The sequence below is a fragment of the Medicago sativa genome, chromosome 4 (assembly GCF_051527215.1).
Source record: "Medicago sativa cultivar Bolivia chromosome 4, Bolivia_mono, whole genome shotgun sequence".
In the NCBI taxonomy this organism is placed as follows: Eukaryota; Viridiplantae; Streptophyta; class Magnoliopsida; order Fabales; family Fabaceae; genus Medicago; species Medicago sativa.
In genome coordinates, this window is record NC_140752.1 from 16,955,283 (window position 1) to 17,027,371 (window position 72,089).

Genomic DNA, 72,089 nt, shown 5'->3' on the forward strand with positions numbered 1-72,089 from the left:
GTTCAAGGGAGTTTGGAAGCACTATGACTCTAGACACTTTATTAGGCTCCCCCCACATTTAGGAGAAGCATTGTCCTCAATGATTCAAAATAAAAATAAAAGAAGAAAAATAGAGGAAGAAGAAGAAGAAGGAGGAGTAAAAGGGGTGCGGAAAGCTCACAATTTGCCAAAGAAAACCAAAAATTGAACTCTGCAGGACTGTCAGGCTGGCACGGCCGTGCCAACCTTAGCACGGGCCGTGCCATCTTTCTGCCATTTGGTGGGAATTTGAAGTTTTCATGCTGGCACGGCCGTGCCAACATTAGCACGGGCCGTGCCAACCTTCTGGCTTCCAATCTTCAATTCTGCTTGCTTTTTTTCGAATCATAGTTGGACAATTACCTACAAAACAAAGGGAAATAACAGGAAAAGCAATTAAATGCGTGGGTTTCCTCCCACGAAGCGCTCTTTTACCGTCACTAGCTTGACGAAAGTGGAGGCATATTTTCTTAAGGAGGATCATTAAGAGCCTAAGTAGTTTCCACTTCGACGGTTTCTCCTGCATTACAAATTTTTAACCTCTGGCCATTAACTTGGAATTATTCGGTCTCTTCAGAAAATATTTCAACTGTACCGTAAGGGTAAACCTTGCGGACTTGGAAAGGTCCAGACCATTTTGACCTTAACTTACCCTGAAAAAGCTTCTTCCTAGAGTTAAAAAGCAGCACAAGATCATCGCTCTTGAAATCCTTCCTGAGGATATGTTTGTCATGCCATTTTTTTTCTTCTTTCTTTGTAAATACGAGCATTCTCATATGCATCTATCCTAAGTTCTTCTAACTCACTTAATTGATTTTTTTTTTTGTCCAGCTAAGTTTGGGTCCAGGTTGAGATTCCTTATTGCCCAATAAGCTTTGTGCTCGAGTTCAACCGAAAGGTGACAAGATTTTCCATAAATTAGTTTAAAAGGAGTCATACCAATGGGAGTCTTGTAGGCCGTCTGATAGGCCCAAAGACCATCGTCAAGCTTACTTGACCAATCCTTCCTAGAGTTAGAAACTGTTTTTTCAAGAATGGCTTTTATTTATCTATTTGAGACCTCAACTTGTCCATTAGTTTGTGGGTGATAGGGTGTTGCGATTTTGTGTCTCACTCCATACTTTTGTAAAAGTTTTTCAAAATGTTTAGATATGAAGTGAGACCCTCCATCGCTTATTACAACCCTTGGAACTCCAACCTTGGAAACATAATTTTCTTGAAAAATTTCATGACTACATGTGCATCATTAGTGGGGGAGGCAATGGCCTCAACCCATTTGGACATATAGTCAACTACCACCAATATGTATTGATTTCCAAAAGAAGAGGGGGAAGGTGCCATGAAGTCAACACCCCATACATCAAAAATTTCAACTTCAAGAATGTTGTTTAAAGGCATTTCATTTCTTTTAGTAATGTTACCGGTGTGTTGACATTTGTCACATTTAGAAACGAAGCGATGCACATCTTTGAAAAGTGATGGCCACCAGAAACCAGATTGAAGAATTTTGAAATAAATCTTTTGAGTACCGGCGTGGCCACCATAAGAAGAGGAGTGGCAATGGTTTAGAATACTACTTACCTCGTTTTCAGGAATGCATCTTCTGAAGATTCCATCCGAGCCTCTTTTGTAGAGGTAAGGTTCATCCCAATAGTAGTGTTTGAGATCATGGAAAAACTTCTTCTTTTGTTGGTAGTTCAACCCAGGTGGTAGTACTCCTGCTGCAAGAAAATTAACAAAATCTGCATACCAAGGTGCGTTAGTTTGTGCCAATAAGAAGAGTTGGTCATCCGGAAAGGAATCATTCAAAGGCAACTCATCCTCATTGGTTTCCCTAAGGCGGGATAAGTGATCAGCTACACCATTTTCAGTACCCTTTTTGTCTTTTATTTCAAGTTCAAATTCTTGGAGGAGCAAAATCCATCGGATCAACCTCGGCTTGGCATCTTTCTTGTTTAACAAATATTTTATTGCCGAGTGATCTGTAGATAATGATTTTTGATCCTACCAAGTATGGCCGAAATTTGTCAATGGCATAGACTACTGCTAGCAGTTCTTTTTCTGTTGTAGCATAATTTACTTCTGCCCCATCAAGGGTCTTACTTGCATAGTATATAGCATGCATCTTTTTGTCCTTCCTTTGACCCAACACCGCCCCTACTGCATAGTCACTTGCATCACACATTATCTCAAAAGGTAAGTTCCAATCCGGTGGTTGTATGATTGGGGCAGTGACCAAAGCTTCTTTTAACCTGCAAAATGCTTTTAGGCATTCATCATTAAAGACAAAATCTGCATCCTTAAGGAGCAGGCTTGCTAGTGGCTTAGTGATTGAAGAAAAATCTTTAATGAAACGGCGGTAGAACCCCGCATGTCCTAGGAAACTTCTTACTTCCTTGACCGAGGTAGGAGGTGACATTTTTTCAATAATTTCAATTTTTGCTTTATCTACCTCTATACCCCATTCAGAGACTAAGTGTCCTAGGACAATTCCTTCTCTTACCATGAAGTGACACTTTTCCCAATTCAACACTAAGTTTACCTGTTCACATCTTTCCAAAACTTTAGGAGTATTGGGCAAGCTCGTCACAAAATCCATGGATATACTATCCCATTTCCACTCTGGCACATCTAAAGGTGTCATCAATCCAGCAGGTTTCTGATGCTCGACCTTTGACTTCTGACAAATCAAACAAGAACACACAAACTGTGCCACGTCACGTTTCAATCCAGACCACCAAAACAACTTCTTCAAATCATGATACATCTTCGTAGCTCCCGGATGAATACTCAAGCTACTTCTGTGACTCTCTTCAAGAATCATCTTTTTCATCTCATCATTGTCTGGAATACAAATTCTACCTCGAAACCTCAACACGCCCTGATCATCGACCTTAAAGTCACTATTTTCATTCTGATTATCAACAACCAACAAGTCCACAAATTTAACATCAACTTTCTGCGCCTCTTTAATACTTTTCAAGAATTCACTATCAATCTTCAGCATTCCTAGTTTAACACTCTGAGATGACATTTCACAAACTAAGCTCAAATCTCTAAACTGTTCAAGCAATTCGAACTCTTTAACCATCATAGAAGACATATGTAAAGTCTTCCTACTTAAGGCATCTGCAACAACATTAGCTTTACCCGGATGATAATTCAAACCAAAGTCATAATCTTTCAACAATTCGAGTCACCTTCGCTGTCTCATCTTCAATTCCTTCTGATCAAACAAATACTTCAAGCTCTTGTGATCACTAAACACCTCAAATCTCGAACCATACAAGTAATGTCTCCAAATCTTAAGCACAAATACAACTGCAGCTAATTCAAGATCATGAGTAGGATAATTTCGTTCATGAATTCTCAGCTGTCTTGATGCATAAGTAACCACTTTACCATCTTGCATAAGCACACCGCCTAAGCCCAACTTGGACGCATCACAACACACTACAAAAGGTTCATCCGACCTTGGTAAAATCAAAACTGGAGCCGTCGTCAAACGCCTCTTCAATTCATTGAAACTGTTCTCACACTAAACATCCCACACAAAGGCTTTTCCTTTACAAGTCAACTACGTTAACGGAAGTGCCAACTTAGAAAATCCTTCTATAAACCTCCTGTAACAACCAGCTAATCCCAAAAACTTCTAATCTCAGTAACCGACTTAGGAGTCTCCCATTGTGATACTGCATCAACTTTAGACGGATCAACTGCAATACCACTACCAGAAATAACATGGCCAAGAAAACTTACCTCTTTCAACCAGAATTCACACTTAGACAACTTAGCATAAAGCTTCTTCTTTTTCAGCACTTGCAAAACAATCTTCAAATGCTCAGCATGTTTTTCCTCTTACTTGGAGTATATCAAAATATCGTCGATGAACACAACCACGAAGCGATCCAAAAATGCATGAAAGATGCGATTCATATACTCCATAAACACTCCAGGTGCATTACTAACACCGAAAGGCATCACTTTATATTCATAATGTCCATAACTCGTTCTAAAAGCCGTCTTCTGCATATCTTCATCTTTTACTTTAATCTGGTGATAACCCGATCTCAAGTCAATCTTGCTAAACACACGTGCACCCACTAACTGATCCATCAAATTGTCAATTCTTGGAAGTGGATACCTATTCTTTATTGTCACTTTATTCAACTGTCGATAATCGATGCACAACCTCATACTTCCATCCTTCTTCTTTACTAGCAACGCTGGCGCTCCCCAAGGTGAAACATTCGGTCTTATAAACTTCTTATCAAGCAAATCCTCCAACTGTTTCTTCAACTCAGCTAACTCAGATGCCGACATACGGTAATGTGTCATAGACACAGGCTTCGTTCCCGGAACAAGGTCAATTGAAAATTCAACTTCCCTCTCTGGCGGCACATCAGGGATTTCATCAGGAAAGACTTCTGGAAAATTGCATACCACTTGTAATCTATCGATCACTGCTTGATTCTCAATGGACAAGGACGCCATCAAGGAAAACATCAAAATCCCATCGCGTTCTAACTGTTTCAGCTGCTTTGTAGACAAAAACTCCGCTCCACTTTCTTCTTCGGCAGAAGAAAAATACACCGACTTACTAAAACAATTAATGTGAACATGGTTGTACTCTAACCAGTTCATACCAAGAATTACATCCATTCCACTCAAAGGTAGACAAACCAAATCAATTTCAAAATCTCGACCAAACATAGACAAAGGACATCTTAAACAAACAAGAGAAGTAGTCACCGAACCCTTAGCCGGAGTTTCGACAACTATTTCTCCATTCATATCAGACATAGCAAGACCCAACTTAGAAGCACAATCAAAAGCTACAAAACAATGCGTAGCACCAGTATCAATAGTAGCAACTAAAGGAGTATTATCAATGTAACAAGTACCTCTGATCAAACGATCCTCATTCTCCGTCTGCGTACCAGTCAAAGCAAAAACTCTCCCAGTGGTCTGAGCCTTCTTCGGTTTCTTGCATTGAGACCCAATATGACCCTCTTCATTGCAGTTAAAACACACAATATCCTCATGCTTACACTCTGTAAGTGTATGTCCCTTCTTGCCACAACGAAAGCACCGTTTCACATCCTTAGTACAAGCATTACTCTTATGGCCTTTCTCACCACAAGAGAAACAAACAACCTCAGCAGTAGTATCTTTCTTATTCGGCCTCCTCTCATCATTAACTCTTTGCTTCCCTTTATCAGCAGGAGCACTGTAAGGCTTAGGACGACTCTGCTGACCTTTACCTCTCTTCTCATTCACAATCTTGTAATGAGCCTTCATATCTTCCTCATAGATCCTACAGCTGCTCACTAACTCAGAAAAATTACGAATCTTTTGGTAACCAATGGCCCGCTTAATGTCAGTACGCAGACCATTCTCAAACTTAATACACTTAGAAAACTCAGCAGTCTCAGCAGTATAATGCGGATAAAACTTAGCCAGCTCCACAAATTTTGCGGCATACTCTGTCACAGACATGTTATCTTGCTTCAGCTCTAGAAATTCAATCTCTTTCTTCCCGCGGACATCTTCCAGAAAGTATCGGTTCAGGAACTCCCTCCTAAACACCTCCCAAGTAACAACAACACCATCTTGTTCTAAAGTAGGTAGAAGACTCACCCACCAGTCATCAACTTCCTCAGCCAGCATGTGGGTACCGAAACGTATCTTCTGCTCTTTCGTACATTGCATAACACGAAAAGCTCCCTCAACCTCTTTGAGCCACGTCTGAGCTCCATCAGGGTCGTACCTTCCTTTGAAAGTAGGGGGATGATTCCACAAGAAAGTCTCTAACATCCTCACTTCAGCATTAGCACCCGCATTAGGCTGTTGCCCCACAGCTTCCAACGCATTAGCAATCACAGCATCATTTCTTCCAGCAATTCTAGTCCTTTGCATCACACACAACAATCAGAACAACATAATAATGGTATTCCAACTGCTAAATTAAACGACACGACTCGACTCAACTACTTGGCCGGACCCACCAACCTGCTCTGATACCAATTGTAACACCCTGTTTTCCAAACATACAAATTTCATAATAAAAATCAGAGTATTTAAATCATAAACGGAATGTCACACTTCTTAAAAGTCATAAAATGGATAAATAAACAATTATCCTTCAAAATCATCATCATAATATCTAAAACTTCTCAGCGGAAATTAGTTCAACATCATAAAAGTCTTTGGCACGCAGGCCTCATCATAAAAATCTTATAAGGTCTTTGTTCATCATTTATTTCATGAAAATTCAAAAGTAATACGTAAGGAACAGAAAACAGTAGCATAATTCCCATCCCGTTATGTATCAGAGCACCTAAAGACACAATAGTGAGGAGTACACTCACGACCACGCCTATTCTTGATTACCTGCAAGTTACCCATACGAAGGGCAACATTTTCAAGCAGAAGGGGTGAAATTTCACAAACAACATATTAAGCATATAATTCATCAAAACACATTTAACAACATAAAACATCATAAACATCAACAACAATAATCATTTAGCATCTTATAATCATCATAAATAGCTTCTTAATCAAACTCATAATCGACTTCATAATCAAGATCATAAACAACTACATAATCGACTCGACTCTTGACTTGACAATGCAACTCTTAACTCGACTATGCAACTCTTAACATCTCAAATCATCTTAAACATCTTGACAATGCAAATGCATGTGGTACCAATACAGGACATCAAGCCCCCAACATATATATAAGCGTAAAAAGGCTCTTCAGGGCATCAAGCCCCCAACAAAAGTGAGCAAAAGCTCCAGGGCATCAAGCCCCCAACGTAATTGAGCAAAAGCTCCAGGGCATCAAGCCCCCATCTTTAATGAGTATGCAATGGACTCAACTTCTTACAATTTAGAACCTCATGAACATCTTTAACGACTCCAAAAATATGGACAACTTCTTACATCTTTACAACTTAGACCGACATATACAACTTCATGACATTAATGGTCAACAACAGCAAACAACAACAAAGGCAGCAAATAACAGTGCTTAAATATCATATCAACATCTTAGGAATGAATCACATCAACTTATTCATCATAGTTAATCACATAATGCATATATAACAATTTTACTTCACCAATAATAATCTCAGTCATCTAAATCAAGCTTCTGGACAGCTTATATTATCCTAAACAATCTTCATTCTTACTTCTAGGATCAACTCAAGACTACATGTGCGAAAAGGATCGCAAGGCAAACAATTTTGGGCAACTACAGCTTAACTCGCGAGGCGAGTACCATTGCTCGCGAGGGCGAGCAAAACTACCTCTCTGGACCTCAAAAATTGACTTGCTCGCGAGGCAAGCTACTTTGCTCGCGGTGGCGAGTAACTGGTTTGCTCGTGAGGCGAGCGATGAACTTCATCACTCGCGAGGCGAGTGTTGTTGCTCGCGGTGGCGAGCGATGAATGTCAGCTCGGCCAGAATTCCAAGTAATTTTCTCAAATTTTCACCTAATCTCATGGTTCTAATATCAAAACAGCATCTAATTATCACCCTATGGAATATCTAAGGTCTGTACACAAGTTTTACATCAATTCAACAAGTTTTCATGGTTCAATCATCAAAATCGCTCTCAAACCCTAATTCTCAATTCTCACAAAACTCAACCTACATCATGCTAAATCTATTTTTCAGAATCATAGACTTAATAATATTGAAAGTTAGTCTCACCCTTACCTTATAACAGATGAAATCGGCACTCTCCAGGTCTTCTCCTCTTCTCTGACTTTTTCTCCCTTTTTCACAAAAAACAAACGTACTATGTCTTTCTACCTATAACTTCTCTTATTTATATATCTTCTATTCTTTTCTATTTCCTCTTAAACCACTAAACTCTCTAATTTTATAAAACAACCCACAACTCAATATTTTATTTTATTTTCAAATCTTATTTTATTAAATAATAAAATAAGTCATAACATCTCATAACATCTCTAAAAATCATATAATTCTCATAAATCTTAAAAATCACATAAATCACATATAAATCATATATCTCTCATAAATCACATAATTTATATAAATATATGCTAAAACTCATCAAAATAATTAAATAATTACGACGGGCGTTACAAATAACATCCTGAAATTGCTATGTTTTGGGAAGAATAGAATTACATACTCAAATCTAGAAAACATTCTAAGAATAACGTAAGATGACTTGTCATTACAACCCCAAACTTAAACTGTTACTTGTCCTCAAGTAACGAATGAAAGACATATCTTATTCTTTGCATTTTTTAAGGAAAAACATGAATTTTCGGAGTTGTGCTCAGATTATCATTCATTACATTCACATCATTGGCTTACTTACCTCGTTACACTCAAGCAGAACAGAATTGGATAAGATAGCTCATATACTCAACCACACTTTTTTCCATGATACACATATGTATCTCCTAAAGCTAGTAAGGCTGGTCACGGAAATGTCCCACTCCAGTGGTCACATGAATGTACCTTGCTGTAAATTCGATACAATTCTAAACAAATAGTCAAGATCAAATTATATACACACTTTGAGGTCTTTAAGGGTTATAACGTGGTGTATGTTAATGGTGTATATTTTTGGAAAAGTAAGCTAACAAAAGAACTTGGAGTTAGTTTATCAACCTAAAGATTCCTACTAAACATAGATGTACTGTCAACCTTTCTTCCTTGAATCAAACAAGATGGGTACTAAGTAGAACTATTTATCTTTTTCTTTCAACATAAATAATTTATTTTTTGAAGAGACCAAAATTTTTTATGTTTATGGCTCTTGATTTGTTTTTTTTTTTTGTGTGTAGACCATGGTAATCTACTTTTTTTTTATTTTTTTTTTGATAAATAAGTTCTACTGATACCCCACCCCAAACTTAAAATGTTGTTATTTGCAAAGACCAACCCCGAAGTTAGCTTCAAACCATACCTAGTCATAATAATAAGTTATCTAACTCGAAGAGAAATCAAACAGATTGCATTTAAAGTTCGGGACTGTGACATGATTCGTCACTTAGTAACAAAAAAAATGCATCTGGAAGCTCAAAGTGGTTTCACAAAGGATAATAAGAATATAAAAGGGTGTCTTCAAAAGCTCAAGGTACCAAAGAAAAAACTGCCTCGTGTGTAATATCACTTAACCGACCGTCCGTAAAGAACGGCCGCAAATTCAAGCAAAAGTAACATCCATATGGAACACGCATGATAGAAAGAATTATAGTAATAGAATGGATGGAAATATTTGGCTCAAAATTTCACTGGTTATGTTATTCAGAAAAGAGATGGTGATTATACGAATACCTTCAGTAGTAAATCCCAAAAGTTATCGTGCTCTTGAATGTAAAGGTAAACTAGCCTTCATTGTAAACGTTCTGAAATAACTCTCTAAGACTAAAACAAATTAAAACATAAAAGGAAAGGTTATAAATGTAAATGCAATAAAAATAAAATTTTATAAGATAATACTTGAGGATTAGTACCAAAAAAAGAAATGAAATTGATCAGGGAAGGAAATCTCAGTTTAGCTTATTGAAAAGGAAAATAAATAAGGAAAAATAAATGGATTAGTTGCCTCCCATATAGCTGTAGTTTTACGTCTTAGTCCCGACGAAATATGTAACTTCATATTCAGCGCTTCTTTTAGCTCACTAGCTTGATAAAATAGGTTGTCTCCTATTCAGCGTGTGTTTTACGTCTCGAGCCTGACGTATATGTCTAACTTGTGCACGGGTATCAGAATCTTCATTTGGTATGTACTGTCTTGCTTTTTCTTCTTCGACTCCTTTTCTGGAGTATGCATCCACAACTCCCTTGAGAAGAAGCCTTTCTGGTGTTTGACTTAAGTCGTATTCAGGATAAGTCACATCGAACACCTGGTAGTCCTCTGGGGTTGTGATTATGGTCTGCCCTTCCTCACCCTCCAAAATAAGACCAGCCTGAGCAAAGAATCCTCTCCACAGGATGAGTGGGAAATCATACTTGTGTCTAGTGTCAGCTATTACGATGTCCAAAATGAAGTCGACATGTGTTTGATTCCCGAAGTTCTAAATATTTTATCTAATCATTCACTTTTCTGAATTTCGTTGAACTAAGTGGGTTTTTTCGGTTTTATTGGAGTATCTCCAGTCTGACCAGTTTATTAGCAGATTGACTACATCGTGGTGCAACTGCACATCTAGACCGGAGAAGGGTCCTATTTTTTTTTTTTTCGATGAATGAAAGTATTATTAGTAAAACCTCCCCAAGCATCACACTACGACACTACCCCACCTTTTATGAAGGGTTGCAAAGGCCTCACACAATCATGTGCTCAAAGCAGGGAACACCAAAACATACACAATTCACACTTCAATGGCAAGGCTTACAAACGAAAACTTAAAGTGCCTGCCAAATAAAGGCTACGTAGCCTACAATTAAAGAAAACACCAGCAACATGAAACGACAAAGGAGGCACAACAAAAAGCCAAATATGCACCTAACAACACAAACAGAAAATAAACTGCACCAGCAACTACTGTCCACACAAACTACATTTAGCAGCACAAACCTAAAAAACTGGACCAGAAAAACTGCACCAACATCCAAACTGCAGCCCCCAAAATGCCCAAAACTCAAGGCCAAAGAAGCACTCCACTGAACTGCAAACACACACAAAACTGCCCTCCTAAACTTCTGAAAGAACCACATGCAAAACTGCTCACGACATAACACGCCTAGAAACACCAAAACCTGCATACCAATCAGAAATCAATTCAGGAACCATTACCACCTGTCTTCCTGACATTAAAGATCCTTCCTTTGCAAGACAATCTGCCTAATGGTAAGCTTCCCTTAGGACATGGACAAATTCGACATTTTTTATAATCAACATCATGACCTTCATTTTATTGCAGTAAAACATTAATTGCCAGGGGCTCTCCCCCAAGGTTCCTTTTCCAATACAATGCATTTATAGAGTCGGATTCTATAATTAGACAACACATTTATAGTGTCCTGTTCTTTGTAGAACCGATTGGACCGACTGCTCCAGTCTGAGTTTAACAACTATGGTCTAAATAAATCATAAAAACTAACTTAAATCTCTAAATCTAATGAAGAGTTTACTTTTTAGAGACTTTTGTTGACTCTAGAATTTGTCAAAAAGTTTTTAAAATTTTTTGCGATTATTTGATAGGTTAAGTTTCACATAGAAGTTTTGAATTAATTGTTTACAAATGTTGAAGTTTAGAAAACAAAATGTTAGTAAAGTTTGGTTACGATCAGATATTTTGCATGTGTAACGAGGTTGAATTTTGTTTACTCAGATGTCTCTAATCTCTATAACAAAGCAATTATGAGATTATTGAGCCACAAGATGTATCCATCAAGACATTTGATTGAATATGTGATTGTCACATGACGTCCTGAGTGGCGTTATCAACCAAAGGATATGCTTAAAGCTTCCATTTATTGTCCATCTCATTAGTAGATGTGTCACCATACGACCAACCATACAATGAAACCCAACAATTCCTAGCACATCCTTTTATTAGACCACATTATCGAGAGGGATTAGAACACTGAAACTGGTATGCATAGAAATAACTATATCATAAGGTTAAAATGTTCAAGTACAACTAACAGGACTTGGGGTCTATGAAGCACGGACACCTCTAGGACTAGCCCTGTCGCGGTGTCCGACAACACAATTCAAACCCCCCACCTTCAGTTGGTAAAAGATCTGCTGTGTGGACATCAGGCTCTGTAGAAATTGAAACTCTCACTGCAATCATCCTTGAGTCTACACCTGGAATTCCCAAAGCTAAACCTGCATCTGTCACCATTCATGAAGCAACTCAAGCAATACCTACAAAAAGCCTACCCTCTAACCACATGACTTAAATACTTATACTTCTATTCCCCACTTTGTCATCAACAAAAACATACTTATGCAAGCAAATATAAACAATCATTCATTCAAAAGCAGAATATTGTTTTAAACAACCATAAAATAGTTACAAAACCAAAAAATTGTCAGATGACAAGTGCAAAACAATAAAAGGGAATAAAGTCCTAAGGTTTATGAGATAGCAGTTGCAGCAAAGTCTTGATATCTCTACTCATCTCATCCTGCATGGCCTTCATCTCTACTTGTCCTTGAATCACATTGTCCAGTTGAGTCTGCATACTCCTCTGGGTGTTCTGAATCTCTTCCTGATTAGCAGCCAGACTTTCAAGCTTATCTTCTAGAGCCTCTTGCTTCAACCTCTGAGAAGCCAGTTCTTCCCTCAGTAACTTTAATGCATGAGCTTCATAGATTTCTCTTTTTACAAATAGCTCCTTTGGTTTCAGTGCAAAGAGTTCATTGTAGGAAGCCAGGCCTCTGAATTCAGGCAGGTCATCTATAAGAGGCAGACGGGGAGGTTCAATCTGCCTAAAGATATTCCTTCTTAGATCCACTCTATCCATCTCCTTTCTGACATTGTCAAGCCAGTTAGCTAGATTTTGTTCAACAACACTAGAGCTTACGGTCTTCAGCCTCTCCAAGGCTTGATTCACTGAGTCCCTTAGCCTATCCCACTCAGCAGCATAACTTTGAGGGCTAATAGATGTAAGTCTTTCAGAAAACAACTCCTTCACTCTATTATAAATAATAACACTAATTCCCTCTAGGTCAGGGTGAAGAGCAGGAGCTGTGGGGATCAAGGTAGGTTCAGAAGAGGATGGTGCTGACACAAATATCATTTCTGTATCAGAGGCAGAATCTGATTCAACATTTCTGACTATGACTTGCTTAGTGTTTTGGTCAGAGGGTAGGCTTTTTGTAGGTATGGCTTGAGTTGCTTCAATAATGGTGACAGATGCAGGTTTAGGTTGGGGAATTTCAGGTGTAGGTTCAAGGATAGTTGCAGTGAGCGTTTCAATTTCTTCAGATCTTGATTGGGTGTAACTGCCTACTAATTTGACCTCTACTGCAGTAACTGTCGGCTGTAGTCGGACAAAATCTGCCCTGAGCTCTTCCGGGGGGTCCAAAATCTGAGCTCCTAGAACCAGTCCAATGGTCTCAGGTGTTGTTGCTGCTTGCAGCTCACGCTGACCCTCAGGTAGAGGAACCTGTTGCTCCTGATCACCCTCTGCTTCACCTGCACAAATCACCTCAGCTACTTCCTCCGCAGACTGGTCAGGGTCATACGGTACTGGCTGTACCAGTTCGATGACATCAGCATAATACACATTTGTGGGTCTAGTTATCTGCGAATGGTTCACCGTTCCCTCTCCAAACACATTGATGACTTCATTATCACAACCAGAAACACAACCATTATTATCGTCATTTCCAAAAACAATAACATCCATTTCTTTGTTAACTGGTTCCTCATATAAGAGCGATACTGTAATCTTGTCAACAATGAAACCTTCCCCAAAAACAACCATAGCCTCCACTTTGTTACCAGGTTCTAGATTTGATGTTATTCTCTGCCAATCCTCATGGCCAAAAGAGGTTAGAGTATCTCTTTTATAAATCTGAATGGTTCTCTTTGTATAATTTATGATCAACACACCGTGGCAACCTTCTGATGTTATGTTTTCCGAGGAAGAGTAATAGACAGCAAACAATATCATACTCTTCAGGTTTTGCCCCTTTATTGTTGGGATATCAAATATTATGGAATTGCAACTAAAGCTTGACCATTCAGAATTATTGTCACAAGGGAGGAAAAACAAATCCCAAGTCTCATCTGCAGTCTGTAAAACAAACATATGTTTAAATGCCTCAAATTAAAAATTAAGAGGATCCAAAGAAAAAAGTATTGTCTAAAAAAGGTATTTTTTTTCCTTAAAACTGTACTTTGCTTGTAATTTAATTCTTAACGTGATATTTGTGTTGACAACTCACACCCATTTCACAAACTACTAATGTAAAATGAGTTTAAGAACTTTAAGAATCAAATTTGTGTCTAATTCAAAATATGGACAAAATAATTTGTTAGAAAAATATAATTTCATACTGCAACCGAAATTCCAGTTTGATTTTTTAAAAACTAGACAGGCAGAAGAGTTATTCAAACATGTAAAACATTGTCTACAGCAATATCAGAGACTTGGCATTTTGTTCCCATTTGAATTAAAAGAGATTTCAAGTGATTCATTGACCCTGAAGTGCGAACTTTACGAAGAAAATCATCAATTAAGGGAGAAGCATACATATCAGAGATATCTGAAGGAATTGAACTTGCACTTGCTTCCAATTTCTGATAACTTGTGGCTCTTAATACATCCAAAGATCTTGCTATTTCTTGAGTTAGTTGTAGATCCGAACCACACTCAACACAAAGAATTCGAAGTTTTTGAAGGTCATTGGAAGTACCAAGTGATGACATGGACACAGATGTTTGAACAAGGGATATCACATTATTTGATGGCGACATCCAAGACCGAATGAGAGAAGGGAATACATCACGTGAAAATCCTTCAAAGCCACTCAGAGAAATATATCCAATGCTTTTCATTCTTACTATTGAAAATGGCACTTTTGTGATGGCAGTCTTATCTGCAATCAAGTTAATCAACGATTCCATCTGTTCCACATCCTCCTCCAATTCTTCAATCATAGAATATCCTGAAAGAATCAAAGTTTCTAGCGATTTAAATTTATATATGCTTCTTGGGATTCCAAAGACCTGTGCAGTCTCTCAAATTTATCAAAAGAAGTTTATCTAGAGATCCAATGCTCTGGGAGACCGTAGACAAACTTGGACAGTTTTCGAGCACAAGCTTTTCAAGATTAGGTAAGCAGGAAAAGTTTGGGGTTTCAGTCAAATCCAGAGAATGACTAAGATTAAGAATTTTTAGATTTTCTAGCATCTGTAAGAAAATAAAGCACAAGAGAATATGAGTAAGAGAAGCTAAGAAAAAAAACATTGGAATTTTGAAGATATTTTCCACTAAACCTTGACAAATTTTGTACCTGGCTCTTGTTCCATATTTGTCTGAGCTTACTATATTTTAATTCAACGACAACTAGACCTCTTTGCTGAAATTCTGCAGGAGCGTAGGTTTCTGGAAATCCATGCCAATACAGCCACTTAAGATCTCCTGAAAGATATTTAAAATCTCCCTTCAGCTTCACCCCAGCGAGACGAAGCAGTCTGAGTTTATTCATCTTCTTAAATGCTTTGGTTTCCAAACACTCTTTTCTTGCAAACTCCAAAGCCAATCCCTTGACAGCTTCTGTTCCCTGAAATTAAGAAAACGAAACATTACAAACAGAAACAAATATATTAATTTTGGAATTTGACACTTATAAACATGAGTGCAAATAATCATTAAGTAATAAAAAAATCATTCAAAAAATTTATATTTAAAGGATAAATAAACAAATTTTATTTCAGCAGGGACTAAAACTGCAGGAGAATTTATTTTGTAGGGACTAAAAATCTATTTAAATTAAGTAAGGACTAAATTTAGAAGGGAACAATTTTATAAGAACAAAAACATATATAACCCTAAAATGAATTAAACTAATTTTCAATTCTCTTACCTTACGCTTTTCTAATATATCAAACACCTCCCCATGGCGCCATAACCTACTGCGCTTCTCAGGATCCAATGGTGATTCCTCATAAATTATTTGTCTTCCCATGTCTCTTAACAAATCATGCATTCTAAGTTTGTTCTCATTGTCAACAGTTACAAGGGCTCGTTCAAGAAGGACTTTAATTCCCATATCGGCATAAAAATCACACCCATTTAATATTTGTATTACATCATTTTTGTCCATCCCAATAAAGAAACAAGCTATATCAAGGAATATTTGTTTCTCTGTAACATCTTTTAAACCATCGAAGCTTACTCTTAGCTTCTTCTGTACTTGATCATTGGGAACACATTTGAGTTTCTCCAAAACTCTCTGCCACTCTGTTATCTCACACTTAGACAAATAGGACCCCAGGACTTCAAGGGCTAGTGGCAATCTTCCAGAATAAGCAATCACGTCTGCCGAATGTGTAGTAAAATCTTCTGTCGGACTTGGTTGCTTGAATGCATGCCAACTGAAAAGCTCAAGAGATTCACTATCCTCCATTTCTTTTGTTGAATACACTTGATCCACTTTACATGATGTAAGAATATCAATATTTCTTGTTGTAATGATTATTCTACTCCCCGGACCAAACCAATCACGGCTTCCACACAAAGACTTTAGTTGGTCCAATTCATCCACATCATCAAGCACAAAAAGCACCCTATTCTGGGAAAGTCTTTCCTTCAATATATTTTTCCCTGATTCAATGTCTCTTATCTTGAATGTTGTTGTTTTGTAAACATCACAAAGTACTTGTTGCTGTAGTGTAATGTGATTAGTACGTGTCTCCCAAAATTCCCTTATACCTAGAAGGAAGCTCCTTCCCTCAAATTTTCTTCCAATTTCATTATAAATGGCTTTGGCAATGATTGTTTTACCTGTACCCCCCATTCCCCATATCCCTAAAAGTAAAACATCTTCTGAATTTTGGATATTTAGTAGCTTAGTCACAGCTTCCACACGAGATTCTACTCCCACCGGATGTTCAGCAATGAATAACTTTGTCCTATCTAGCAAACGAGTAACACGTCCAACAATATTATTGATATCGGCACTTTCATTCCTACAATATATGAACCAACGGATGTTTTTATCAATTGAGGGAGGAGTAATATATGCAAATATATGTGCAAAATTTTAGAAGAAATAATTGCATTGCAATGTGAAATGAAAGAGAAACGCATGGATTGGTAAATATATGCAAATATATGAACCAACGGATGTTTTTATCAATTGAGGGAGGAGTAATTAAGTTTGAGCTTACTACATTTTAACAATCTCTAGTAAGTTTATAAATTCACATACATGTTCTGATACATTTAGTTGTATTATAATAGAGGATTAATATTAAGCCTCAAATCCTCTTCTGCATAATTTTGTTTTAGTACAAACCCACCATATCCTATAATCTCGTGAGATAGTGAATTTAAGATAAAGATTCCACAGATAACTCATTAACAATTCTAGAAATACTGAGATAAAGATTCCACAGATAACTCATTAACAATTCTAGAAAAATACCTAATGGAGATCAACCATATAAAAAAATAAAAAAAATTGCAAAACAAAAGTTAATTCATAGAAGACGGTAAAAAACATTCTCTTTCTAACACTCGATATGGGTCCCACAATTTGGAATTGGGTCGCACATCAGTATCATGAAATGTTTTAAACGTGATTATCTTTAAAAGAGAGTGAACTTTAAAATGCATACATATACTATTACACCACCAAAGGCTTAAGAATTTTAATGTATCACGAACAACATTCTAAAAGAAAAAAATACAAATAGATAACCTGGAATCTATGAGGACAAACCCTGCTGTGCCACCAATATCAATGAGGTCTCTTCTCCAATTACTCTTCGTGGATTCATCCACTGAGATTCTTGATATAAGATGGTCAAAACCTTTTCCAAACCGACCTTTTTGATGACGCACTTCTGATGGATCTACCTCATAGAACACTGGTACAACGACCAGACCCCTGTTTCTACAAATTTCCATAATCTTCTCCAACTCTAGCATACACCATCTTGAATTAGCATAATTTGTAGACAAAACAACAACAGAAATTTTAGACCGTCCAATTGCTCGCAACAGTGATATTGATATCTGATCCCCTCGTTCAATCTCGTCATCGTCTTTGAAAACATGAATCGCCGCATTTTGAAGAGAAGAATGCAGATGTGAAACGAATTTTGCACGACTGTCTTCCCCTCTGAAACTCAAGAACACATCGTACATCTTTGGCTGAAACATCAAAGTAAAAATGAAAATTACAGCTTACATAATGGGTAGATAAAATTCTTGATGCCACTGATACATCTTAAACTATGAGGTTACCCAAAATTTATTCTATTACTAATATTCAATTCACAATCTTACTAATAATTAACTTTTATTATTCTTGTAACAAAACCAATTGTGAGCAAATTGATATCCACACACACTACCACTCACCTGATTAGTCTTATTACTTGATTCCCGCTTAATGATCCCTCTTGCCATGGCTTGAAGCAGAATATGCATTCCAAGCTTGTTATTCTCATCAATGGTTACAAGACATTTGTCTTCAAGGAGACTTATTTGACGAGCTGTGCAATATTGTGTTGACGTATTCAATGTTTGGAGTGCATCATTTTGGCTCATTCCGATAAAGAAATATGCTATATCAAGGAACAATTCTTCAAATCATCAAAACTCATTTCTAAAGTTTTAATTACTTTTTGATCGGGAAATGAAAAGCTTTCAAGACTCCTCAATGCCCCTTTCCACACAAATGCATCCTTTCCATGCAAAAACTCCCCAAGGCCTTTAAGAGCAAGAGGAAATCCCCCACAATATGCAACTAGTTGTCTAGAAAGTTCAACAATTTCTTTTGGAGGACTTGTTGCTTGGCTGAATGCACTGCAACTCAATACCTCAAGCGATTCCCTATCGTTCAATTCTTTCACTGGATATATATTGACAACTCCATGCTTCTTGAGTAGATGCCTATCCCTGGTTGTGATGATTATTTTGCTACCTGGACCAAACCAATCTGGATTTCCACACAAAGCCTCTAGCTGCTCCAATTTATCAACATCATCAAGTATAAGAAGTACCCTTTTATGTTGAAGCCTTTCTTTTAAAATCACTTTTCCTGATTCAACTGCAGATATATCTATTTTACTTGTTTTGTCGATATCTAAATGAATATTCTCTTGTAAAGAAACTAGAGTATGAAATCCTCCCTAGACATATTCTAGGTAGCATTTGTCCTCAAAAAAGTTCCCAATCTGAGTATAAATTTCGTTGGCAATGGCTGATTTACCAATCCCTGTCATCCCCCATATCCCTACTAAAAGAGGACATTTTGATTGTTTCAATAGTTGAATCACATCTTGGGCACGAGAGTGTATGCTCTCTATATGGAACGAGGCTCTTTTCTTGCTTACAATAAGAGTAGCACATTTAACTACATGTGTTATATGTTCACCTCTATTCCTGTATAGTAGAGAAACAAGAGACAATTATATGTAGAACTGTTGTGAATTCGGACTTAAAACTCACACCAATAATACTTTGATGCGTGGAGCAAAGGAAAGTAATAACCAATATCAAAGTAATCACAAGCAACAACAATAACAGAACCTAGATCTAATCTAGGAATCAAAGTGAAAAGCACAAAATCACAAGCAAAAGATAAAGAGAGAAGAGAAATAAACACACCAAGAAATGTTTACCCAGTTCGGTCCAACTTGACCTACTTTGGGGGAGAGATTGATCTCTCAAATCCATTATCAACGAGTTCTTACAAAGATATACAAAAGGGTTACAAGAAATTAGCTTCAACAAGCTCACAAAGAACAAATCCTAATTTTTACCCTTTTTTCCCAATCTCCCCAATGAACAAGACACTCAATGATTTTCACTCACCCAAGGTGTTTACAATGTTTCCCAACCCAAGAGAACCTCACTACAAAGACACTCAACCCTAAAGTTACCTCCTTTGTATTCCTAGGTTTCTCTCTCAAAGCCACACACAAAACATGAAGAATGAAGCCTTAAATAGCGTTCAACATTTGAGAAAATCGGCCTCCGAAATCAAAAAATTGGCCCCCAATTTCACCTTAGTACACAGTACAAAACCAGCCTTATCCTCAAAACAGGCCACAAATTTATCCAAATCGGACCCCGAAAAATGTCGAAAGGAAAGGCTGGAAACACACTCAACATCGGCCACCGATTTATACAAATCGGACCCCGATTTCGCACTCCTTCAGAACTTCAATTTTAAGTCAATTTCAACCATGACAATTCTCCAACATGTACATAAGTGAAAATACTAAATTTGCTAAACTCATAATAGTCAAATGAATCAAAACATTTAGTATTAATAATGCCATAAAGATTTAGTAATCTAATTTCATTACTCATTTGGTCCATATCGTAAAAAAGCTAATGCAGCATATTTGGAAGCTTCATTGCTGATTTCTGCTACCCAACTCATGAACTTGTCTTCATCTTCGGAAGAGGTTTTTTCCTTCATTGAGATTCTATCCAGAAAATCATGAAAAGCCTCTCCATACATATCTTCCTGCAATATTCTATTCGAGAGGGTTTTGCATCATCATTTTCACTTTCAGTTGGTCATTTCTTCTTCATATTTGGAAGCTTGAATAGCAACTCCTACTTGCCTCATGTGGGGTATAAATATTACAAGTCAAAGTCGTCTCATAAATATAAATAAATATTTTCAGCCACAAAAAGTTAATATGAATTATGAGGATAAGCTTTACAACGCATAGATAGAGAGTGGATTGGAGACACTCATTATTATATTTTACTTCCACCATTCTTTTTATAAAACTACTTTACAAAAAAATTATCCTTGAATCATAAATTTTTTAATGCATTTATTACTCTTTTTCTAAATATACCCTTCATTAATATTATCAATATATAGCTTGAAATATGAAAAGTTAACATTAAATATTTCTATAAACAAAAAGTAATTTGGTAATAGTAACATGTTTATGACAAATTTATTACTTCAAATATTTTTCTTAACATCCACGATTTTTGTAAAATATTCATAAAGAAAAAGGACGGAGGTAGTATTATACATTTTTGCCCTTTTATTCATTTTTTTTGGTACACCCTTTTATTCATTATTATATCCTTATGTATGTTTTTTTTAACGGGATATTAATATGTATCACTGTAGAGATTAATTTTTGAGGGAATTATTATCTTTATAAATAGCAGAGCTCCTTTTTGAAAAAAATTAACACTACCACATTTTTTGAGTTGTATTTGAACTCAAGATTTCTCATTAAACTATAAGAGATTCCTTACCATTTTATTTAAATGCTTTTGGATATTATATCTTGATATAATAAATTTTTAAGATGTTTTAATTTTTTTCAATAAAAAATTCACTCAAAAGTTCAATCATCATCTACTATGAAGGACAAATTTTTTTATTTCAATCTTAACTTTTATCAAATTTGTTCACCTAGTGTGTGAGAGATTAAAAGTAATTAAGATTGAGATATGGAAATATAGAGTCTGTAAAATAATTGGGTGCCCGGACTGTGTGCTTAAGTTTCGACACTTTTGCGCATGGACTGAGCTTAACTTTCAACAATTTTACCTGGTTTTTCTTAAAACAAAGTGCACGGTTGCCCTGGACGCACCGTGCTCTTTTTTTAACATTTGAAAATTCTTTCTTTTCTTCATTATTTGGTCCTGAAAATGAAAACTAATGTTTTATAGTAATATAGCTCCAAAGTAAAACCAAAGTTCCACAAATATTATTGAATTGAAATGCTAAAAATACGATAAATTACAACTTATCAACTTTCCCAGCCCCATTTTATCATTATTTCCTAATTAAAACAAAACAATGACTAAATATCAAGGCATATATAGGTTACAATATCGGTAAGATGGTATAGATATCTAACAACAAATTGGTTTATCTTGTGTTATTATAGTCAACATATGTGTTGTATTATTTCTCTTCCTACGAACAATACGTTGAACAAAAACCTAACATAAAAATTTCCTTCAAAATTTTATCACGCCGTTTCACTAAATTTCTCCAGTAGAGAAGAAGAAAATTGTTGGTTGCTTAAATTAAAACTGACTCATCCAATTCGAATATCAACCTTGTGCAACATATCGATCCGTGAATAATTCATTGAGATTCCATTGTTTCTCCGCTTCATCAATTTCATTGAGCACATGATTTAAACTCGCTTATCTGAATCATAACTACATACTTATGCATTCACATTGAGCTTTAGTTAATCATCAAGAGGATGGTTTCAATTTATTAGCTACTCGTAAAAATTGTCCATGGTTCAGTTTTCTACATAAATGGAACCTAAATGTCAAAACATGTTGCTAAAACCAAATTGAACCGTTAGATATTTGTCGCGAACCGATATTATTTTTGACTTGGTGCATCGGTTCATGTATTTTCAAACCGATCCAGGTTTTTTTTTAAATATAAAAAGATTAGGGTTAAATATGTTTTTGGTCCCTATAAATATGTCAACTTTTCGTTTTAGTCCCTCTAAAATTTTCCTTCTACTTTTAGTCCCTATAAAATTTTCAATCACTACTTTTGGTCCCTATTTTTAATTTAATTTTTGTATTTTTTTAATGAAATTGTGCAGAAATGTGTAAAATATTCTAAAAAAAATTCCTAAAAAAAATTAGAATTTTTTAACAAAACACAAATTAAATATGAATTTTTAACCGTAAAAAATATAAAAATTCATATTAAATTCATGTTTCGTTAAAAAATTCTAATTTTTTTGGGAGTGATTCTTATAAAATTTTGAATTTTTCTGGAAAATTTTATTAAAAAATATGAATTCTACATATGAGTTTGCTTTAAAAGAGGGACCAAAAGTGAAGATTGAAAATTTTATAGGGACTAAAAGTTGAAAGAAAGTTTTAGGGGGACTAAAACGAAAAGTTAACATATTTATAGGGACCAAAAACATATTTAACCCAAAAGATTATTCTAGTTTCTCTTATAAGTCAAAACCAAAATAGTTAATACCTCAAATAACCCATGTCATGTGGGCGAGATATGAATATAGCCTATGTATAAAAATATACAGATTTTAGCCCTATAATTTTAAATTCTTCATATTTTGACAATTTACAAAGGCTGTTTATAAAAGAATATAAATATGTCCTCGTGAGCTTAGCTCAGTTGGTATGGAGAATGCATAATATATGCAAGGTCCGGGGTTCAAACCCCGGCCACCACAAAAAAAAATAAAAATAAAAGAATATAAATATCACATCACATGTCTATTTAAATAAAAACATATTTTACAAATATTCAATATTCAATAATTTTATTAATTTATATAAATGAGGATGATATAGTAGTTGAATAATTTTCGTAAAATCATTAATTTAAAAATATTGTAAAATAATTTTGTTTTAAAATATTTTTGATGATGTTTACAACCTAATTGAGTTGCATGCTGTAATCATACACGTTTATAGCATCTACAAAAAAAGTTTCTCAATTTGGGTGTTTAAGTGGATCCGAAATATACACGTTACTTGTTTTATATTTTTTTAAGGGAAATGTCAACGAATGTTCCCCGGGGCATTCTTTAAGCTTCTAAAATGGTAAGATTATATGAAATTTATTGCATTGAAAATTAAAGTCCTTAATTTTTTAAATAATAATTTCTTCATTAAGAATGCTTAAAAAATGTCCCGGAAACACTCGTTAACAAGACCTTTTTTTATGATATGACTAATAAACTCTCAATCTCTCAAACCTAACACCTCAAAAAATCGTTGAATAGATCCTATCAATAACCATATATCATTACCTTTTACCAATAACTTATTTTATAATATTAAAATAAAATAACAAATAAAGGGAGAATGTATTTTGATGTATTTGGAATCCAAATATAATAGCATAGAGAGAGTGCCTGTAGACGTACTCATCCCTATAAGCACAAATTTGAAACTGCGTTGGAACTCGTCTCGAAGATGGAGGCAATATTGGTCTGCAGACGACATTGACTCTGCGAAAATGAGATCGCAATTAAGAAACACCCATGATACACCTTTTAAGAAACAAATGGATCAGAATAAGTACTCCTCCAGCGAATGTTAGCTCCAAAGAATAAAAAGGGAAGAAATCTGTGAAAGGAAAATATGATTCTTCTACATTTAACATAATCCCATCACTGTTTACATGTAAATTAGTTACAAAATAGGTAACATTTTTTTAAGTGTTGCGAGTAAGACTCTCAAGTGTTACTAAAACCATTTAGTAACACAGGATTTACCTAACATTTTTCAAATGTATGTTACAAGATTTAAACAGTAACATTTGTTTTTGATTTAGTTATATTTTTCAAGTATTACTTTACTAAATCTCATATATGTAGTAATGACAACTGATTATATATTGAAAAAGTGCTATCACTTGGCTAACAGAATAACAACTTAACACTGAAGAAAATAATAGAATATTTTGTTTGAATGTATTCCTTTTGGACTTGGTTTCCTCAATTGGAACACTATACTCACTTGTTAGATCTTTCGGCTCTTGCTCCTATTAAACTCGTATCACATACTAGTGTTTATCTTTGCCGTGGTGGGATACAAGAAATGAAGCATAGTAAAGAGGGCAAAGTTGGACACCTTGCATGTACCAAACCTCTACTGCAGGGACACATGAGTACTTGGTTCAGCCACCGCAAGTTATCTGCGTGAATTCGTGAATCATTAGAGTAAACAAAGACAGTCTTTATTTTTAGTAGTTGCAACACATTGCAGGAATAAAATTTCAAAATCTTTCCTCTAAACCTAATTAAATATCTACTTTTTCCCAGAACTCCTTACCTCTCCGAATTCAGTCCTTCCATTAAAATCCCACCCTTCTGACAATGACAATGGATTCTTTACAATCAAAGCACAGGTTTTCACATAGAAAATATAAGTTCTTACCTTGTAATGAGGTTTGGGCTACTTCACTTCTTAGAACCGCTGCAAGTGATCCAAACCAAAATGGCAACCAGACCAAACCAGAAAGGGTGTGAGGAAAGAACAGCACAAAAAAGCAATGGAAGCTGGGTGAAGAGTATACGAAATATCTAATAAACAAAAACAAAGAGCAAATCAGGAAGCCAGAAAAGGGCTGGAAAAATATATATTATTATGTATATTAAATTTAAACGGGGATCGCTTATAGGAGTTGGAGCAAGTCAATTTGTCCAATAGCTTCAGTGGTTAAATCCTGCTTTCATCATAACATTAAGAAAAGATTTATATAAAGAAAACGTAAATAAATGTACTCTTTTATCACTCACATTTTGATCTCGACCACAAACGGTAACATTATCATCTTTTGTATTGAAATGTTCAATTTCTTTGTCGATTGGTTCATCATATAAGAGACATAGTGTTGTCTTCTCTACAATGAACTCCTCCCCAAAAACAGCCATAACCTCCACTTTGTTACCAGGTTCTAGATTTGATGTTAGGCTCTTCCAATCCTCATCCTCAAAGGAAGTTAGTGTATCTCTTTTATAGGCCTGAATGGTTGTCTTTGTATGATTTATGATCAACACACCTTTGCAACCTTCCGACGTTATGTTCTCCGAGGAAGAGTAATAAACAACGAACAACAACAAACTCTTAAGGTTACGCCCCTTTATTTTTGGGAGATCAAATATTATGGAACAACCTTGGCAATTAAAGGTTGACCACTCAGAATTATGGCGCAAAAATGCATCCCAAATCTCATTTGCAGTCTGTACAATGAATAAATAAAAAGTTTAGAGGATCAAAGAAAAATAAATTCATCATATTTGTGTAAGTTAATTATTTTATCATTCCTAGTTCCCACTTAAGATATATAAAATGGTACATTAATTATCTTTTAATACATATGATCATTTAATCTAATTAGAAATAAAAGCAAAATAGTATTATTTTTCTTAAAAATGTATTTTGCTTATAATTTAATTCTTGACAAAAATTATGTGTGAATTAATGCAGGAGTTGTTAAGAATTAAATAGCTCAAATTGAGGACGGCATACTTTGTTAGAAAAACATAATCAGGAACAAAATTCCAATTTACTTTTAAAAATATACGTAGAAGATAAATGCAAACCTGTAAAAGGTTGTCTTCGGCGATATTGGGGACTTGACATTTAGTTCCCATTTGAATTAAGAGAGATTTCAAGTAACTCTTTGTCCCTGAAATGCAAACTTGACCAAGGCAATCATCAATAGAAGGAGAAGCATACATATCGGAAATCTTTGATGAAGTTGCACTTGCTTCCAATTTATGACAATTTGTAGCTTTTAATACATCTAAAATTCTTGCTACATCTTTAGTTAGTTGTAGTACTGAGCCACACTCTACACAAAGACTTCGAAGCTTTATAAGCTCCTTGGAAGTACCAACAGATGACATGGGCTCAGATGTTTGAACTAAGGATATCACATTATTTGATGGTGACATCCAAGACCGAATGAGAGAAGGGAATACATCACGTGAAAATCCTTCAAAGCCCCGTAAAGAAATATATCCAATGCTTTTCAATCTAACTATTGAAAAAGGCACTTTTGTTATAGCAGTCTTGTCCGCAATCAAGGTTTTCAACGATTCCATCTGTTCCAAGTCTTCCTCCAATTTGTCAATCTTGGAACATCCAGAAAGAATCAAAGTTTCTAGAGATTTTAATTTATAGATGCTTCTCGGAAGTTTTCGAAGACCTGTGCAGTCTGTCAAATTTATTAGAAGAAGTTTATGGAGAGATCCAATGCTATGGGAGACTGTAGACAAACTTGGACAATCTTTGAGTACTAGCTTTTCAAGATTAGGCAAGTATGAAAAATCTGGGGTTTCAGTCAAATTCAAAGAATGACTGAGATTAAGAATTTTTAGATTCTCTAGCATCTGTAAGAGAATAAAACCACGAGAAAATAGTTAGAGAAGCATAGAAAAACAAATAGATTGAAATTTTACACTGCTAAGTATCATTAACTTATTTGTTTAGTGTTGGTTTTGTTATCCCTAAATGTTAGTTAATGGTTATACCAGTATTGATATCACTTTGAATATTAAGCTTAGGAGCTAATAATAATTTTTTTTGGAAGTATCTGTATATACAAATTAGCCATCTGTAAAAAATTTAACCACTGTTAGTGAGGTCGAGTAGAAATGACACATTTTACATGTAACTAACGCTATACATGATCTATAGAAATAGAGGCCAATTGACGTTGCACATGTACAGTTAACATGTCATGCTTACTATTTGTTACACCATGATATCTGCGAGACATAGTTTTACACTTTTATTGAACACATAAATCAGACATAGAGTAGCAATGACAGAGAATTTGGTGGAAGAGTTCTAATATTTCGCCATTCAAATTGTCAAATTATACTTATAACAACTTTTGGCCATCCTAAACTATGAAGCACAAAAACAGACATTGACACTGAAGCATTGATACCGAACACTGACACGTGTTGGACATCAGACACGCCTTCGATTAAAAGTGTTGGTGCTACAAGATTCTAGTTCACCAATTGGTCAAATCCTATAAGCAGTGCCTAACTTCTTCAAAAAAGCGCAAAAATTAAAGAGCTAGATCAGACGATAAATTTAAATTTACTGCTTGTTCTTCTTTTATGGCCAGATGAAAATTTATTGCTTGCGGGAAATTTGATTAGTGATTGCTATTAATAAACAGAAAAATATTAAAGAGAATCCGTACCTTGCTCTTCTTCCATATATGTTTGAGATTGCTATATTTTAATTCGATGACAACTAGACTTCCCTGTTGAAATTCTGCAGGAGTGTAAGTTGATGGAAATCTATGCCAGCAAAGCCACCTAAGTTCTGCTGAAAGATATTTAAAATCTCCATTGAGCTTCACCCCACCAAGTCGAAGCAATCTGAGTTTATTCATCTCCTTAAATGCTTTGGTATTCAGACAAACTTTATTTTTTCTTGGAAATTCCAAAACCAGTCCCTTGAGAGCTTTTGTTCCCTAAAATTATAATATCAGAGAAACGGAAAACAAATAGCTTAGATATCTGTTGGCTAATTTTTTTGTAATGCAGCCTATTATTTTGACATTTGAAACTAATTTGTAATTAATTAACAAAAACTAGCACAATCATGAATGAAACTATTTTCAAATATCATGCTCTTCAGTAACATATATAAACCATATAAGAAGTTATCAGGATAGTAATTACCTTATGCTTTGATAATATATCAAGCACTTCCTCACGGCGCCACAACCTACTGCGGTTCTCCGGATCAAATGGCGATTCCTCATAAATTATTTGTCTTCCCATGTCTCTCAACAAATCATGCATTCTAAGCCTGTTCCTATTGTCAACAGTGACAAGGCTTCGCTCTACTAGGACTTTAATTCCAATATCAGCAAAAAAATTGCACCCATTTAGTATTTGTATTACATCATTCTTGTCCATCCCAATAAAGAAACAGGCTATATCAAGGAATATTTGTTTCTCTGTAACATCTTTTAAACCATCAAAGCTTACTTTTAGCTTCTTCTGTACTTCATCATGGGGAATACATTTCAGTTTCTCCAAAACTTTCTGCCACTCTGTTATTTCACAGCCAGACAAATAGGACCCAAGAACTTCAAGTGCTAGAGGCAATCTACCAGAATAAGCAACCACATCTGTTGAATGTTTAGCATAATCTTCTATCGGAATTGGTTGCTTGAATGCATGCCAACTGAAAAGCTCAAGAGATTCGCTTTCATCCATTTCTTTTATTGCATACACTTGATCAACTCTGCACGATCTAAGAAGACACATATCTCTTGTTGTGATGATTATTCTGCTCCCGGGACCAAACCATTTGCGGCTTCCACACAATGCCTTTATTTGGTCCACTTGATTGACATCATCAAGAACTAAAAGCACTCTATTATCGGAGAGTCTTTCCTTTAATATATTTTTCCCTGATTCAATGTCACTAATCTTGAATGTTGTTGTTTTATAAACATCACAAAGTAGCTTTTGTTGTAGTGAAACAAGATCAGTATTTGTCTCCCAAAATTCCCTTATGTCTAGAAGGAAGCTCCTTCCCTCAAATTTGCTCCCAATTTCATTATAAATGGATTTGGCTATGGTTGTTTTGCCCATTCCCCCCATTCCCCATATCCCTAAAAGTAAAACATCTTCTGACTTTTGAATCTTTAATAGCTTGGTTGCAGCTTGCACGCGAGATTCTACTCCCACTGGATGTTCGGCAACAAATAACTGTGTCCTATCTAGCAAACGAGTAACATGACTAACAATACTGTTGACATCAGCACTTTCATTCCTATAAAATATGAACCAATGAAAATATTGACAAATGACAATCAATTTTATGTGTATAAGCATTCTTCAACATGCATGTTCTGATATAATCAGTTGAATGGGAAATGATCGAAACAGAAAACCAAGCATCGATAAACAAGTAATGTGTTGTTATTTATTAGTAGAGTTATTTAAGTTTAGCATGATTGAGTGTAAATCTCTATTGCTGAGTTTAAGAATATTTAGTTAGTTTATAAATTCACATGCATGTTCTGATATAATCAGTTGTGTTATAATAGTCTCAAATACTCTTCTACATAATCTTGCTGTAGTATAAGCTCACCATATCTCAATAATACCACCAACATATTTCGTCTTCAAATCTTTACAGTGAAGAAAGTGAAGAATAAAATAGTGGACAAATTTGAGATAAAGAATCATTGCTTCCACAAAAACTCATCAACAATTCTAGAAATGCCAAATGGATATAAGATAAAAATAGATCATAGAGATATTTCTAGTGATCAATCATAGAGAAAAATTAGATATAAGATAAAAGAAAGTTATATTATCTAAGTGATAATTTTGAAAAGAAAGATATTTTAAAATGGACACAGATAATATTACACTACCAAGGCCTAAGAATTTTAAAGAATCACCAACAATACTCTGAAGGAAAATAATATAAAATAAAATAAATAACCTTGAATCTATGAGGACAAACCCTGATATGCCACAAATATCAAAGAGCTCGCTTCTCCAATTACTCTTTGTTGATTCATCCACTGAGGTTTTTGATATAAGATCATCAAAACCTTTCCCAAAATGACCTTTTTGATGCCGTACTTCTGAGGGATCCACCTCATAGAACACTGGTACAACGACAAGACCCCTGTTTCTACCAATTTCCATTATCCTTTCCAACTCTAGCATACACCATCTTGAATTAGCATAATTTGTAGACAAAACAACAATAGAAATTCTAGACTGTCCAATTGCTCGCAACAGTGAGATTGATATCTGATCTCCTCGTTGAATCTTGAAATCGTCTTTGAAAACATGAATCCCTGCATTTTCAAGAGAGGAATGCAGATGTGAAATGAATTTCGCACGACTATCTTCCCCTCGGAAACTCAAGAACACGTCGTACATCTTTGGCTGAAACTTCAAAGAAAAGAAAAAAAGAATATAGCTTAGATATATGATTGCTGTAATTCTTGTAGCCACTGATACATCATAAACTTTGAGGTTACCAATTATTTATTGTTAATAATTTTCAATCCATAGTCATACTAATTGACTTCTGATGTTCTTGTGATGGTTATTAAACCAAATGATAACAAACTGATATCATTAATTTTCACTTTGATGTTATATATTTTGGATTTAAAAAACCATACATTGGTTATCACACACACACACACTACCACTCACCAGGCGATGCATTTTACTTGTTCCCCTCTTAATAATATCTTTTGCCATGGCTTGTAGCACAACATGCATTTCAAGGTTGTTTTTCTTATCAATAGTTAAAAAGCTCTTGTCTTCGAGAAGATTTATTTGAAGAGCTGCACATTGTGTTGACCTATTCAATGTTTGAAGTACATCATTCTGGTTCATCCCAATGAAGAAATATGCTATATCAAGGAATATGTGTTTCTCTTCATCACTCAAATCACTAAAACTCATTTCTAGATCTTCTAGTATTTCTGGAGATGGAAGGTAAAATGCTTGGTATCTCCTCAACACATCCTTCCACTTACGTAATTCCTTTCCACGCAAAAAATCCCCAAGTTCTTTAAGAGCAGGAGGCCACCCCCCAGAATAAGCAACTACCTGTTTGGAAAGATCAAGAAAATCTTCTTGAGGATATGTTGTTTGCCTGAAGACACCGTAATTAAAAAGCTCAAGTGATTCACTTTCATCCAGTTCTTTGACTCTATAAATATGGTCAAATCCATGCTCCTTGAGGAGATGTCTATTCCTAGATGTGATGATTATTTTGCTTCCTACACCAAACCATTCAGGATTTTCACACAAAGCATTTAGCTGCTCCAATTTATCAACATTGTCAAGAACAAGAAGTACCCTTTTGTGTCGAAATCTATATTTTAAAATTTCTTTTCCTGATTCAATTGTACGTATCTTTATTTCAGTTCCTTTGTCCATGTCAAAAATAAGTTTCTGTTGTAAAACAACTTGACCATTTTCTTGTTCCCAAGCTACCTTGACGTTTTTGAGAAAGCACTTGTCCTCAAAATAGGGACCAATTTGATGATAAATGGCTTGGGCAATTGTTGTTTTACCAATCCCTGCCATCCCCCAAATCCCTATAAGGAGAGGAGATTTTGATTGTTTCAATAGTTGAATCACATCTTGCATGCGAGAATTTATGCTCATTGTATTTAAACAATTTAACCACCTTCTCTTGTTTATCACACGAGTAACACGTTCAACCAGATTATCAATATGTTCACTTCTGTTCCTATATAGTATATGAAAAAGAGGTGATTATATGCATAACAATTCTCCAGTATGTAAATAGGTCCAAAGAAAGAAGGAATAAATAAGGTAAGGGGTGTAAATTAAGAATCTCAACTATTTGAAATAAAATTAAATTTCCTAAACTCGTAATAATCAAATGATTCAAAACATGTACTGTTAAAAAGCCACATAAAGAAGGAGTAATCTAATTTCAGTTTTAAAATTACCTGTCTGGGGGTATTTGTACAAGATCTATTGGTCCTGAAAATGTAGTAGCTTTACTGATTGTTGCAACCCAACTTAGAAATTTGTCCCCTTCATGGGAGGTTTCCTCCATCAATATTCTATCCACAAAATTTTGAAAAGCATCTCCAAACATACATGTCTTTAAAATTCCGCATGAGGGATAGACATGATCATGGAACAAAGGCAGAACAGTAAGACCAGATGTTGTTCGGCAACAATCGGTTATTTTCTTCAATTCTTGAAGACACCGTCTTGTATTAGCATAATTTCTTGAAAATATGATTACAACAATTTTGCACTTTCCTATAACATTCAGCACTGGCTCCAAGGGTGTTATTATCTGATCTCCATAATCAAGCCTCTTATCCTCCCAGAAAACAACAAATCCAGCTTTTATGCTAAGAGTCTTATAGATACTCATAGCAAAAGAACCCGCATCTTTGGCGCAGAAACTCAAGTACACATCGAACCTCTTCCTCTTTGGATTAGTAGACGAGGATTCAAATTTGTGGTCACTTTTTGAGGAGGAAGGGAAGGAAAACATGGATGGATTTTTATGAAAAATTCTTAAAAACGATCAATGAATCTGAAATTTTACAAGAAGAATTCAATTGAAGATGATGAGGCATAACTCATCTTGATTAGAAATTCCTTCTTATATCTCAGTTGTCTCATCAACTATGTTACTAGTCAACGGTCTACTTGTTATAGACTTATATTATTAATATACTAATACCATGATAATAACACATAATAATGGAACACAAATTACACAATAATAATAACATGAAAGAGTCCTGTTATTATATTAGTAACAGTAATGGGGGAATATAATACCCAATTCCATTGTGAATTGTGAATTCACAACTTGTCTCAAACATGGTGACACGCTTATATTAAAAAAGGACTCGGTTTTTGTTAAGAGTCGTACATCGGATAGAAGATGGCCTGTCAATGTGTTTATAAGTGGGGGCAACCCTCACCTCGCAAACCGGTTTTGTGTGGCTGTGTTAGGTCCAACCATGATTTTTAAGAGTTTTGAGATAGCACAAATTTCATGGTCCTCTCTCAAACTCGATTCGGCTCGATTGGTTCAGTTAAGGAAAATTGTAACGTCCGATGTGGGACATTAATTATTAGTTATTAGTAATTATATGTATATATTTGTAAACCATTTCTTGATTTGTGCATGCCATGCTAATCTTCTATGTATCGTTCTAATTTTATTTGTAAACCACAGTAGTACATAGACTACACTATCTTCTTTTCTTTTTACTTTCGGTCTATCTTTTTTTAATCATTTTGTAACTCTTAAGAGTTTTGAGATAGCACAAATTTCATGGTCCTCTCTCAAACTCGATTCGGCTCGATTGGTTCAGTTAAGGAAAATTGTAACGTCCGATGTGGGACATTAATTATTAGTTATTAGTAATTATATGTATATATTTGTAAACCATTTCTTGATTTGTGCATGCCATGCTAATCTTCTATGTATCGTTCTAATTTTATTTGTAAACCACAGTAGTACATAGACTACACTATCTTCTTTTCTTTTTACTTTCGGTCTATCTTTTTTTAATCATTTTGTAACTCTCAATTTTCTCGATCCCCTTCACCACTTATGAAATGGATTAGCTGTGATGTAACCAAAAAAAAAAAAAATGGATTAGCTGTGAAGACAAAATCAGGTGAAATGAAATGGCTCTTTGAATACCAAAAGTCATGCTTGCATTATGTGATCTTAATATAGTAAGTTTCAAGTAAAAAGTCGTCTAGATTGCATCAAAAAATAATAAACTATATTGAATTATTATCACTTACACATGGGACAACTTGCAAATAAACAATAGAATGATTACTGTTGCCTGCACCACCATTGATTGAATAAAGAATAGAAATAGAAAATTGGGGAAAGCTTGTATTCTTCCCCAATATAATATTCCACTCATCATGTTTAAAGTAATGTCTCATTGAACATTCTCAACACCAATGAAATTGGGAATGGAAGGAAGTTCATCCAGTCGAAACAGCCCCTTACCTTATTTGAGGCGCGAACGAGTCTCTATCTTCCGGTCTTTTTTGAAAAAACCAAAATACCACACTTTGAAAAAAAAATGGAATTACCCAAGATTTGGTCCTCATTTTGAACCACACCATTTCAAATGGGGAACTTGTGAAGGAAATGCCCGGGTACACGTCAAATGAAATGGTATGTTTAAGTTTAAGTGTGCTTTTTATTTGATTTTAATGTATAACTAGATCGTGCATGATTTGTCAAAAAAAAAAAAACTAGACCGTGCATAAGTAAAATCAAATGTATTGTTTTTTTTGAAAAGGGAAATCAAATGTATTGTTGTTTCTATTGATATGAATAACATTACAGTTTGGAATTAAATTTAAAAATAATGTACAATAAATTACACATAAAAACACCACTGTTATAAAATAATATAAAAGGACAAGATAAAAGATGAAGAAGGTTATAAAATAATTCCCTAAAAAAATAGTTTATAAAATAATATAAAAGGACAAATTGTGTGTTTGGCTCTGCGGTGACGAGAATTGATTTTGATAGAATTGATTTTGATAGAATTGATTTTGACTAAAAGTGAGTTGAATGTAATTGATTTATGTTTGGATATATTTACATAGAAGTGATTTTTACCAATTCAAGTTGTTTGGATAATTTGAATCAAAATAGCTTTTGAAAGTATAATTACCAAATTAGACATCATTTATATTATATATAAATAAATGTAAATTTGACAGAATTGCTTTAAAAAAAATTATAACAAAATCGAAAAGTTTTATTATAATTTTTCCGCGTGTCTTATTCTTATGAAAGCAAATTGAGATTGCAATTTTCTCGCGGATCTGCACTCCTCCCTTGGATGTCCATGAAAGATATGCGTCGGTAAAACCTTACTAAGAAAAAACACAATGGGAAAAATTTTAATGAAAAAGAGTACAATATCTAATATATTTCTCTCTTTAAAAACCTTACCAGGAAAACCAGTGGGACAAAACCACGGTGAAGGAAAAAAGAGTGCAAAATATATTTATATCTTCCCCTCAATCAAACAATCATCTCTTAGACGATGAAGATCAATATTTTATATCAGCTGTTCAAAAATTATGTTTGGGAGTGACTTTGTGAAAAGGTCTGCATGATTATTATACGAACAAACTTGTTGACTGGTTATATCATCATTCTTCTAAAGATCACAATCTTTCAACTAAGCAATGCACATGGTATCATATTCATAAATGATTGTTCCATTCACTCTTCCGGATGACAAATTGCAAGTTTCTTCTACGTGTTCAATCATAGACCTCAACCAAACATATTCTCGAACTTTCTTTATGTAGTTCTAAAATTTCATTATGAGCATCACACAAAGAACCTGCATTTCTAATATAACAAAGTAACAAATAATATATCGTAACATGAATAGTTAGCAAGGTACATTATTGTGTCTCAATTGAACTAATATATGGTACTTCAGGACCAATTAGTTCTTCATTATTTACTCAAATTCTCAAACAATTTTTTTGTCTACATCTAGTGACTGACTTTACAATCATATGAGTTCATAACAAATGTGATTTGTCCATCTATAACCATTTTAACACATTTCTATATATGTATGATGATTCACATAAGTTTATTTTTCAAATACTCAACTTGTAATCTCAAATAAATATATATCATTGCTACATATTTCATCTTAATTTCTTTTCTTTAAGAAATCAATTTTCAAAAATTCTTCAAGAGTTCTCGGGTTTATTTCAAAATGGACAAAGGATATCATTTTTATATCTCTTTCTTAGAAAAAATTCACTAAGAATATTATACAACGTGTTTATATATTTCAAGTTGATTAATCGATCTCTTCAAGAATATGAATTGTGTGCCTTGATAAAATAATTCCTTCGAGGAATTTTATATAAAAATATCAAGTGAGTCAGATAAATATATTGTATCATGTATTTCATATATAGATAGATTGTGGCATTCAAGCGGTGTTATACTTAATCAAGTATGATAATATACTTGAATTCACTTCAGGTGAATACACCTCTTCAAAATTATTGTACTTGAATATACTTAATCTTGTATCTCTACTACTATTTTAAATGAAATGCAATAAGTTTATTCTTGTGGAAAAAAACTAAAAATAGCACACATGCCTCTCCAATTATATTTCAATTGCCCCTCCCCACAACATTAAAAAAAAGGCTAAAACGCACTTTTTGCCCCCTAAGTTTGCAAAGGTTGCAATTTTGGACCCCTATTAAAAAAAATGGCAAAGTGACCCCCCATGTCTACCCCCTTTTGCAAAACGTCAATTTTGACTCAGTCAACCTTATGTGGCACGCCACCTGTGTATTTATTTTTATTTTGTATTTTTTTAATTCCACGCGTATAATTAATTAAAAAAAACCAAAAATAACAAAAAAAAAGTGAGGCACGTGCGAGCTTTTGCAACGGTAATATCACCTCCTTTTAATAACCTTCATCTTCTCTTTCCAAACAAAATCTTCATTTTCCTCTTCCAAACCTTCATTTTCGATTGCTCCTTTCATCATCCTCTCCTTTGTTTTTCCAGAAAATTGCGACCAAGAAATTCCGAACCAAACCATCATCTTCATCTTCTCTTATTTCATCCCTCCCTCCATCTCCATTAGCGGACCTTGTTTTTCCAGAAACTTCGAAAATGTCTCAATATTCATCCTCAAGCTTCAATGGGTCGACATTCAAACAGAAAACTGGGTTGGTTTGTCACTGTGTTGTGGAATCTTCACTACCTTCACCTTCAGCTATGTATTCACCATCTGAGCTAGAGTCTTCGCTACCTTTTACTTCTTCTACCACCTCAACATCATTGTCATACCTACTATCCAATCCTTCAGTTTGTGGAGTCTCAACATAAAAATCAGCAGCTACCTCATTTTGAAACTCATTAATGAACCTCACAATGTCTCTATTTGTTTTCAGCAACCTTAAACCACCATTCAAATTTCCACCAGGTATAACATACCACAACTTATAGTCACCTTCCACACCTATCTCCCTTACTAGTTTGTCCAGATCTTTGAGATTCACCACATCTGTGTTCCACTCACCCCCAAACTCGTGAACCTTACCACACTTATATGCAAAATCAGGGTCACAAATAAAGTAGCCTTTGTAATGAAACCTTATCTTCAAGTAGTTGCCAGCAGCAAACCTAGCAATAAATAAACCAATATGCGTATAAGGGAGTATTCAAATACATACGAAATTTACAATAAGTTACACTAAAGTTTTAATACTGTATTTCTACCGTATAATATACTATTCTCGTACAAAATACATCCCACCAACCATTTTTTAACTCATAACTATGTTGACTTCAATAAAGGAGTAGTACAAACAAAGCAAAACAAAAGATAACTTACTTTGAGACATCTTTGTCAGGAATCTTCTCTAGGACCACATTTTTGTTGCTGTTCGAAGTTTCACCAAACTTCACCGTCGAAGAATCGGTTGCCCACTTCATCTTCAACCTTCACTTCACACCAGTTGCTATTTTCGGAGATATGATATTTTGAGTATGAAAATGGTGATGGATGATCCAGACGGAGCTTTTGAAATGTGTTTTAGGGTTATGATGAGATGAAATGAGTTATGGAAAGATAAGGGTAGATGAAAAGAATTAGGGGAAAATGGGGGAAAAAACCCTAGAACTCTTTGCTTACTTGCACGTGCCAGACTTTGTTCTTTCCATTTTCTATTTTTTTTTATTTTGCTAATTATACGCGTGGAAATAACTTATTAAAAAATAATTTTAAAAATAAATAAATGCCAGGTGGCGTGCCACATAAGGTTGACTGAGTCAAAATTGACGTTTTGCAAAAGGGGGTAGACATAGGGGGTCACTTTTGCCATTTTTTTTTATTAGGGGGCCAAAATTGCAACCTTTGCAAACTTTTTTTTTTGAACAAGCAAAAATGGAATATATATTAACCACAAGATGTGCCAAAAGAATTACTGAAGGAACAAAGTTTCAATTAACCACCAAACAAACCATTATGTGATGCCCAAGCATTGAAACGGGATCGAACACCACCTATCTGTTCCAAACCTAAAGGCAACTTTCTTGGCTTTCATCCAGGCTAAAGACATATATTTCACTTTATCTAACTACCTGGAAATAGGGGTTACAACATTATTGAAAAACCTATTATTGCGCTCATTCCATAAGACCCAAACGCACAATAGCCAAATAAGCTGAAGGAATGACCGTTTTGCTCTGCCACCACCTGTTAAATGCACGAATTGAAGAAAGTGATCGGCTATAACATTAGTGTCGACACCTGTAATGCCCAACCAATGACGCACTAGGGGCCATAACGATGAATATATATTACAAGATAAAAACAAATGTTGCGATGTCTCCACTAAGACACACTCTGAAACACACAAAGAAGCCTCTGAAGAAATTACCCGTCTATGAACCAGGATGGACTTAGTTGGCAATCTGTCATGAAGCAACCTCCAGGCAAAGATAGAGACCTTCAATAGCACCTGATTATGCCAAATCAACGATGCTGCAGGATCCGCAAGAGGAGTATCCTTTGTAGTCAGTAAATGATAGGAATCACGAACTGAGTACCCTTCAGAAGGCTCCGGCAACCAAACCCACCTGTCTGAAACATTAGCATGCAAAGAAACATCAAGCAATAAAGTCCTACATTCCTCTAACTCCTCCTCCCACACCCACAATCTCCGCCTCCACTTCCACGCCTCCCATCCCTGCTCAACACCAAGAGAGAACAAATTCGCCACTGTAATGAATTTGTTCTCATAAAGATCAAATAGGCGAGGAAACCTCACACACAGAGATGCCGACCCTAACCACTTATCAAACCAGAACAAAGTATCGGAACCATCCCCCAACTTCTTTGACACACACTCCCCAAACCAGCCTCCACTAATATCACCGCCCCCATCCCTAATCCTCGCCACCTCCCTCCACCAAGAAGAACAACTCCGGCCCCCAACCTCCAACCTCCCACCTACTTCGCCATAACGGATGACTAAAACTCGATACCAAAAACCACTCCTATCAACAAGCATCCTCCAACACCACTTTCCTAACAAAGCCTGATTAAACTCCTTCAACTGTCTCACCCCCAAACCTCCAAACTCCTTATGGAGGCACACATTATGCCACCCTATCCAAGATATTTTCCTATGATCCTCACTCCCACCCCAAAAAAAATTATTAAACAAAGATTCAATGGAAGAGATTATACCTGATAGAGCTTTGAAGAAGGAAAGCGCATAGACAGGCAGAGTGTAACACCCTATTTCTAATAAGCGGTAAAACGCGTGAATATACGTACATATTCTAGAAATAGATGCTACGTCTTCGAATCAAACCACAAAACATACATGCATAAAGATCATGTTACACAACATAGCAGCGGAACATACATATAATTCATAAAACATCTCTGGATCTCAACAAAATACAATTGTTTTCTCCAATTCTCAAATAACAAATAACATCTCAACTCCAAATGCATAGTCCAAAAATAAATCTAACATGCAAGAACTATCCTAGATCAGAGCCCTAATCTAGACACTTGCATAAAAAGAGGAACTCCACTCCTCGACATCATCAATCAAACAACTAAGCATCCTGCACTCCATCTACCCGTCCATACGGAAAGGTAGGTGGTAAACCACTGAGGGTTAGCATTACATCATCATAATCCACGAAAAACATTTATCATGAACATTGGAAATGAAAGAAAATATTCCAGAATAACAATCCATACATATATTCACAAGTATCCACAACACATGCATATTATTCTTTACCATCTTTCCAAGTTCATCTCAACAAGTGTATCATACACATATCTCAAATTCACCTTGTCAATCAACAATTAACCCTCAATAATTCAATCCACAAATTACAGTTAGCAATCAATCATAAAACACATTGCAATGTAATTCAATCCACCAACAGTTTATGCAATGATTCTAGACTCATCTAGATGCATGTGGTACCAAATCACCTCCAGGTCGTCACCTTCGATGCAACAAAAACATCGTACTCACCTCTATTGGATATAAAATCCGCCACCATCAGTCTTGGATATAAAATCCACCACCATCAGTCATGAATGCATGAACATATTGTTATACCCTAATTTTGGACCTAAAAATACTTGTTCAAAATTTTCTTTCATCTTTGATATATGTCTATTGTTCTTGAAGAATTGCCAATTTGCTATTGTTTCACTACAAGAATTTTCCTTATTACTGGTGGAAATAATCCCCCAGTAATGCAAAAAATCCCTCAGTAATACGCATTACTGGCGGATTCGAGTCCCTCAGTAATATGAGCGTCAGAAATGTTACTGGCGGAATTTTCCCTCAGTAATGGGGAGTTAGTTTTGACAAAGCATTACTGAGGGATTATTCCGCCAGTAATTACTGACGGATTGCAATCTGTCAGTAATTACTGGCGGAATAATCCCTCAGTAATGCTTTGTCAAAACTACCTCCCCATTACTGAGGGAAAATTCCGCCAGTAATGTTTATACAGATTTACATTAGTGACGAAAAATTCCACCAGTAATGTAATGGACCTTTTTTTTTTTGTGATCCCTTCCTACTTTTTAATTCTAATTAAAGAAATAAAATTAATTCAACACAAATAAATAAAAGAAATAAAATTTTAATTTAATAAGACACAAATTAATTAATCAATATATCATAATATTTGTACAATCCTTAAATAGTTTTCGTAAAAAATCATAAATATCTAAATAATATTCATACAATCTATAAAACTAACATAATAAGCTAATGATCATAATATTCAAACAAATTTGTTCCTAGTCTCCCTCCTGGTAATTTGCTGCTCGTATTTCCTCTGGTGGCATCGGAACAAAGGATGAATGATGGAATGTGAGTTTAGGTCCTCTTCTATATGGCTTTGGTAGCGGGGGTGGTGGTGGTGGCTCTTCAATCAGCTGAGGCATGGAAGAAACCAACATATATACTTCCTGTAACTTCAATCAGTTAGTTACCATTAACTGAAGTGAGTTATCCTGAGCAATCAACTTCTGTCTTATGCACTCCACTAAAATGCAAAGCATGGAGTTAAAATTCTATACTGGCTTAAAAAGGTAATTTATTAAGGACCAAGCCACAAAATACGTTCAGATGATTATAAATTTAAAAATGGATGCAATGTGGCCATCAGACAGCTTTTGCATCAGTCACTTGATGAATAGTAAGTCGAGCTAAATGTCAGAAATTTAAGTACTGAAAATGAGCCAACTATTGGTAGAATTATGTTTCAAAGACTAAACAATATTTTGGACAATCCATCATAGGTAGAGAATCAAAGAGAAGGTGACAGCCATACAAAATTTGGTAGAATGTACTGAGAAAATTGATGACATGAATTCAAATTGTCAATGAAGAATTAATGCAAGAACTAGATTTTTTCCAGTGATCCTGTTACTACCAAATATTAAGTACTTATGTTGATTGTTATAGATACAACTTACATAAACTATTTTCAGAATATTGTCAATCTTAGACTGTTGGTCACTTACTCTCCAAGTGCATTTCCTTTGTTCCTTTGTTTACTTGCATTATGTCATATTGAACAGAATCCATGATCATTGCAAACCTGCTCAAAGAGGTTTCCATTATGCCAATTCTGTTTTCGAGTCCTTCACTTAGCTGATCTGTGGAGCAAACAGAAGATTTATAATCTTCAGTAATTAATGAGGGAAAATGTAAACGCATACTGATTGGCTTCCTACTTTGGCATAGGTTCAAGAAAGCCAGTTTATCCTTGGATATGTCCAATGTGAATGCTAAAATTACAAGTTATAGAAACAACCTTTGAATAAGTAAGAAGGGGCAAACTAGAAAACCTCCTTGAAGAGTTCTCAAGTTCTTGAGAAACAGCTCTCTATAAGGATTAAAAGAAAAATTCACTCAAATCAAATGGAAAACAGGTGAACACTGAATAATTGTGTAAGAGGTAAGCATTTAAAGCCAAATGTTCAGCATATTTGTAAAATAGGCATCTATGGTTTCAAACGAGAAATTAGCGAGTCTTCAGTATCTTGACCCAAGAGTTACGAAAAAGGATAATCATAAGTTACAGGGATAATTATAGTAACCTAAGGTAAACTACATTGGCTCACTCCTTGATTGAAATATAGCACCCACCACCTCTACTTTTGTACCCTTCTTACACATTGACAAAGCATAAGGCAATGTTCTTTTTGGTGGAGTATTTTTTAAATAATGTGTTTCATTATCTCAATATCATAGAAAATTATAGAACATTGCCTATGGAGTATGAAATTATAGAAAATTATCTCATTATCTCAACCAAGAATGGGAATGATAAAAGAAAGTTTGATAAAATAAATGCTGCTACACCATAATATCCATTCATCCTTTCTCTATAAAATACCTGTTTCAGATATACCAACAAAAACATCATAAGCCTAACATAAATGGCTTATTGAATAAACACATATCTTACAGGATGCTAAAAGTTACAACTTATGACACTAGCATAAGCTATTTTCAGAGGCTCTTCCAAAGACTTATACAAGTGCTTATGGCATAGGATTTGTACGGATATACAATGGTTATAGCATAAACGCTTATCATATAATGTATAAACTACTTCTATAATAGTTAATGTCAGTGTTCTGCTTAACAAAAAGAAACATCCTACAACTTTGCATTATGATTTATTTGGTCACCTTAATTGTTACTATCTCATAAATCACACCAAACTTTGTTTTGATAATTTCATACATCTAACACAACCGGAATTCATATAGACTATATTACCTTTGGCCAATCGCGAATCTGATAACAATTCCTTTCCCCATTCCAATTGAAGTTGTTCACCTCCTCAAAATCAGGGGACAAAAACAAAACTAATCAGTCACAAACACAAAAGTCAAAATAAAGAATGACTTAAACATGACAGGTTTTTGCTTTCAAATCATAGGGATGACAATCTTTATATCATAATTTCCAACTATCTTATAAAATAATGGGAATCATGTGAATCAAAACAAACCCTTTTTGTCCTCTTAAAATGTGAGTGTTGAACGATACCAAGGAAACCAAACTAAAATGTACATTAATATTAATCAAGTGGATAAATTTTACATCTATCAAATATCAACAGTGTCCATATCCAACAAGAACAAAAAAGAAAGTAAATTTATAATAAAGAAAAAAAAAATACCCAGATCAATATTAGTTTCCATTATTTCTCAATATCCAAAAAAAAACCAGAAAGAGAGGAAATAAATCACTAAAAAAAATCAAATGAACAAAGATTTAGTGATTTACCGGCACAAATCTTTAAGCAGTGACGACGAGTGTGTCTTCAACAACCTGAATCCACCTTCAAGAACAAAGATTTAGTTAAATTAACCATGGGTTTTAGCAATACATGATTAGTTAAGCAAACAACAGCAATACCTAATAAAGATCTACGGGTTTGAGACGAAGATGGATGCGTTCTAGGTTTCCAGATGCGTTCTAGGGATTCAGATACGGAGAAGGAAGCAACAATCTTGGAGATGAACTGAAGCAACGAGCGATCGATCAGAGAAGGAGGAAGTATTCTAGGAATGGAAGAAAGGGTTCGATCTCTGGCTTTGTGGAGAGAAAGAAAAAGGGTTATGGGAGAAAATACAAGAAAAGAATGCAACATTATTACCGGCGGAATTTGTGTCTTACTGACGGATTCGAATGCAACAATATTACTGGCGGATATGTTGCATTACTGGCGGAATATTTAATCCATTATACTATTACTGTCGGATTTATATCCCTCAGTAACGCAAAGGCACATTACTGGCGGATCTATTGCATTACTGGCGGAATATTTAATCCGTTATACTATTACTGTCGGACTTATATCCCTCAGTAACGCAAAGACATGTGCATTTACATTATTGGCGGAATATTTCCGCCAGTAATACATCGTAGGTTCTTTATTGATATTACTGACGGATTTATCCATCAGTAACGTTATTGAGGGTTTTTTTTAATGTTACTGAAGGTTTATTCCGCCAGTAATTACTGAGGGCCTAAATCCCTCAGTAATGCAATTTTGAATTGGTTAGTAGTATTGGGAATTCTTGTAGTGTTTACACTGACATTTTACTCTGCTTTATCTCTCAACTTAGCTTTACAAATCTTTTCAACTGTGTATTTGTCCATGTTTTCTTGCATTTCAAGTCATCCAAAACTTTTTCTTGCATTTCAAGTCGTTTGAATTTGTCTCTAATCAATTGCATCTTTCTCTGTATTTTATTTCAATTTTGTTTGCAAAATTCATGAAAAAGGGTGTTTTAGTCATTTCCTGCATTCAAATTCATTTTAGTCCTTTGAAAATTGTTTGAATCTTTCCAATTGGTCTGAATAAGTCTTTGTTTCAATCCCAGGCTATAATCCATTTAAAAAAAATCACAGTTGAAGTCATTTTGAGTCAGTTTAGCCCCAAAGGGCATTTTAGTCATTTCCTGTGTTAAAACTCTGTTTAAATCCCTAAAGCTTGTCTCTGAGTCTTTTCATTTAGTCTGTATAAACTCTCGCCTTAATTCCCTTTTAAAAACCATTTTAAAATTGCATTTGAGTCATTCTGAGTCATTTTAGTCCCTAAGGGCATTTTAGTCATTTCACACAAAATTTTGACAGAGAGAGGTTACTTTAAAGTACCTCATTTAAGTAGTTGGTTCATTTTAGTCCTTTTTGTGTTTTTTATTGGTTTCACTTTACGTTATTTCCAATTTACATTTTTTACCAAATTTTATTATTATTTGCATTTTGGTCCCTATTTTCCTATTATTTTCATTCTAGTCCCCATTTTTCTTTTATTTTCATTTTAGTCCTTTTGTCATTTTCCTTTTAGTCCTGTTTCTCTTTATTATTGCATTTTTTAGTCCTTTGCAGTCCAGTCTCTGTTTTTTAAACAATTGCAGGTTAGCCCCTTTAGTTCCAAAAGTTGCAAAAAGGGTCCCAAGTCCAAAATTGGTCCAAGTTCGAATCAAACAGGTGTCAGCAAGCTATTGGCTCGGTTATCACACATGGCAGCCTATATAAAGGCCATCTCAGTCACTGCAACAGAGGAGGATCAATCATTGAGAGCCACATCACCACAAACAAAAACTTCACATTCTCTCTCTTCTAACCGAATTGAAGCCCAGAAGCTTGAAGAAGTTCATCGAAGAACTTCAACAACCTTCGTCTTCAACCTCTCAAACTACCACAAGTTTCCAGAAATTCACCAGAATTCACAACACAAACCGATCCAAACTCAACAGTTCTTCACCAAATCCAATCAATTTGCAATGATTCTCAGTGATTCTTTGTAAGAATCTTCATCACCGAACCATTTTTCCTTGCAATACAATCGTAAGTCCGTCAACAATTGCGACGAGCTCAACGAGCTCACAAAGAGAGTTCCGAGAGAAGTAAGAAGAAGGATTGAAGCAAAAACGGGACCGGTGAAGAAGAAGAAAGAGATAACCGATTTATTTTCGGTGAAAGTTCTTACCAGAAGGTACGAAGAGGATAACACGAAGTTTTCCGACGTATTCCTCTTCTCTTTTCTCTCTTTTCTCCGATTGAATTTCTGGTAAACCCTAAACCTTCGAATCTTGTTTCCAAACTGTTGTTTTACGTTTATTGCCTCGCGTCACATAGATCTAAGGTTACAAAGCCAAGAACAGTGAAAACACACCGATAAACCTCCGTTTTAGCAAAAGATAGAAGATGAACGGACGGAATCCGTCTTTCTCACCGGAGAAGACGAAGATTCCGTCCTTCTTTGAGGTTTACGGCGTGTTCATCGCCATTTCTTCATGTCACCGGTGCCGTTTTAGGTTAGTTAGAGAGGACGAGATGAGTATGAGAGGAAGAAAGAGAAAAATGGTTTGAAATGAAGAAAAGACCGGCTCACAAACTTTTATAGGTAGTGAACCGGACCGGTTCACCTGAACCAGTCTGGTTCGCTCCCCAAACCGTCTTCTCTTCCTTTCTCACCGTTTGATCTGCTTTCCAATGACGTGTACGGTGTGGATTTGCACTGTTTGTGTGCCTAAACTGTCTTATGGTGTGTTGCGCATTCCTAGCCCTCAGATCTAGGGTTTTATTGGAGATGGATCAATCCAACGCCTCTGAGGCGTTTGGAGGATCCGAATCCATCAAAGACCTTGGGCTTGGGCCCCTGTTGCTGTAGATTTCGTTTTTTGCTGCCTTTTTACTATTTTCCACACTGTCTTGTGATATTGGCACCCCTGACATGCCTAAAATGTTTTATAAAATTTTCTAAAAAATTATAGAGACCTCTTGGTACTTTTGTGATTTTTTTTGTTGATTTTGCACTGAAAAACTTTATAAAAATATTGATACATTTTTTTTGTCTTAATTCTTGAGTTTTACGTTAAAAAGCTTGTGAAAATGTGCATAATTTTGGTTCCAATTCTTGATATATGTGTGTGATTGGTGATGTGTGCGCTTGTAACGAATTTGTCACTGTTTAGGTGCATTTCTTGCTGCATGTGAATATGTGTAATTAGTTGCTTGTTTTACAAGGCATATTAATGATTGTTTGTGAAAATAAAATGTTAGATATATCTAGGAATGAATCATAATCTTGTAATTTGAGCATGAACCTCTAATTCTCACATTTTTGCTGCATTGAAACCCATTTTAAAATTGTAATAATGTGGAAATTATGAGTCATGTGCATCTTGAAGTATTGTGATTAGTTCCTAGTGTATCTTAACACTTTATCTTTGTGTTTTTTGCATTTGTTTAGTGTTCCCTTGCCTTATTGTTTTCTTCATTACATTTGGTGTTACTAACCCCTTTCATCTTATGTTTCATACATTCCATAAGCATATTTCATCCTTCAATTTTAGTTTCATTTTTTGCACTTTAATTCTCATGCCAAGATTTAGAATGTAAAACCTAGGGTGGTGTATTTTACTTCATGCAATTTTAATTTCTTGCAAGACCATAGCATGTATCTAGGCCAACGATGTAAAGGACAATGGACCCTAATGATGTACACCGGCACAAGCACCGACACATGCACACACATCACATAGATATTTTTAGATGTATGTTTAGGGTATGTATGCTTAGATGTATGTTTAGGAGATTTGAAACTTAGAAAAAAACTCTCTTTTCCAAAAAATATGGACAACATCACTCAAATCATTTTCTAAATAAACTTTGGGATCAAAATCCCATTGATTTTCCCTTTATTTTCTTAAACAAAATACTAATGAATTTTAACCATACTTAGACTCCTTTTGCAAAATAACTAATTCCACCCCACTCTTTTCACAATCTTATGCCCTTGAGGCCTCTCTTCCTATTCTTCAAAATTCCAATTTTCAAACTTAAAATCAACCAACAAAAACAAAAACATTCTTTGGAAGAGAACTACGGTGGATTTGATCCCTTAAAAGGGTACGTAGGCAAGGAATCAAAATTCCTTCAATTCAAATAAAATAAAAAATTCAAACATCTTCTTCTCCCTCCAATTCTTCACTTAGTAAAATCTTAGGTGTAAATATCATTTTTCAAATAGCATTTAAAAGTAAAGCGCGCGCGTAGAAAGTAAAGACGGTTCCTATAGGATACTATAGTCGTTATGGGTGCCTAACACCTTCCCGTAGCGAAAACAACTCCCGGACCTCGATTCTCAAGGGTTTTGCTTATTTTTCCCTTCCCAAGAAAAAATGAGATATCAAAGGTTAAAAAGGTTCAAACGTAATCAATGTTTGACACCCGAAAAACCAAGATAAAACAGCTGGCGACTTCACTGGGGACATTCGAGAGTTACGCCTAGTCTTTAGTTCCACGCTTGCGCTTTCGTTTTTACTTGCTTCTTTTTACTTTCTTATGTGAATAAATGTTTAAATTCTTGCAAACGTGTGGGGTGAGAATATCAAAAGTCCTACACCCGGGCTGAGTGAACTTAGGATTTAGGAGGGATATAATCGACAATTCATTCCGGGGGTTGCCTCGTGTATTGGATTATGCGATCAATCCCACATAGCTGAGGCATTTTGGGGGTGATGTTGTCGACGCGTGTTGTCACGTTTAGGCACTTTACTTCTAATTGTTCTATGACGCTATGAACCGTAGATAACCGAACCCATCCATGGCCATTTTCTAGGATGTAGTGCGGAGGCTAAACCGAGTGTTGTCTCGAATTTTAGTCGTCACGCGATACTACACTCAAGTTAGACCTTCTTACGGATAATCATGGAGCGAGTGTTTGTCTCGTGGCACCATGATATACGTCGGAGAGGTTGCAACTTGGGAACCTTTTTAGAACCCGGTTACTATTATCCAAAGCCCTAGTTTCACCAGACACCGTTTCCACCCATGACTCCTTGACTTTGAATTTCAACCCACCATGTTTTCTCCGTACTTGAACATAATCATGCATTCATGCATACATGCATACATGCATAAACTTTTTTCCATGAATTTATCGAAGGGCTTAGACAAATTGAATTTTGTAAACATTGTAGGAATGGGGAAGACTAAGTCCTACAAGTTCAAGGAAGTGGATTTGGCTAGTTTGAGAGATTTGGCACTCAAGATCGAGGATCCGACTGGTTTCCGACATCGTTACAGGACTTTACTTACTCTTCTCCAGACTAATGTGGATGAGAAGCTTGTGCACACTCTAGTGCAATTCTATGATCGGGACTATCGGTGCTTCACTTTTCCCGACTTTCAGTTAGTGCCCACACTCGAGGCTTATTCTTGCTTGATGGATCTATCTATTGCTAAGGGGGTACCCTTCGCGGGACTTGAGAATCCTCCTACTCCATTGGTTATTGCTAAAGATCTCTATCTCAAGACCACCGATGTCTCCAAGAATCTTGTCACTAAGGCTCACATCCGAGGGTTCACTTCGAAGTATCTACTTGAGAAAGCCAACCTCAAAACTACTTGTCAGGACACTCTCGAGGCTATTCTTGCACTCCTCATCTATGGGCTTATTCTCTTTCCAAATCTTGACGACTTCGTGGATATGAATGCTATTATGATCTTCCACTCCAAGAATCCGGTTCCTACTTTGCTAGCTGACACATACCATGCTATTCACGATCGATCCGGCAAGGGTCATGGATACATTCTTTGCTGTGTACCTCTCCTCTATAGGTGGTTTATTTCGCACCTTCCGAAGTCTTTCCATGATAATCGAGAGAATTGGTCTATTTCACAGAGGATCATGGCTCTCACCCCTAGTGAAGTGGTTTGGCTCACTCCTGCTACTAGAGTCAAAGAGATTGTCCTTGGTGGTGGAAAGTTTCTTAATGTACCTCTTCTTGGTACCCGGGGTGGAATCAACTATAACCCGGAGCTCGCCTTGCGACAATTTGGGTTCCCGATTAAAGAAAAGCCCATCAATCTTGCTACATCTCCTTACTTCTTCCACTACTCCAATGCACCCACAGGAATAAGAGAAGATTTCATAGAAGCTTGGTCTAAACTTTGGAAGAAAGAGGTGAAGCATATGGGTGTGAGGTCCGGTATTGCTCATGAGGCCTATACTCAGTGGGTGATAAACCAAGCTGAGAAGATTGGTATGCCTTACCCCGCCATGAGATATGTGTCTGCATCTATTCCAACCATGCCTTTGCCTCTACTCCCACCTACTCAGGAGATGTATCAGGAGCACCTAGCTATGGAGAGTCGAGAGAAGCACCAATGGAGGACTAGATACTATGAGGCTGAGAACTTGATCATGACTTTGGATGGAAAAGATGAACATAAGACTCATGAGGTGATGACACTGAAGAAAGAGTTGGCTAAAGCTAGGAAAGAAATTGAAGAAAAGGATAAGTTACTTATGAGAGACTCCAAGAGGGCTAGGAGTGCTTGTAACTTCTATGCACGATACTACAGCTATGAGTCTGGGTCCGAGTCCGAGGATGATGCTTCCACTTCCTATGCTTGAGGACTTCTATCTCCTACTGTTATTTTCAGCTGTTTATGTTGTTTTACATTTCAAAGTTTATCCCTTGGCTTAGTATTTCAAAGGGAATTATCTTGTAAGACTCTGTGATGTTTGTTTGTTTTGTCTGGTTTTGATGTTTCAATTGTTTAGTAATGTTTACAAATTTCTAATTTGTCTAAAACCCTTCGATAACACAAAAAGAGTCTTTTTGCATATGCATTAACACATCTCATGCATTGGTCACAAAAAGACTTCTCTCGTGCTCATTGCCTCCTGGTTCCTCTGCCGCAGTCTGAAAAGTGGCTCGTGCTCGTAAGGTTTACCAACCAGATAGAGTTCATCAAACAAGATTGTACAAGAGGAGAAACATGGCTAACTTTGAAGAAGAAAATGCTCAGCTCCGTGCCGAATTGGCTGCTATGAAAGAAGACTTGGCTAAGGCTCATGACGCTATGTCTACTATGATGGCTGCACAAGAACAACCAGCCACATCTGTCCCAGCTTCTACTGAAGTGATTCCATCTATCCCACTGTCTACCGTGATGTCTGATGCTCGGTTTGTTATGCCCAATGGACGCCCTTATGGACTCTCAGCTTTCTATGCTCCTAATACTGCGGCTGGTATCTCTGGTACTGGCAATCAAGGACAGATTCCCGTATCCACCTCTATGCCCCAAGTAACTACTGTTGTTACCGATCCTATTGTACACACTGTGCAACAGGTAATCGATCTTGACACTCCGCGTGGACAAGACCCTATAATGGAAGCTATGAGAAAACAGTTAAGAGAGTTGGCTGGAGAACTCCGTGAGGTCAAAGCTAGCCGTGGGAATGGTGTTTCTGCTAAGGCTCGTGATCTATGCCTAGTATCCGATTTGAGATTCCTAAGAAGTTCAAAGTGCCAGATTTTGACAAATACAATGGAACTTCTTGTCCACATAGCCATGTCATTCGGTACGTCCGAAAGATGGCCAACTACGCAGATAACAATGCGCTGATGATCCACTGCTTCCAGGATAGCTTGATGGAAGATGCGGCAGACTGGTACACTGGTTTGAGCAAAGACAATATCCATACTTTTGAGGAACTCGCTACTGCTTTTGAAAATCACTATGAGTTTAATACCCGCTTGAAGCCAAATAGGGATTCTCTTAAGTCTTTGTCTCAAAAGTCAGATGAAACCTTCCGTGAATATGCTCAGAGGTGGAGAGGGGCAGCTGCCCGTGTTTCTCCTCGGCTAGATGAGGAAAAATTAACACAGACGTTCCTGAAAACTCTGAAGAAGGAATATGTTGAAAGAATGATAGTCTCTGCTCCGAATAATTTCTCCGACATGGTTAATATGGGAACCCGTCTAGAGGAGGCTGTCAGAGAAGGTATCATTGTTCTTGAAAAGGGGGAATCTTCAGCTAGTGCACCTAAGAAATACGGTAATGGCCACCATAAGAAGAAAGAATCCGAAGTAGGGATGGTATCTGGCAACCAGTCTACAGCTGCTGCTCAGTCACCTCTACCCTACCAATATATGCAGTACTCTCAACATCCTTTCTTCCCACCATTCTACCAGCAATATCCTCTGCCACCGGGTCAACCGCCAGTGCTTGTTAATGCCATTGCTCAGCAAGTACAACAGCAGCCTCTTGCTCAACAGCAACAGCAGCAACAACAGGGTCCTCGGCCCAAGACTTATTTCCCACCAATACCAATGCGGTATGCTGATCTACTCCCAACTCTACTCGCTAAAGGCCACTGCATCACCAGACCAGGCAAGCCTCCGCCTACGCCATTGCCTCCCAGGTTCCGACAGGATCTCACATGTGAATTCCATCAGGGCGCTCAAGGCCACGATGTTGAAGGTTGCTATGCTCTGATGTATGTTGTAAAAGACCTGATAGACAGAGGACGGTTGACTTTTGAAAAAAGTGTTCCTCATGTTCTTGACAACCCACTTCCAAATCATGCTGCTGTTAATATGATTGAGGCTTTCGAAGGAGTTCGTGTTCCTCGAGAGGCCCCCACTTTAGATGTCCGTAATGTTGCTACTCCTTTGGTGCCGCTACATGTCAAACTTTGCCAGGCTTCTTTGTTCAATCACGATCATGCTTCTTGTTCAGAATGTCTTCAAAATCCTATGGGTTGTTGTGTGGCGCAAGATGATATACAGAGCCTAATGGATGATAAACACTTGATTGCCAGTGATGTTTGTGTGATTGTGCCAGTGTTTCATGATTCTCCTACTACGGGTGTACCACAGCCAAGGGATGTTGAACCCTTAGTAATCAGGTTGCCTGGTCCGGTGTCTTATGCCTCTACGAAGGCAATCCCTTACAAGTATGATGCAACTATGATTGAGAATGGGATGGAAGTGCCTCTGGTATCCCCAGCTACGGTTGATAACGTCGCTGGATAAATTACAGCTCTGAGAAGTGGAAAAGTCCGTCCACCCTTGTTCCAAAGGAAGGTGGTTACACATGTTGCTACAATAACTCCGCCAGTTGCTCCTCCTGTTGACAAGAACACCGGCCCATCAGGCCAGTCTATTGAAGAGTCTAATCTGGACGAAATTCTGAGGCTTATCAAAAAGAGCGATTATAAGATTGTAGACCAGCTGCTGCAAACTTCGTCAAAGATATCCATCTTGTCTCTGCTCTTGAGCTCAGAAGCTCACAGGAAAGTGTTAATGAAGGTACTAGAACATGCCTATGTTGATCATGAAGTCTCCGTGGATCAGTTTGATGGAATAGTGGGTAACATTACTGCTTGCAATAACTTGGGGTTTGGTGATGATGAACTCCCAGAAGCAGGAAAACACCACAACTTAGCTTTGCATATCTCAGTACACTGTAAGTCTGACATGATATCCAATGTGCTGGTGGACACTGGGTCATCCTTAAATGTAATGCCTAGTCTACACTAAGACAATTGAGTCATCATGGACTCTCTCTAAGGGGAAGTAGCTATTTGGTTAAGGCTTTCGATGGATCTCGCAAAGATGTTCTTGGAGAGGTAGATCTACCAATTACCATTGGTCCTGAGACATTCCAGATCACTTTCCAGGTCATGGACATCAATGCTTCTTACAGTTGTCTCCTCGGAAGGCCATGGATTCACGACGCTGGGGCAGTAACTTCTACTTTGCACCAGAAGCTCAAGTTTGTGAGGAATGGTAAGCTTGTCACTGTACATGGTGAAGAAGCATATCTGGTTAGCCAAGTGTCATCTTTCTCTTGTGTTGAAGCAAGGTCCGCTGAAGGGACGTCATTTCAAGGCTTGACTGTTGAAGGTACAGAACCCCGGAGAGCTAGTGCTAGTATGGCTTCATTGAAAGACGCCCAGAAAGCTGTTCAAGAAGGGCAAGCTGCTGGCTGGGGCAAAGTGATACAGATTTTGGAAAACAAGCGTAAAGAGGGCCTTGGGTTCTCCCCGACCTCAGGCGTTTCAACAGGAACTTTCTACAGTGCTGGGTTTATCAATGCTATTGCTGAAGATGCTGCTGAAAGTAGTTACGTGCCTACGTTTGTTGTACCAGGAGGCACCGTGAGAAATTGGGAGGCCATTGATGTTCCTTTAGTCATGCATGCTTCCATGTAATGTGTCTTGTTGCTCATGTTTTTCTTCGTTTTCAAAATAACAATCCTTTCGCTCTGCCCAAGGCGAAAGTGATATCTTTGTAAGGGCATGTTTGTTTCGGCATTGCCGTTATCAATAAAAGTTGTCGTCTTTCTCACGACTCTTTATTTTTATACTTTTTAGTGCCTTTTTCTTGGAAATAATGGTAATGCCAGAAAAAACCAAAACATCAGTATTTTTCTTATTAATTTCAAAAATCAGCATGAAAAAACTTTTTCTAAAATCATCCCAATCATATTGTGCAGATTGAACCATAATAAACCCGTTGAACACAGTAACCCTATGGTTCCTCCAAATTTTGAATTCCCCGTATATGAAGCTGAAGATGAGGAAGATGATGAAGAGATACCGTATGAGATCACTCGACTACTTGAGCAAGAAAGAAGAGCCATTCAACCTCACCAGGAAGAGATTGAGCTTATCAACCTAGGTACTGAAGAAAACAAGCGAGAGATCAAGATTGGTGTTGCAAGTGAAAAAGAAGATCACTCAGCTTCTCCATGATTATCCAGATGTCTTTGCATGGTCCTATGAAGATATGCCAGGTCTAGATCCCAAGATTGTGGAACATCGGATACCGACAAGACCTGAATGTCCTCCTGTCAAACAGAAATTGAGAAGGTCTCGTCCAGACATGGCTCTTAAGATCAAAGCTGAGGTGCAGAAGCAAATTGATGCGGGTTTCCTCATGACAGCTGAATATCCTGAGTGGATTGCCAACATTGTACCAGTACCGAAGAAAGATGGGAAAGTTCGAATGTGTGTTGATTACAGAGATCTGAACAAATCCAGTCCAAAAGATAACTTCCCATTGCCTCATATTGACGTGCTTGTTGACAGTACTGCTCAGTCTAAAGTGTTCTCTTTTATGGATGGTTTCTCTGGTTATAACCAGATACGGATGTCACCTGAAGATAGAGAAAAGACGTCCTTCATCACTCCATGGGGAACGTTCTGTTATAAAGTGATGCCGTTCGGCTTGATAAATGTGGGTGCAACGTATCAAAGAGGTATGACAACTCTGTTTCATGATATGATTCACAAAGAGATTGAAGTATATGTTGATGACATGATTGTGAAATCAAGTGATGAGGAGCAGCATGTTGTATATTTGAAAAAGATGTTTGAAAGATTGAGAAAGTACAAGCTGCGGTTGAATCCTAACAAATGCACATTTGGTGTAAGATCTGGAAAGTTGCTAGGCTTCATTGTCAGCCAAAAAGGCATTGAAGTTGATCCTGATAAAGTCCGAGCTATCAGAGAGATGCCGGCCCCTCAAACTGAAAAGCAAGTCAGAGTTTTCCTCGGACGCCTGAATTATATTTCAAGATTCATATCTCATATGACTACTACCTGTGGACCAATTTTCAAATTGCTCAGAAAGAATCAGCCTGTTATCTGGAATGATGAATGTCAGGAAGCTTTTGATAGCATTAAAGAATACCTGTTAGAACCACCTATCCTTGTCCCGCCAGTGGAAGGAAGGCCTTTGATTATGTACCTGTCAGTGTTAGATGATTCCGTGGGTTTTGTCTCGGTCAACAAGACGAGACTGGAAAGAAAGAACATGCTATCTACTATCTGAGCAAGAAGTTCACCGACTGTGAGACTCGGTATACAATGCTTGAAAAGACTTGTTGTGCTTTAGCTTGGGCTGCCAAACGCCTGCGTCATTATATGGTGAATCATACAACTTGGTTGATATCCCGAATAGATCCAATCAAGTACATCTTTGAGAAGCCTGCTGTTACTGGAAAGATTGCACATTGGCAAATGTTGTTGTCTGAATATGATATTGTGTACAAAGCTCAGAAAGCAATCAAAGGAAGCATCCTTGCTGAGCATCTTGCTTATCAACCTCTTGATGATTACCAGCCGATTAAGTTTGATTTCCCTGATGAAGAGATTATGTATCTGAAAGCAAAAGACTGTGAAGAACCACTGATCAGTGAAGGGCCAGATCCCAATAGCAAGTGGGGATTAGTATTTGATGGTGCTGTCAATGCTTATGGTAAAGGGATTGGGGCCATTATTGTAACTCCGCAGGGGCACCACATTCCTTTCACTGCTCGAATAACCTTTGAATGCACGAACCACATAGCTGAATATGAAGCATGCATCTTGGGCATTGAAGAAGCCATTGATATGAGAATTAAGCACCTTGACATCTATGGAGATTCCGCACTTGTTATTAATCAGATAAAGGGTGAATGGGAGACTCATCATGAGAAGTTGATCCCTTACCGTGACTATGCAAGACGTCTGCTGACATACTTCACAAAGGTTGAGTTGCACCATATCCCTCGGGATGAAAACCAGATGGCTGATGCTCTTGCTACTTTGTCTTCCATGTTTCATGTGAACCATTGGAATGACGTGCCCGTAATCAAGGTGCATCGTCTTGATAGACCCGCTCATGTGTTTGTTATTGAAAATATGCTAGATAGGGCTGATGAAAATGTGGATGACGGAAAACCTTGGTATTATAATATCAAACAGTTCTTGCAGAATCGTGAATATCCACCTGGTGCTTCCAACAGGGATAAAAAGACCCTGAGGAGATGGGCTAGCAGATTCCTTCTGGACGGAGAAATCCTATACAAAAGGAACTATGACATGGTCTTGTTGAGATGTGTTGATGAACAAGAAGCTGAGAAATTGATGCATGATGTACATGATGGTACTTTTGGAACCCATGCTACGGGCCATACCATGTCAAGGAAACTGTTAAGAGCCGGCTATTACTGGATAACTATGGAGCGTGACTGCTACAGACATGCTAAGAGATGCCACAAATGTCAAATCTATGCTGACAAGATTCATGTGCCTCCACATGCCCTCAATGTTATCTCTTCCCCATGGCCTTTCTCTATGTGGGGCATGATCGGAAGAATTGAACCAAAGGCTTCCAATGGACATCGTTTCATTCTAGTGGCAATTGATTACTTCACCAAGTGGGTTGAAGCTGCTTCCTATGCAAGTGTAACCAAGCAAGTGGTAGTGAAGTTTATCAAGAATAACATCATCTGTCGATATGGTGTTCCCAACAAAATCATCACTGACAATGGTTCCAATCTGAACATTAGCATGATGCAGGCTTTATGTGAAGAATTCAAAATCGAACATCACAACTCTTCTCCTTATAGGCCCCAGATGAATGGTGCAGTTGAGGCCGCTAACAAGAATATCAAGAAGATTGTTCAGAAGATGGTCACTACTTACAAAGACTGGCATGAGATGCTACCGTTTGCCTTTGCATGGTTACCGTACTACAGTGCGTAGTTCAACCGGGGCAACTCCTTTCTCTCTGGTATATGGTATGGAAGCAGTTCTCCCTCTAGAAGTGGAGATTCCGTCTCTTCGAGTGATCATGGAAACAAAATTAACTGATGCTGAATGGTGTCAGAGTCGGTATGATCAGTTGAACTTGATTGAAGAGAAACGTATGGATGCTATGGCTCATGTACAATTGTATCAAGTGCGAATGAAGAATGCGTTTGACAAGAAAGTCCGACCTCGTGAATTCAAGGAGGGCGAACTTGTATTGAAAAGAAGAATAAGCCAGCAACCCGACCCAAGGGGCAAGTGGACACCTAATTATGAAGGTCCTTATGTTGTCAAGAAGGCTTTCTCCGGTGGTGCTTTGATCCTTACACACATGGATGGTGTTGAACTCCCAAATCCTGTTAATGCCGATATAGTCAAGAAATACTTTGTCTAAAAAGAAAAGAACAACATGGTAGGTCGAAAACCCGAAAGGGCGGCCTAGGCAAAAATACGCTTCCCGGTGGATCGAAAACCCGAAAGGGCGATCCAGGCAAAAGTTAGGGACAAAAAAAATGAATATGAAAAAGCTCGCTGAGATTGTACGCAACTCAGGCAAGAATGAGCGTCTCGATGAGACGAAAACCCGAAAGGGCGGTTCATGCAAAAATGAGATTGATAATAAAAGACAAGTAACTATATCTGGCAAACCACCATCACCCCTTGGGGCATCTGCAACTATCAATGATCGTCTTCATCAGAAGCTTCCGTACTTGTGAATTCAAAATTTCTATGAAATGTAGCGGTCATCGTGTTCAATGTACCACCAACCAATAAAATTACCATTTTCCAAGCTTTGTAAATCCGTGGAGTTATGTCTTTGGCTGACTCTCACTCTTCTACATCAATTTGAGCCTGTGCTATTGTTTGAAACTCCATTTTTCTTTCTACTTTCAAATGCTATATACAAAATATTTTCTTTCTATTTGATAATGTCAATGACTGGAACAAACATTTTTTTGAAAATTGAAAAATCTTTTCCGTCTATTTTGAAAACAAACCTGAGCAATAGGGTACATTCCAGTGAAACATGCATGAATAAATGTATATCAATGTCCATTTCAATACACGTTACAAGCAGGTTGTTCCCCAGGATGATCTGCGGTCAATGGCAAGAATGAAAAAACAGAATGAAAGTAAAAAATGCAAATAAAAAGCTCGCTAAGTTGAAAACCCGAAAGGGCGGCTTAGGCAAAAATGAGCACCCCGCTGATTGACAACCTATGAAGGCAATTCAGGCAAAAATGGGGCAGTGAAAAGAATTTAGTTCCCGGTGAATCGAAAACCCGAAAGGGCGGTTCAGGCAAAAATGGGATTGAAAAATAAAAGAAAAGAAAGAATGAAATGATATGAAAAGCATTGACCACAGATGCGAACATCCAACGTTTACCCAGCACTGACACGCCTAACAACGGCGACCTGTATCCAAGAATCTCCCAAAGACACCTCCCCTACAAGTTTTTAGTGCCCTCAGCCATGGTTTTGATACGTCTTCCAACGACGGTCTCTCCAAAGAGGATTTCCATGTGAATATGTTGTAGCACGAGCCACTACGTGCCCAATCTTCCAATATTTTGTCTGTCCCTGTGAAACTTCTCTGTCAAACTACAAACCAATCATGCATTTCAAGCATTCATACATGCATAATCATGCATTTTAAGTGCTCATACACTTAATAATCTTGTTATACCATACATACATGTTGCATTCCCAATCTCAACTTTCAATTCAACCCAATCTTCACTTTCAATCCAGTTCAATCTCAACTTTCAATTCAACCCAATCTTCACTTTCAATCCAGTTCAATCTCAACTTTCAATTCAACTCAATCTTCACTTTCAATTCAACTCAATCTTCACTTTCAATCCAGTTCAATCCCAACTTTCAATTCAATTCAATTCAATCCAATTTCAATTTTCAATTCAACTCAATTTCAACTCCCCAATTCAGTGTCTATGTCTCTGACTATTTTCAACTTCCAATGTCTCTTTCAATATCAATTTTCAATTCAATTCAATGCCTCTGTCAATTTTAATTCACTCTCAATTCGCTCTTGGGCCAACAATAATGGTCATATCTATCTTCAAATCAAGTCAATATCAACTTACTCTCAATTTGTATCTTGCTACATGTCTTGTTATTGGTCAAGTGGCTAGTTCGATCCAAAGAATAGCTTGTACCTGATTATATGCCTATGTTATTGGTCAAGTGGCTAGTTCGATCCAAAGAACAGCTTGTACCTACTTATATGCCTATGTTTCCGGTCAGACGGCAAGTTCGATCCAAAGAACAGTTTGCACCAACCTACATGTTGTGATATTGATCAAGCCGCAAGTTCGATCCAAAGAACAGCTTGTATCAACTTTTTGTCTATGCCTCCAGGTCAAATGGCAAGTTCGATCAAAAGAACAGTTTGTACCTGCCTATCTGTTTGTATCATCAATCAAGCGACAAGTTCGATCCAAAGAACAGCTTGTATCTGCCTATATGTCTATGTCTCCGGTCAAGTAGCAAGTTCGATCCAAAGAACAGCTTGTACCTGTCTCACATTTCTATCCTCGGTCAAGTAGCAGGTTCGATCCAAAGAGCAGCTTGTACCCATCCCCTGTTTGTGCTTCTTGGTCAAGTGGCAAGTTCGATCCAAAGAACAGCTTGTACCTATCTTGCGTCCCCTGGTTTGTCTACCCTGTCAATGTCTACCTAAATCCCCAGTGATATGGCATGCTCTGTAGACTCCAGTTGTTTGTCTTGCATTCATAATCAAAATGTTGCATGGCATTCATGTTTTTGAAAATGTGAGAAGCGTATTTTTATGTCCAAAAACAGTGCAAATGTTAATATTTAAGTATCTTCGTCCCGTCAAATCAAAGACTTCGTCTCTTGACTCTTCGGACAAAGAAACTTAAATAGGGGCAGCTGTTATACCCTAATTTTGGACCTAAAAATACTTGTTCAAAATTTTCTTTCATCTTTGGTATATGTCTATTGTTCTTGAAGAATTGCCAATTTGCTATTGTTTACACTGACATTTTACTCTGCTTTATCTCTCAACTTAGCTTTACAAATCTTTTCAACTGTGTATTTGTCCATGTTTTCTTGCATTTCAAGTCATCCAAAACTTTTTCTTGCATTTCAAGTCGTTTGAATTTGTCTCTAATCAATTGCATCTTTCTCTGCATTTTATTTCAATTTTGTTTGCAAAATTCAAGAAAAAGGGTATTTTAGTTATTTCCTGCATTCAAATTCATTTTAGTCCTTTGAAAATTGTTTGAATCTTTCCAATTGGTCTGAATAAGTCTTTGTTTCAATCCCAGACTAAAATCCATTTCAAAAAAAATCACAGTTGAAGTCATTTTGAGTCAGTTTAGCCCCAAGGGGCATTTTAGTCATTTCCTGTGTTAAAACTCTGTTTAAATCCCTAAAACTTGTCTCTGAGTCTTTCATTTAGTCTGTATAAACTCTCGCCTTAATTCCCTTTTAAAAACCATTTTAAAATTGCATTTGAGTCATTCTGAGTCATTTTAGTCCCTAAGGGCATTTTAGTCATTTCACACAAAATTTTGACAGAGAGAGGTTACTTTAAAGTACCTCATTTAAGTAGTTGGTTCATTTTAGTCCATTTTGTGTTTTTTATTTGTTTCACTTTACGTTATTTCCAATTTATATTTTTTACCAAATTTTATTATTATTTGCATTTTGGTCCCTATTTTCCTATTATTTTCATTCTAGTCCCCATTTTTCTTTTATTTTCATTTTAGTCCTTTTGTTATTTTCCTTTTAGTCCTGTTTCTCTTTATTATTGCATTTTTTAGTCCTTTGCAGTCCAGTCTCTGTTTTTTAAACAATTGCAGGTTAGCCCCTTTAGTTCCAAAAGTTGCAAAAAGGGTCCCAAGTCCAAAATTGGTCCAAGTTCGAATCAAACAGGTGTCAGCAAGCTATTGGCTCGGTCATCACACATGGCAGCCTATATAAAGGCCATCTCAGTCACTGCAACAGAGGAGGATCAATCATTGAGAGCCACATCACCACAAACAAAAACTTCACATTCTCTCTCTTCTAACCGAATTGAAGCCCAGAAGCTTGAAGAAGTTCATCGAAGAACTTCAACAACCTTCGTCTTCAACCTCTCAAACTACCACAAGTTTCCAGAAATTCACCAGAATTCACAACACAAACCGATCCAAACTCAACAGTTCTTCACCAAATCCAATCAGTTTGCAATGATTCTCAGTGATTCTTTGTAAGAATCTTCATCACCGAACCATTTTTCCTTGCAATTCAATCGTAAGTCCGTCAACAATTGCGACGAGCTCAACGAGATCACAAAGAGAGTTCCGAGAGAAGTAAGAAGAAGGATTGAAGCAAAAACGGGACCAGTGAAGAAGAAGAAAGAGATAACCGATTTATTTTCGGTGAAAGTTCTTACCAGAAGGTACGAAGAGGATAACACAAAGTTTTTCGACGTATTCCTCTTCTCTTTTCTCCGATTGAATTTCTGGTAAACCCTAAACCTTCGAATCTTGTTTCCAAACTGTTGTTTTACGTTTATTGCCTCGCGTCACATAGATCTAAGGTTACAAAGCGAAGAACAGTGAAAACACACCGATAAACCTCCGTTTTAGCAAAACATAGAAGATGAACGGACGGAATCTGTCTTTCTCACCGGAGAAGACGAAGATTCCGTCCTTCTTTGAGGTTTACGGCGTGTTCATCGCCATTTCTTCATGTCATCGATGCCGTTTTAGGTTAGTTAGAGAGGACGAGAGGAGTATGAGAGGAAGAAAGAGAAAAATGGTTTGAAATGAAGAATAGACCGGCTCACAAACTTTTATAGGGAGTGAACCGGACCGGTTCACCTGAACCAGTCTGGTTCGCTCCCCAAACCGTCTTCTCTTCCTTTCTCACCGTTTGATCTGCTTTCCAATGACGTGTACGGTGTGGATTTGCTCTGTTTGTGTGCCTAAACTGTCTTATGGTGTGTTGCGCGTTCCTAGCCCTCAGATCTAGGGTTTTGTTGGAGATGGATCAATCCAACGCCTCTGAGGCGTTTGGAGGATCCGAATCCATCAAAGACCTTGGGCTTGGGCCCCTGTTGCTGTAGATTTCGTTTTTTGCTGCCTTTTTACTATTTTCCACACTGTCTTGTGATATTGGCACCCCTGACATGCCTAAAATGTTTTAGAAAATTTTCTAAAAAATTATAGAGACCTCTTGATACTTTTGTGATTTTTTTTTTGTTGATTTTGCACTGAAAAACTTTATAAAAATATTGATACATTTTTTTTGTCTTAATTCTTGAGTTTTACGTTAAAAAGCTTGTGAAAATGTGCATAATTTTGGTTCCAATTCTTGATATATGTGTGTGATTGGTGATGTGTGCGCTTGTGATGAATTTGTCACTGTTTAGGTGCATTTCTTGCTGCATGTGAATATGTGTAATTAGTTGCTTGTTTTACAAGGCATATTAATGATTGTTTGTGAAAATAAAATGTTAGATATATCTAGGAATGAATCATAATCTTGTAATTTGAGCATGAACCTCTAATTCTCACATTTTTGCTGCATTGAAACCCATTTTAAAATTGTAATAATGTGGAAATTATGAGTCATGTGCATCTTGAAGTATTGTGATTAGTTCCTAGTGTATCTTAACACTTTATCTTTGTGTTTTTTGCATTTGTTTAGTGTTCCCTTGCCTTATTGTTTTCTTCATTACATTTGGTGTTACTAACCCCTTTCATCTTATGTTTCATACATTCCATAAGCATATTTCATCCTTCAATTTTAGTTTCATTTTTTGCACTTTAATTCTCATGCCAAGATTTAGAATGTAAAACCTAGGGTGGTGTATTTTACTTCATGCAATTTTAATTTCTTGCAAGACCATAGCATGTATCTAGGCCAACGATGTAAAGGACAATGGACCCTAATGATGTACACCGGCACAAGCACCGACACATGCACACACATCACATAGATATTTTTAGATGTATGTTTAGGAGATTTGAAACTTAGAAAAAAACTCTCTTTTCCAAAAAATATGGACAACATCACTCAAATCATTTTCTAAATAAACTTTGGGATCAAAATCCCATTGATTTTCCCTTTATTTTCTTAAACAAAATACTAATGAATTTTAACCATACTTAGACTCCTTTTGCAAAATAACTAATTCCACCCCACTCTTTTCACAATCTTATGCCCTTGAGGCCTCTCTTCCTATTCTTCAAAATTCCAATTTTCAAACTTAAAATCAACCAACAAAAACAAAAACATTCTTTGGAAGAGAACTACGGTGGATTTGATCCCTTAAAAGGGTACGTAGGCAAGGAATCAAAATTCCTTCAATTCAAATAAAATAAAAAATTCAAACATCTTCTTCTCCCTCCAATTCTTCACTTAGTAAACTCTTAGGTGTAAATATCATTTTTCAAATAGAATTTAAAAGTAAAGCGCGCGCGTAGACAGTAAAGACGGTTCCTATAGGATACTATAGTCGTTATGGGTGCCTAGCACCTTCCCGTAGCGAAAACAACTCCCGGACCTCGATTCTCAAGGGTTTTGCTTATTTTTCCCTTCCCAAGAAAAAATGAGATATCAAAGGTTAAAAAGGTTCAAACGTAATCAATGTTTGACACCTGAAAAACCAAGATAAAACACATATGACTCAACTACAAATGCATATGTTCACACAAACAATAATCACCTCACCATCACCAATACTTGTATATATGCAATCATCAACAATTCACCACCAATTTAACATATATACAATCACCAACAACATCAAAAATCACACAACATGAAGTTGTCACATAATTACACCACCAATCATCTTCACATAACATATAACAATTCTCCGTAAAGGATTCACAATCAATTGGTTCTCAAAAGTCCTCTTTAGTCAAGTTCGTCTCTCAAAATCACAACATTAAATTAATTGAATATTTAAGTCAAAACCAAGTAAACAAGCTCAATTGCCTATGCCTTGTATTCTCACAACCCACATGTGCGTGCAGTAGGGGTAACGTAAGCATTTCATCGGCCAAACGCGACGAATTAATGAAAATCACAAAGTTCGTCTCAATCATCATTTTTCAAAGAATTTCCCAATTTCTAAGTAAAACAAGTAGGTTCACTACATCACAGTTTAACCACCTTAGTTGCACTCTTAAAATCAAGTTTTCAAAGATTAAAAACATTCCACAAGGATTGGGTCGACTTAGAACTAGTTATGCGGGATTTTTCGACAAAACGTTTCAAGAGTATTTTCCCCATAACTTGCAAACCAAATATCGTATTCAAGTCAAACCAACGCCCTTAGAAAGATAAAAATACTATCTACAATTTTCATGTTTGTACCATAAACCAGTTCACGACTAAAACGAGTGAAAAAGATGTGAGAGTGCAGAACAGGAACCCTGTCCTGCTACAACTCGCCACTGCGAGTAGAGCTACTCGCCACTGCGAGTTAGCAGTCACTCGCTGTTGCGAGTAAGCTTGCTCGCAGCTGCGAGTTATGACAGTTCAGTCTCGGGGAAAAGAGCCATTTTCACCCCCAAAACCCCAATTTTGACTTCCCAATGCCCAAATTTGATCCCAAGGTTCATCCAAACATTTCTAAACATGAAAAGACATTCAATTCCATATAAAATTTGTCCTAAAACATTCTCTAAAAAAAATTCATCATTTGACCCATTGTTCATCAAACATTCAAAAACAACACATAGTCATAGCAAACTCCACAATTATGATTACCCAATGTTTTAATCATCAACAACAACATCTCTCAACCACAACAGCAACTAATCATCATGAACTTATCAACAATTCATCACAACAACACATCATATCATCATTTTTGAACAAAAATGCAAAGCTCACATATAACCACAACTTAAGCATGTAATTTCATCATCAACAACTCAATTAACATTTAATTTACATACCCAAACATTGCATCAAAACATGTACACGAATTTACAATCAATTAGGCTCAATTCAACAATTTCACAAAATGGGTAAAATAAAAAAAAATTGAATTATGGTTGAAATCTAACCCTCTTACCTCTAACACCAAGAATCTCTAACCCAAGCTTCAATTTAGCTCCTAGATGATGAATCCCCTCTTTGCCTTCTAACCCTTGTTGTTGTTCTTCTCTGTAGCCTCTATCTCTTCTCTTCTCAAATGAAATGAAATGTGAAATGCTTGTAAAACCTAATTTCACCAACAACTAGAGTTTATATATATGCTCTACTCAATTGGGCTTACCTCTCAAACTTTAATGGGCCTAACCCATTTCTATTCTAACACCCAAAATGTCACTACTCACTTAATGGTAAATTATATCACTAATGGTCACTTAACGGTAATTAAAATAATTACTACACCTTTTTGTAACTTGGTAAAATAATATTCTTACTAAGCACTAAAAATAACCTCCAACAAAATTACAAAAATTACCACGGCTCTTAAAATGACCAAAATGCCCCTAAGTCCAAAATGACTAAAATACCCCTCCAATACCGAATTCTACGAATCCAAACCAAAATACACACAAAAGCAAGTAATCACATATAAACACATATAACACACATAAATAAATAATAAAATAAAACTAGCGAAAATTGGGCTGTTACACAGAGAGGTAAGGACAGACTTTAAAAGAACCAGGCGACCGCCAAAAGATAAGAAACGACTATTCCAACCAGACAACCTAACTTTAATCCGATTCACAATAGGATCCCAAAAGCTCAATCGCCGAGGATTACCTCCGATAGACATACCCAAGTACATGAATGGCACCTTGCCCACTTTGCAGCTTAAAACAGATGCCGCCTTATTTAACCACGAGGGTGCAATATTGAGACCAACCAAACTGCTCTTTTGAAAGTTCACCTTCAAACCTGACATAGCCTCAATTAAAACAAGAGCAGCCCTTAGAGCACGAACATTTGCCCAACTTTTAGTTCCAAATAACAGTGTGTCATCCGCAAATTGAAGATGGGACACCACCACCATATTAATCGCCCCAATACTATAACCAGTAAACAACTGAGTTTGAACCAAAGAATTCATTAGAATATTAAGGCCCTCTGTAACAGCCCGATTTTCGCTAGTTTTATTTTATTATTTATTTATGTGTTATATGTGCTCTTATGTGATTATTTGCCTCTGTGTGTATTTTTGGTTGGGAATCGTAGAATTCGGTGTTAGAAGGGTATTTTAGTCATTTTGGACTTAGGGGCATTTTGGTCATTTTGAGGGCAGTGGCAATTTTGTAATTTTGCAGAAAGTTATTTTTTTTAGTGTTTAGTGGAAGTTATTATTTTACCTAGTTAGTAGAGAGGGTGTAGTAATTATTTTAATTACCGTTGAGTGACCGTTAGCGTTATATTTTACCGGTAAGTGATTAGTAACATTTTTGAGGTTGAATTAGAAATGGGTTAGGCCCATTAAGGTTTAAGAGATAAGCCCAATTGAGTAGAGCTAGTATATAAACTCTAGTTGTGGGTGAAACTAGGTTTTACAAACATTATTCATTTCATTTCATTTGGGAAGAGAAGAGATAGAGACTAGAGGCAACAACAACAACAAGGGTTAGAAGGCAAAGAGGAGATTCAACATCTAGGAGCAAAATTGAGGCTTGGGTTAGAGAATCTTGGTGTTAGAGGTAAGAGGGTTAGATTTCAACCATAATTCACATCTTTTTCTCTTTACCCATTTTTGTGAAATTGTTGAATTGAACCTAATTGCTTTCAAATTCGTGTTCATGTTTTGATGCAATGTTTGAGTATGTAATTTGAATGTTAATTGAGTTGTTAGTGATGAAATTACATGCTTAAGTGGTGGTTATATGTATACTTTGCATTTTTGTTCAAAAATGGTGATATGAGATGTTGTTGTGATGAATTGTTGGTGAATTCATGATGTTTAGCTGCTGTTGTTGTTGATAGATGTTGTTGTTGATGATTAAAACATTGGGTAATCATAATTGGAGAGTTTGATATGACTTTGTGTTGTTTTTGAATATTTGATGAAAAATGGGTCAAATGATGATTTTTGTTAAGAGAATGTTTTGGGGCAAATTTTATATGGAATTGAGTGTCTTTTGATGTTTAGAAATGTTTAAACAAACTTTGGGATCAAATTTGAGCTTTGGGAAGTCAAAATTGGAGTTTTGGGGTGAAAATGAGGTTTTTCCCGAGACTGGACTGTCATAACTCGCAGTTGCAAGTAAATCACTCGCAGTTGCGAGTTGCACAGGACAGAACTCCCTGTTTCGCATTCTTGTGTCTTTTTCGCACGTTTCTGTTTTGAATTGGTTTTCGGTGTAAACATGAAAGTTGTAGATAATTTTGTTAGCTTTCCAGAGGCTTTCGTTTGACTTGAAAATGATTTTTGGTTTTTGAGTTATGATGAAAATACTCCAAGGTGGTCTTGGTGAAATTTTACGAAAATTCCACATAACTATTTCTAAGTCGACCCAAACCTCATGGATTGTTTCCAATCTTTGAAACTTATATTTTATGAGTTCAATTAAGGTGTTTAGTAGTATTTAAACTATGATGTGAGGGATCTAACTTGTTTTGCTTTGAAAATGGAAAATTTTGTAAAAAGTGGAAAAGTGAGACGAACTTTGTGATTTTTATGAATTCATCGTATTTGGCTGATGAAATGCTTATGTAACCTCTACTGCACATATGTGTGACTTGTGAGGATACGTGGCATAGGCAATTGAGCTCGTTTACTTGGTTTTGGCTTAGGTGCTCAATTATTTTCAATGTTGTGATTTTTGGAGACGAACTTGGTATAAAATAATTTTTGAGAGCCAATTGCTTATGAACCCTTTTTGAATAGACTAATATGATTATGAAATGGTGTATGAATGGTTATTGAGTGATGAATATGATGTTTGTGATCATATGTTGTATTTGTTCCTTTATTTGGATTGTAAAGAATTATATGGAAATGTGGCAACTATATGTCGATTTATGTGGAGATGATTGGTGATGTATATGTGTGTGACAACTATATGTTGCTTGTATTGTGAATGTTGTCGGTGATTGTATATATGTTATGTGGAGGTGAATTGTTGATGATTGCATATATACAAATATTGGTGATGTTGAGGTGATTATCGTTTGTGTGAACATATGCATTGAGTCGAGTCATATGTTCATGCATTCATGACTGATGGTGGTGGATTTTGCATCGAAGGTGACGACCTTGAGGTGTTTTGGTACCACATGCATCTAGAGAAGAGTCTAGAACATTGCATGCATTTGAATAATTGATGAGTTGTGTCATAATTGAATATATGACTTGGTGAATTTGTGTATTGGTGAAATTGGTGAATGTTGTGATGATGTGGATTGGTGTATATGTACATTGGTGAATTTGGGTATTGGTGAAATTTGGTGAATGTTGTGATGATGTGGATTGGTGTATATGTACATTGGTGAATTTTGTAGATGCTTGTGAATAATTGTATTATGCTCTAATTGCATGCCTTAATTGTTTGTGCTTATACACTTGGTGAATCAATTGATGATGGTTATTTTAATAATAATGATGAGGTGAGATTTGTATATGTATATATACATATATGATGTGGTGATGTTCTTTGATAATGATGATGGCTTGCTTATAACTTCGATATGATGAATTGTACTTGTTAAGATAAGCATGCTAGATGAGTAATGAAGTGAGTAATGTTTTCATTGATTGATGTTGATAAATGATGAGCTTTTGTTGATGACTTGATTAGAGGTTGAATATGCATGCTATGCTATGATATTAATGTGATAGCTTGAAATGTAAGTGATGGGGGATAATAATGATCATGTGATGCTAGTGTTCTAGGAGGGAGGGTTATGTATATGTGATACGTGTATGATACACTTGTTGATATGAACTTGGAATGATTGTATGGAATGGTTTGAATGGTATGAGAATCATGAATACTTGTGAATACATGTATGATTTGTTATTCTGTATTCTTGAATATATATTCTTTCATTTCCAATATTCATGATAAATGTTTTTCGTGGATTATGATGATGTAATGCTAACCCTCAGTGGTCTGTGGTGGACCGCCTACCTTTCTGTATGGACAGGTAGACGGCGTGCAGGATGCTTAGTTGTTGCTTGTTGATGCCGAGGAGTGGAGTTCCTCTTTTTCATGCAAGTGTCTAGATTAGGGCTCTGATCTAGGATAGTCTTTGCATGATGTTTATTTGACTTGGTATTTCGGAGTTGTTGAGATATTTTGTTATTTGGAGTTTGGAGAATACATTTGTATTTTATTGGAGATCCAGATATGTCTATGAATTATATGTTGTTCCGCTGCTATGTTGTGTAACATGATCTTTATGCATGTATGAATTGTGGTTTATTCGGAGACGTAGCATCTATTTCTAGAATATTTCTGATGTATTCGCGCGTTTTACCGCTTAATAGAAATAGGGTGTTACACCCTCTGCAGCCAACAAGAAAAGAAACGGTGACAAAGGATCGCCTTTCCGTAATCTCCTTTTTAACGGGAACTCGTCTGCCGGACTACCATTAACAAGCACCGAAGCCGTAGCTGTACTAACACACTCACGAATCCACTTTCTCCAAAGAACCGAGAAAGACATACGACCCAACACAGAGTCCAAATAGCCCTAGTCAACAGAGTCATAAGCCTTTTCAAAATCCACCTTAAACAACATAAGATCTTTCTTTAACTTTCGAGCTTCATCCACTGCCTCATTAGCTATAAGAATACCGTCAAGAATTTGTCTATATTTAAAAAATGCTGACTGAGAATTTGAAATTACAGAACCAATCACCCCACGAAGTCTATTAGCTAATAATTTTGCAAGAATTTTATACAGACTCCCTACCAGAGAGATTGGTCGAAAATCATTAAGGCATTGTGGGCTATCAACTTTCGGAATGAGAGCAATAAAAGTAGTATTAATACCTTTGGGTAATTTACCATTGTGGTGGAACTCAGATACAAAACGCCAAATCTCATCCTTCATCTCTAGCCAAAAATCCTTGATAAAACCAAAGTTAATTCCGTCAGGTCCCGGACTCTTGTAACTATCACAATCCCACACAGCTTCCTTAATTTCATCTAGCGAAAAAGGTTTGATAAGACCCACACCCTCCTCAACAGACAAAGATTGAAACTGCAAATTGGCAATACTGGGGCGCTCCACAACATCAGCTCGAAAGTGATTCTGAAAATGCCCAAAGACTACTTCACGAATGGGGTGAACACCTTCCACCAAGACCCCATCCTTCAAAATAGAACACAACGAATTACGACGCCGCCTGTTAGCCATGACTGTGTGAAAATATTTTGAATTAGCATCACCATCACGCAACCACTGAACCCGGGACTGTTGCCAACAAATACTAGTATTAAGTCGGGACAAAGAGTGAATATCCGACGAAACACTACGAATTTTTGCGCATTCCTCCTCAGTCAACACCGAATATTCGCCTTTTTCATCTAAAGTTGCCAGACGGTCCTTCAAAGCTACGATCTTCCCCGGTAAATTATGAGTATGAGAGGCATGCCACTGCTTAAGAGCAAGTTTTATTAATTTGAATTTTTCTTTTAAGACATAGCCGCCCCATCCGGTAACCTGAAAAGACTTCCACTTAGCACTCACTGTAACACCCCGTTTTCCCAACATAAAAATTTCATCATAAATCAGAGTAATTAAATCACAAACGGAATGTCACATACTTCTTTTAAAACATAAAATGGATAATAATAATTATCTCTCGAATTCAACATCAAAATCTAAAATCATGCAGCGGAAAATAGTTCAGCATACTAAAGTCTTGGCACGCAGGCCTTATCAAAATCTCGTAAATTAGTTCAATACTTATTCGTGAAAAGTTCATAAGACACGTAAGGAATAGATAAGAAAGCAAGTCCCATCCCGTTACGTATCAGAGCACCTAGACACAAGTGAGGAGTCCTCTCACGAACACTTCTAATCTTTATTACCTGCACATTACCCACGGTCGAGGCAACATATACGCAGAAGGGGTGAGATTTCTCAAACAATAATATTAAGCTTATAAATCATAAATTACATTTAACAACTTAAACTTCATTACCTAGCATCATTAATCATCCTACATTAGTCATAAACTTCATCTAATATTATCATAATAAATAATCATAAACATCATAAATCATCTTAATCATAACGTCATATATATCATCATAAACATCACAAACATCATCACATATCATCATAAGCATCTTCATAATCAATCATCAACTTGACATCTTAACATCTTAACAACTCGACAACTTAACATCTTAACAACTCGACAACTTAACATCTTAACGACTCGACAACTTAACATCTTAACATCTTAACAACTCGACAACTTGACTTGACAATGCATCTAAACTCGACTATGCAACTCTTAACATCTTAAACCATCTCGAATCATTATGAAATGCAAATGCATGTGGTACTAATACAGGGCATCAAGCCCCCAACATATATGAGCGTAAATAGGCTCCAGGGCATCAAGCCCCCAACTAAAGTGAGCAAAAGCTCCAGAGCATCAAGCCCCCAACCAACATATATGAGCGTAAATAGGCTCTTCAGGGCATCAAGCCCCCAACAAAAGTGAGCAAAAGCTCCATCGTCGTGGTTGAGCAAAAGCTCCATCGTCGTGGTTGAGCAAAAGCTCCAGGGCATCAAGCCCCCATCTTTAATGAGTATGCAAATGGACTCAACATCTTACGTCTTAGAAAACTTCATGAACATCTTACAACTCTTTGACTCAGACCGACATTATTATCTTAAATAAGATCAACAGCAACATGTGCAGTACTTATAAAGTCACATCATAACAACATCGTAATATAAAAGCATCAATGATAATCATAACATCTCAAACATCGCATCAATCATAAGCATCATAAATAACACATATAGTGCATAAATAACAAATCTCACATCATTAATAATCTTAATAATCTTAATCTTAAACTTCCTGGACAACTTCTAATAACTTAGATATCATTCATTTCTCACTCAAGGTTCACCTTAAAACTACACGATCTTTAAATAGTAACACATCTTTATATAACTCGACAAATACACATCTTTAAATCACACATCTTCAAGTAGCACGTCTTTATATAACACATCAGTACACATCATCAAATAATTCATCTTTTTAAATACATTTTTAAATAAAATAAATCACGACACGTAGGTCGTATTTAAATAAAATAAATAGACACCAAAATCTAAGGTCATAGCTATATGTCATTCACAGAGTATAATTAAATAATAACAAATTATAATAAGTCAATTTGTTATTATTACCATTTATTAATCAATTTAAGAC

General features: G+C 36.4%; 2 protein-coding genes, 2 long non-coding RNA genes and 1 pseudogene across 10 annotated transcripts; 1 reads left to right on the top strand and 4 right to left on the bottom strand.

Annotated features, from left to right (window-relative positions):
- Nucleotides 1-3,654: 3,654 nt before the first annotated feature.
- Nucleotides 3,655-5,745, bottom strand: LOC146926804 (uncharacterized). Its single transcript, XM_085706974.1, has 2 exons — nt 4,127-5,745; nt 3,655-3,745 (listed from the first exon to the last, which is right to left on the bottom strand). Exons 1-2 carry the CDS (start codon nt 5,728-5,730, stop codon nt 3,655-3,657), a joined length of 1,695 nt encoding a protein of 564 aa, XP_085563100.1. The 5' UTR covers nt 5,731-5,745.
- Nucleotides 5,746-11,976: 6,231 nt separating this feature from the next.
- Nucleotides 11,977-20,201, bottom strand: LOC146926805 (disease resistance protein RPP2A-like; annotated as a pseudogene). Its single transcript, XR_015005524.1, has 7 exons — nt 20,031-20,201; nt 18,076-19,101; nt 17,411-17,865; nt 15,572-16,676; nt 14,999-15,268; nt 14,100-14,895; nt 11,977-13,776 (listed from the first exon to the last, which is right to left on the bottom strand). The product of XR_015005524.1 is annotated as a disease resistance protein RPP2A-like (transcript).
- A 3,271-nt stretch (nt 20,202-23,472) lies between these two features.
- On the bottom strand, nt 23,473-32,320 carry LOC146926806 (disease resistance protein RPP2A-like). 5 transcript variants are annotated; one of them, XR_015005522.1, is made up of 10 exons: nt 31,673-32,320; nt 30,396-31,446; nt 29,665-30,125; nt 27,879-28,983; nt 27,392-27,667; nt 25,773-26,564; nt 24,966-25,409; nt 24,604-24,749; nt 24,184-24,361; nt 23,473-23,672 (listed from the first exon to the last, which is right to left on the bottom strand). XR_015005522.1 is itself a non-coding variant. In XM_085700283.1 (9 exons), the coding sequence occupies exons 1-8, from the start codon at nt 32,233-32,235 to the stop codon at nt 24,627-24,629; spliced, it is 4,809 nt and encodes a 1,602-aa protein (XP_085556409.1). In that variant the 5' UTR covers nt 32,236-32,320; the 3' UTR covers nt 23,899-24,361; nt 24,604-24,626. The 5 variants fall into 5 exon arrangements, 3 of the variants coding, with proteins under 3 accessions (XP_085556409.1, XP_085556408.1, XP_085556410.1); XR_015005521.1 differs by having other exon boundaries at nt 23,473-23,714; XM_085700283.1 differs by lacking the exon at nt 23,473-23,672 and having other exon boundaries at nt 23,899-24,361; nt 29,665-30,119.
- An 8,107-nt stretch (nt 32,321-40,427) lies between these two features.
- LOC146926807 (uncharacterized) lies at nt 40,428-43,903 on the bottom strand. Of its 2 annotated transcripts, none has more exons than XR_015005526.1 (5): nt 43,231-43,903; nt 43,099-43,153; nt 42,586-42,645; nt 41,319-41,453; nt 40,428-40,837 (listed from the first exon to the last, which is right to left on the bottom strand). It is a non-coding gene; the product is annotated as an uncharacterized LOC146926807 (long non-coding RNA). The 2 variants fall into 2 exon arrangements; XR_015005527.1 differs by having other exon boundaries at nt 42,586-42,648.
- Nucleotides 43,904-65,934: 22,031 nt separating this feature from the next.
- On the top strand, nt 65,935-69,110 carry LOC146926808 (uncharacterized). The gene is made up of 2 exons (XR_015005528.1): nt 65,935-66,378; nt 68,829-69,110. It is a non-coding gene; the product is annotated as an uncharacterized LOC146926808 (long non-coding RNA).
- The last annotated feature ends 2,979 nt before the right edge of the window (nt 69,111-72,089 follow it).

Bases quoted from the DNA above. Each gene is read 5' to 3' on its own strand.
- LOC146926804 (XM_085706974.1), bottom strand. From the start codon at position 5,730: ATGCAATGTACGAAAGAGCAGAAGATACGTTTCGGTACCCACATGCTG. The intron at 3,746-4,126 runs GTTAGTGGGTGC...TATTTCTGGTAG, and splicing joins ATTGACAATTTGATGGATCA to TGGTATTGCAGTTGATCCGT.
- LOC146926806 (XM_085700282.1), bottom strand. From the start codon at position 32,235: ATGTTTTCCTTCCCTTCCTCCTCAAAAAGTGACCACAAATTTGAATCC. The intron at 31,447-31,672 runs GTAATTTTAAAA...TATACTATATAG, and splicing joins GTACAAATACCCCCAGACAG to GAACAGAAGTGAACATATTG. The intron at 26,565-27,391 runs GTACGGATTCTC...ATTCTCTTACAG, and splicing joins ATATATGGAAGAAGAGCAAG to ATGCTAGAGAATCTAAAAAT.